General features: G+C 38.2%; 3 protein-coding genes and 1 pseudogene across 3 annotated transcripts in view; 3 read left to right on the top strand and 1 right to left on the bottom strand.

Annotated features, from left to right (window-relative positions):
• Positions 1-1,838, top strand: part of LOC114052594 (taste receptor type 2 member 7-like) — a 4,195-nt gene extending 2,357 nt beyond the window's left edge. The window contains 2 exon segments of the mRNA XM_027875268.1: positions 1,267-1,352; positions 1,383-1,838. Of these exon segments, the coding sequence (XP_027731069.1) occupies positions 1,267-1,352; positions 1,383-1,838 (542 nt within the window).
• Positions 1,839-24,911: 23,073 nt separating this feature from the next.
• Positions 24,912-25,901, top strand: LOC114052595 (taste receptor type 2 member 7-like). The gene is given in 1 exon segment (XM_027875269.1): positions 24,912-25,901. A coding segment is annotated over 1 exon segment (990 nt).
• Positions 25,902-38,435: 12,534 nt separating this feature from the next.
• On the bottom strand, positions 38,436-39,107 carry LOC114052684 (annotated as a pseudogene).
• A 20,319-nt stretch (positions 39,108-59,426) lies between these two features.
• LOC114052596 (taste receptor type 2 member 7-like) lies at positions 59,427-60,416 on the top strand. Its single transcript, XM_027875270.1, has one exon. The coding sequence runs from the start codon at positions 59,427-59,429 to the stop codon at positions 60,414-60,416; it is 990 nt and encodes a 329-aa protein (XP_027731071.1).
• Positions 60,417-70,274: the final 9,858 nt, after the last annotated feature.

Raw genomic sequence — 70,274 nt, forward strand, 5'->3', positions numbered from 1 at the left:
TTATATTTATGTATACATAGATATAAATAGATAGATAGAGGGCACAAGGTGAGTTGAAAATGAAGGTGCCATATCTGGAGAATAAAATTAAGGAGTGAGAGAGTAATATACTAGGAGAAGGAGAAAGGGAGAGGTAGAACAGGGTAAATTATCCCACAAAAAATATACAACAGAAAAGAAAAAGCTTTTACAGTGGAGGGGAAATGGGGGAAGGTGAGAGGGAATGAGTGAATCTTATTCTCATAGGATTTGACTTAAGGAGGGAATAGCATACACACTCAATTGGGTGTGGAAATCTGTCTTCTCCTACAGGAAAATGGGGGGGGGAGAGGACAAGAGAGTAGGGGAATGATAAAGAGGAGGGCAGATTGGGAAAGGGAGTAATCAGAAGCAAATACTTCTGAGGAGGGTCAGGGTCAAAAGAAAGAATAGAATAAATGGGTGGGCAGGATAGGATTAAGGGAAATAGAGTTAGTTTTTCACAGCATGTCTGCTATGGAAGTGTTTTGCATTACTGCACATATATAACCTATATTTAGTTGCTTGCTTTATCAATGAGGGTGGGTGGGGAGGGAGGAAGGGATAAAATTTGGAACCCAAAGTTTTAAAAATACATGTTTAAAAAAAATCTTTTCACATGCAACTGGGAAATAAGAAATACAGGAAATGGGGTAGAGAAATCCATCCTGCCCTACAGGAAAATTGAAGAGGAAAGGGATAAGAGAAGGTGGGGAGAGATAGAAGGGAAGGCAGACTAGGGGAAGGGGTATTTAGAATGCATGCCATCTTGGGGTGGGGAGAGGAGCAAGATGGGGTGAAAATTTGGAACTCAAAATCTTGTGGAAGTAAATGTTGAAAACAAAAAAATAAATTAAATCTTCATCTCTAAAAAAAGAATAAGTATATTAGTGCTTGCTATGTTACTGTATAATTACAAAGATGAGGCAGGAGAAAATATTTTAGAAAAGTCAGTGTATTAGGAAACAAAATAATTGGTTTTTGGACAAAAATCAAAATTCTAGATGTGTGATTTTGTCACGTCAGGCTTATCTCAATTTCTTCATCTGTAAAGTCGGGATAATGATATTCATTTTACTCATATCACAAGTTTATAGCAAGGATTAAAAGTGATTCTTCTTGTGAAAATATGCAAAATCTCTTGGCAGAACAATAAAACTGTTAAAATGGGGAAAAAAAAGAAATGGAAAATTGACAGGATGGTCATCATGCTTCTTATTGGGCCCTTGATTATCTATTTTCCCATAGACTTTCCCATGATTGAGAGGACATATTATTACTATGACAGCCTCTTTTATGGAGGAAAGGAGAGAAATGTGTCTGAAGAGGTCCAAGTGAGTAAAAGTATGCTCCTCATGTTACAGGTTGTCTTTGGACTTCTGAGTCTTATTCCTTTTATACTGTCTACAACATCCTTCTCCCTATTCATTGTCCCCCTGTGGAGGCATACCAGACAGACGCAATGCAATACCACAGGTTCTAGAGACCCTAGCACAGAAGCCCACATTCAAGCCATGAAAGCTGGGTGCTCCTTCCTGCTCCTCTCTTTATTGTACTATATGAGTTTCTTTTTCAGCTATTGGAGCAGCATAAATGAAAATAAAAAACTGCCTTTCATGTTGAGTATGTCAATTATGTTGTTCTATACCTTTGGCCACTCAGTGGTCCTGATTCTGTGGAACAGCAAGCTGAGAAAGGCTGCCCTGAGGGTGTCATGGCTGATGAGGTGCTGCCAGAATAAGTCATCTACAAGCCCTCTGGGTACTTCTGAGGATCACCTGGTATTTTCTAGGGGAAAAGAAGCCACATTGAGTCCTTAAAGAACTTTACCAACTCTTTCATTCTTTGTAGTATCAAGACAACTGAATTCTAATTCAGAACATAGACTTGGAGTCAAGAAGATATTATTGCAATACCCAACTTTGTCACTTACTACCTGTGCGACCACTGGCAGCTCTCTTAAACTCTGTGAACCTTAGCATCCTTAGCTGAGGAATAATAACAATAATGCAATGATGATGATGGTGATGATGATGATGATAAATCTATCCTAAGCCTCAGACAATGTATTCCAACTCTAACTCAAGCTTTGGGCCCAAAGCTGCTGATGGGAGAAGGAAGACTAGCTCAAATCAGGTCCAGCACACCCGGACAAGCACAGAACAGCCCTGCCATCATCATGACATAGGTCTTTTTGTGTTCCCCTTTCCCCTTGACCCTCTTTCTGCCTCTTGTTGGAGAACAGTGATCCAATCAATATTATCACTGTAGCATTCCTGGAAAGGACATATCAATCAATTACCCTATGATGCCAGTCACCATCTCTGTAGCTTCCTTGACAAAATCACACTTCCTTGATGACATTCCCTTATATGTACTCTCTCCTATGATGATGTAAGCTCCTTGAGGGTAAAGACTGTTTTCATTGAAATGTTTGTATAGCTAGTGCTTTGCAGAGCTCCTGAAAGTTATTATTCTTTCCTTTTTTAAATGAAATTTTGTTTTATTTCAAATCTACATTGTCTCCCTCCCACCTCACCATATCCCTTCCAATTAAGAAAGCAAAATAAAAAAAACTCCTTCAACAAATATATATAGCTAAGTAAAATAAGATTCTGTGTTAGCCAGGTACAAAAAAAAAACAAAAAAACATATGTCTAATTCTTTACCCTGAGTCCTTCACCTCTTTGTCAGATGATGGGCAGCATATTCATTGAGTCCTCAGGAATTTTGGCTGATAATTGTGTTGCTCAGAGTTTCTAAGTCTTTCAGAGCTTTTTGTCCTTTTAATATTGCCATTATTAAATAATGGTATGAATAAATGCCCTTGCATTCTTTTTTTCATTCATTAATACATTCAAGGCAACTTTGGGGTTGATGCTATTCAGGAAGTCTCCCTTCCCTAGAAGGAAAGTTGGATTCCAGTGACTTCATACTTAGTGAATTCCAAATCCCTCCTGCTCATAACAAGAGTTTGGTTTCTTGAACATGGCCTATGAACTCCTCTCTCAGACCATGTGAAGGCATGTCTGCATTTGACAAGTGCTTCTGTGCAAATCACCATCAACTGCCCCTTATATGGGAGTAAGGTGAAAGCTTTCTGGCTCACATTCATGCTACACTCTGGAGAAAAGAAGTGAGGCAGAAGAAGCTCTGAAGGAGAGAAAGCAAAAAAAATGGATGGGTCATTCTCAAAGCTCATTTTCATATAATACGGAAGTAGAAATGATGTTCCTGAATGGGAGTCTGACACCTTGAGTCTCAGCCTATCATTTTGAGTTCTCTGGGTGTGGTCAGTAAGGCGCCAGTGGTCATATACACATTTCATGGGGGAGGGGCTTCTCGGATGTCTCTTAAGGCCCCAACTATGCAACCTCATCCACTGCATTGGAGTCCTCCCCAAGCTGGTCAAAGGTGTCCAGATGTCAAGTATTTTTCAACTCTTCAGGAAGTGCAGTTGGCATACAAGTTACTATTATTTTTCTTCTTGTGGCTTCCACTGTCTAGAAGGAAGACATTTTTTCTATTACTCTTTTGTATATTTAGGCACCACAGAGGATGGAAGGTAGAAGGAAAGGGCTAAGAGAGAGCAAGAAATCACTCAGGTGTCATGGATTGAGCAATTTTTGAAAAGTGAGGCAACACAGTCTCTTGAGGACTCTCATTGTCTCTTCCTCTTCCAGTGTTTGAGACAGCATCATGCACTTGACCTTGACCAGAGGGAGCTGGTAGCACTCAGAGCAGGATACTGGGGGTGCTCCAATGTTCCTAGAATTCTGCCCTGAGATTCCTAAAGGGCCATGAAAATCCAGTGCTCAGAAACTCAAAGTACATGGTGATCCTAATCCTGGAAGGCAGATGACAATTCAAAAGCCCAGAAGCTAGAGGAAGTCAGAGAACAATCAGTTAAAGGTGAAAGGGAAAAGATAGAAGGATGAAATAGTTGAAGAGTTTGGAAGACAACAGCTTGGAGGACACCTAAGTGGTACAGTAGATAGAGCACTGGGCCTATAGTCAGGAAGACCTGAGGTCAAATCTGGACTTCAGACACTGGCTGTATGACCCTGGTCAAGAAACTTAGCCCTGTTTTCATAATTTTCTTATCTGCAAAATGATCTGGAGAAAGAAACGGTAAAATACCTTAGTGTCTTTGCCAAGAAAACTCTAAACAGTGTCAGTAAGAGTCAGACAGTTTAGAAAGAACTGAACAAAAACTACTAGAATTGGGATATAAATCAGAAGCTTGAGAGAGGAACAACAGAGTAGCAATGGAGAAACTTAATTTAACAAATGTTTCCTGAAGCTCTCCTTCTGCTAATTTCATCTTTTAAAAAGCAGAGGAACCAGTATAGTGACATGTCATTCTGGATCTAATTCTCACCAATAGAGAGGAATTGGCTTCTGGAGTAGAAATGATGGGAATTTTGTGATTAAGTGACTACACCGACATAGAATTTGTCATAGAGAAGAATAAGAAATCTGGGTGTATTTTGATGGGCACCGTAGGTTTTTGGAGGGCAGATTTCAAAGGGTACAGAGGAAATATTGATAGGTCCCATGGACTAAAATACTTCAAGGGAATGAGCTTAGGAGGGATGGGTGATTCTCAAAAATGAAATTTTGAAGAAAAAAAAGGGAAATAGTTCCAGGAAGGACAAAAGATGGGATTTATTTGAAAATAACTTTGTGGATGTACAAGGAATTCTCCTATTTCAAAGCCCTTTCACAATCTAGCCCCCGCCTATCTTTCAGTCTTACAACTTATTCTTCAAAAATGACTTTTCAATCCAATGACTCTGGCCTCCTGGATTTTCCATGAATTAAACCTTCTACCTCTCACCTCTGGGCATTTTCTCTAGCTGTACCCTATGTCTGGAATACTCTCCCTCCTCCACTCTGCTCACCTTCCTTGCCTTCTTTATTTTCACTTTCTAAAATCCCACCTTGGGAGTAAGAAGTAAGTCACTCTCACCCTCCCTTATTAACTTCTGGAAGCCTAGAAAATATCACCCCAGGAAAAACCTTGAACCAGCAGAAAGACAGGGTACAGCAGTACTCTAGCCCAGGAAGCTTAGGGGTGATTAAGGGGAAAAACCCCTCTTGCTCTGAGAGAGGAGGAGAAGTACAGAATGGGAGGCATCCCAGACAGCTAGCAGAAAGCCCCACCTCAGCATACCAAGAGGAGATGCTGAACCCCAGGTGGTAGAGCAGGCAAGTACCAACACCAGGACCCCAAGTGCCTCAGAACAGGAAAGGGTAACCAGTGGAAACTGACTCAAAAAACCCCCATGTGCCACAGTGATCTATCACAGCCAAGTCTCCCAGTGCCTCACCAAAACTCTGGAAAGCACAACTCCAAGAGAGAAAGCTCCAGCAGAGAAACATCCTGCAGCAACAAAACATCTAACTGCAAGGAGCCAAAGAAAGGAATGAAAGGCCTGGGTGAACAGGTATCTTCCACGGGCCAGACTCCCCACCCCTACCCCTAGAGCTCCAGTGTTGCTGATCCAGCCCAACATCAGGTAAGCTCCAAGAACCCTACACCCTTCAACTGCCAGCATCTGAGGCTCCAGCACACAAAGCCAGTGATCAGGCCCTAGGCTCCCAACACAAGAAGCTTGAGTCAGTGCCCCCTGTTCACCAGTGGGAGACCTCAATTTTTTTAAAAGTCAGGAAATAAGCAAACACCATAAGAAAAAAGAAACATACAATGGCCAGAGATTCTTTTTATGGGGACAGTGAAGATCAAGGCAGAAATTCTGAACAGGACAACATTGTCAACAAACCCACATCCAAAACCTCAAAAGGGAAAATGAACTGGTCTGAAGCCCAAAAAGCCTTCTTGGAAGAGCTCAAGAAGGAATTTAAAAGTCAAATAAGAGAGGTAGAAGGAAAACTGGGAAAAGAAATGAGAGGCATGCAAGAGAGAGTCAATAGTTTGGAAAAAAAGGACAAAAATTAACTGTAGAAAACAAGTCCTTAAAAAATACAATTGTGGGGTCTTCTGCTACAATTGGTCAAATGGAAAAAAAAGTACGCCGAAGAAAACAAGTACCTAAAATATACAATTGGCCAACTGGAAAAAAGTACTAAAGAAAACAATTCTTTAAAAAGCAGAATTGGCCAAATGGAAAAGGAGACACAAAAACTCACTGAGAATAAGAATTCCTTAAAAAATAAAATGGGTCAAATGGAAAAGGAGGTACAAAATCTAATAGAAGAAAACAATTTGTTAAAAATTAGAATTAGGCAAGTGGAAGCTAATGACTCTATGAGAGAGTGAGAATTAGTCAAACAGAAACAAAAGAATGAAAACAGATGAAAATGTAAAATGCCTCATTGGTAAAACAAGTGACCTGGAAAATAGATCCAGGAGAGACAATTTAAAAATTATTGGTCTACCTGAAAACCATGATGAAAAAAAGAGCCTGAACAGCATCTTTCAGGAAATCATCAAAGAAAACTGCCCTGAGGTTCTGGAACCAGAGGATAAAATAGCCATAGAAAGAATCCACCATTCACCTCCTGAAAGAGATTCCAAATTGAAAATGCCAAGGAATATAGTAGCCAAATTCCAAAATTACCAGATCAAAGAGAAAATACTGCAAGCAGCCAGAAAGAAACCATTTAAATATCATGGAACCACAGTCAGGATTACACAGGACCTTGCAGCTTCTACATTAAAAGGTTGTAGGGCATGGAATAGGATACTCTGTAAGGCAAAGGAGCTTGGATTACAACCAAGGATCAACTACCCAGTGAAAATGAGCATAAACTTTCAGGGGAGGAGATGAACATTCAATGAAACAGAGTACTTCTAAACTTTCCTGATGAAAAGATCAGAGCTCAGCAGAAAATTTGATCTTCAAATACAAGACTCAAGAAGGGCATAAAAAGGCAAACAGGACAGAAAAAACAACAACCTGTTACTAATAAGGACAAACTGTTAAGATCCCTACAAGGGAAGATGACACTTGTAACTCTTGTGAACTGTAGTGTTATTACACCATTTAAAAGGGGTATACATAGACAGAGGAGGTGGGTATAAGTAGAATTTGATGTAATGATAAAATTTTTAATTAAGTGGGTTAAGTGGATCTAAGTAAGTGGATTAAGTGAACCTAATTAAGGGATTGTACTGAAAGAAAAGGAAAGGAAGAGGCAGATAGGGTAAATTACATTGCAGAAAAAGGCACAAAAACCTATTACAATAGAAGGAAAGAAGAGAGGGAGATGAGCATTATTTGAACCTTATTCTGATCAGATTTGGTTCAAAGAGGGAATAACAATCAGTTAAGTATGAAAATCTATTTTATCCTATGGAAAGTAGGAAGGGAAAGGAAAAAAAAGGGATGGAGTGAATAGAAGGGAGAGAAGAAGTAGTAAGGGTAAAGAGGAAGAAAAAGGAGGGGGTTAATAGATGGGTGGGTCAACTGAGGGAGGCAGTGGTCAAAAGTAAAACACTAGTAAGGAGGGAAAGGGAGAAAGGAGAAAGAAAAGCATAAAAGGGTGGGGGATAGGATGGAGAGAAAGACACAGATAGTAATCATAACTGTGAATGTGAATGGAATGAACTCTCTCATAAAATGGAAATGGATAGTAGAATAGATTAAAAAACAGTCCTACAATATGTTGTTTACAAGAAACACTTTTGAAACAGAGGGATACACACAACTTAAAGGTAAAAGGCTGCAACAGGATATATTATGCTTCAGTTGAAGTAAAAAAAAAAAAGCAGAGGTAGCAATCCTGATCTCAGACAAAGCAAAAGCAAAAATAGATCTTAATAAAAGAGATAAAGGAGGAAACTACATCCTACTAAAAAGCACCATAGACAATGAAGTAATATCACTACTAAACATATACACACCAAGTGGTATAGAATCCAGATTCTTAGAGGAGAAGTTCAGGGAGTTGCAGGAAGACATAGACAGTAATTTAAAGTTGCTGTAGACATTATAAAATATCGAGAAGTCTATGTACTGAAACAAGCCCAGGAACTATATGAACACAATGAAAGTCATATCTAAATAATTGGAAAAACATCAATTGCTCATGGGTAGGCCAAGCTAATACAATTAAAAAAAAAACAATTTTACCTCAGCTAATTTACTTACTCAGTGCCATATCAATCAAACTACCAAAGGCTATTTTATAGAGCTATAAAAAAAATAAGAAGGTTTGTTTGGAAGAACAAAACGTCCAGAATATCAAGGGAACTAAAGAAAAGAAATGCAGGGGAAGGTGGCCTAGCTATTCCAGATCTTAAATTGTATCATAAAGCAGCAATCATCAAAACTACTTGGAACCGACTAAGAAATAGAGTGGTGGATCAGTGGAATAGGTTAGGTATACAGGACACAGTAGTCAATGATTATAGCAATCTAGTATTTGATAAACACAAAGACCCCAGCTTCTGAGTTAATAAATCACTATTTGACAAAAACTACTTGGAAAACTGGAAAAAAGTATGGCAGAAACTAGACATAGACCAAAATCTTACACCATATACCAAAATAAACTCAAAACGGGTTTATGATTTAGATATAAAGGTTCATACTATAAGCAAACTGGGAGGGGAAGGAATAGTTTACCTGTCAGATTTATGGAGAACAGAAGGATTTATGACCAAACAGGAGATAGAGAACATTATGAAATGCAAAATGGATAATTTTGATTATATCAAATTGAAAAGTTTTTGCACAAAGGCAATTCAACCAAGATTAAGAGGGAAGCAGAAAACTGGGAAAAATTTTTTCAACCAGTCTCTCTGATAAGGGTCTCATTTCTAAAATACACAGAGAACTACATCAAATTTATAAGAATACAAGTCATTCTCAAATTGGTAAATGGTCAAAGGATATGAAAAAGAAGTTTTCAGATGAAGAAATTACAGCCATCTATAGTCATATGAAAAAGTGCTCTAAATCCTTATTGATTAGAGAAATACAAATCCAAACAACTACAAGGTACCACATCACTCCTTTCATATTGGCCAATACAACAAAACAAGAAAATGATAAATGCTGGAGATGTGGGAAAATTGGAAACTAATGCATTATTGGTGGAGCTGTGAAATGATCTGACCATTTTGGAGAATAATTTGGAACTATGCCCAAAGGGCTATAAAAATGTGCGTACCCTTTGATCCAGCAATAGCACTTCTAAGGCTATATCCCAAAGAGATCATACAAATGGGGAAAGAACCCACATGTGCAAAAATATTTATAGCAGCTCTTTTCATGGTGGCAAAGAATTGGAAATTGAGAGGATGCCCATCACTTGAGGAATGGCTGAATAAGTTGCGGTATATGAATGTAATAGAATACTGTTGTGCTATAAGAAATGATGAGCAGGTAGACTTCAGAAAAACCTGGAAAAACTTGTATGTACTGATGCTGAGTGAAGTGAGCAAAACTAGGAGAACATTATACACAGTAATAGCTAGATTGTGTGATGACTAGCTTTGATAGACTTATCCCTTCTCAGCAATGTAAGGATCTAAGATATCTCCAAAAGTTTCATCATGGAGAATTTTATCCACATCCAGAGAAAGAACTATGAAGTTTGAATGCAGATTGAAGCATACTATTTGCTCTTTTTTTCTTCTGTTTTGTTTTGTTTCCTCTTTCTTGTGATTCTTCCTAGTGCTTTTAATTCTTCCTTACAACATGACTAATGTGAAAATATGTTTAATAGAAATGTATATGTAGAGCTCATATCAGATTGCACACCATCTTGGGGAGGGAGGGAGAGAGGGAGGGTGAGAAAAATTTAAAACTCAAAAGAATATGGAAGTGATTGTTGAAAACTAAAAATAAATTCATAAAATAAAATAAAATCCCACCTTCTACAGGAAGCCTTCCCAAGCTTTCTTAATTCCACTGTTTTCCCCCTCTTAATAATTTTCTTTTTCTTTTGTCGATAGCTTACTGTGTATATACTCGGTTGCACATTGTCTCCCACTTTAGATTATAAGCTATTTGAGGGCAGTGACCATTTTTTGTCATCCCCAGGGCTTAGCACAGTCTCTGGGACATTATAGGTGTTTATTAAGGGTTTATTCATTTATTGGAATTTTCAAAAGAAATGTACAGGATATGGAAGCAAGTCCAGACAGCAGAGACAATATGAATATGACAAGCCCTATCAAAAAATATTTGGGGAATATTGAAGCCCAGAAAACACAGAGGCTGGTGAGGGAAGTTAAGTAACAACAAAAGGGTTTTTTTTTGTAGACTACATTGGGAGAAAAAGGAAGATCAAAGAAAGCATAAGACTTTTGTTTGGAGTTGGGGTGAATGTCAAGGAAAACTAACACAAGAGAAAAGGCAGATCCACTCAGAGCCATAGAGGGAGGATGCAAAGAAGCCAATGTTGAAATCATGTTGGGGAAAGGGCCCTAACAATGAGAGTGGGGCTACTTGGAGAGGAGCTGGGTGCTGACTGCTTGGTTCTTTCTGAATCAAAACTAGATAGATGACCTAACTGTCAGGTAGCTTGAACTGGTATTCTTTTGGGGATATAGATTAAATGAAAAGGCTTTGAAGGTCCCTTCCCACAATGAAATTATGTGGTTCTGTGTTACTGTGGGAACTAAGCTAGCCTTGGAATGCTTCTACATGTCCTTCATGGGATTTGCTAACTTTCAAAATTCCAGGGTCACCAATCAAACAAAGGTAGAGACTGAAGGCTCTCAGCTCAAGGCATTTGAATGAGAAGATGCAAAAGAGTGACAGATTATCTTTCCATGGTTTGCCTGTTCTTCCTCAGACTAATTTGTATCCATGTAACATAGCCACAATCTACAATGCAAGGAATGAAGGAAAAAAAATGACTGAATGGATGAACACCTGCTAGGGAATGTGGTAGCTAGAATTATTTTTCAAATAAGAACTAAACTAGAAGTCACCAATATGCCTTTACATTCTGAGAAGCTATGATTACATGCAATTCCTTGAATTTTTGTTTTAGATATTGGTTATTAATAGTCTAGATAACATAATCAGATCTGTCATTTATCAAGAAATTTGAGCATTTAAAAAAAACTTTACATTTATTATCTCCTTTTAACCTCATAACAACCATGAAAGATAGATACTACAGCTTTTATTGTACCCATTTTATAGATTTGGAAAAAAGCTCAAACATTTTCAGTGACTGGCCGATGGTCACACAGTGGCCAAATATGGGAGGAGGCAGAATTCAAAATCGGTCCTCCTAACTCAAGTTCCAAACACTGAAAACTGTAGTACCTGAAAATGGGTTCAACAGAGAGGTTTACATTTCACACTAGCTACCTAAGCTAAACTACTAGGCAGAAGTGGTCAGGAGGCACCTTGTAAGTGCTTTGGAGAGACAATTGTTACGTTTTCCATGTGAGCATTTCTACCACAGAAATCTGCAAGTGTCACATATTGGGGAATGACTTTTGTTTTATTTAGTTCGTTGTCCAGACAGGAAAAGGATGGAGAAAATATTCATAGGGCAGATTCAACTTACAATGATGCCATGGACATCTCCTACCACTTATCCCTAGATCCACTTCTTGAAAATTTCCTAGCACGTTGCTTCCAGCTAGATTTGGAGTCAATAAAAACTTGACTTTGAATTTCAACTTTACTCTAGCTGTATGACCATAGACTTTTTACCTCTTTGAGACTCAATGTCTACATATAAAAAATGGAGATAATCAGAACCCCTATCTCCCAGGGTTGGTATGAGAGTCAAGTGACAAAATATAAGCAAAGTCCTTTCTAAACATTCAACAATTGTTATCATTACCTTCTCATGATTTTTCTATGGTATTCAAAGAGAAGTGATTTTAGACCAATGATCCTGCTATTATTCACTTGTCTTAAATGTTCTATGAATTTTTTAATAATAAATTTATTTGTTAATTTTTAGTTTTCAACATTCACTTTCATAAGATTTTGAGTTCCAAATTATCTGTCCATCTCTCCCTTTTCCTCAACCCAAGACAGGATGTAAATTGATATAGGCTCAACATATGTGTTCATGTTAAACCTATTTTCACATTAGTCATGTAGAAAAGAATAATTAGAACCAATGTGAGAAACTATAAGAAAAAAACAAAAAAGAGAGAGAGAAGGAAGAAATAATATGCTTCAATCTGAATTCATTCTCCATTGGTCTTTTTCCTGGATGTGGACAGCATTTTCCATCATCAGTCTTTTGCAGTTGTCTTAGATCCTTGCATTGCTGAGAAGAGCTAAGTCTATCAAAGTCAGTCATCACACAATGTAGCTGTTACTGTGTACATCATTCTCCTGGTTCTGCTCATTCTGCTCACTTCACTCAGCATCAGTTCATACAAATCTTTCCAGGTTTTTCTAAAGTCTGCTTACTCATGATTTCTTATAGCACAATAGGGTTCTACTCCATTCCTATACCAAAACTTGTTTAGCCATTCCCTGATTGATGGGCATCCCCTCAATTTCCAATTTTTTGCAACCACAAAAAGAGATACTATAAATATTTTTGTACATGTGGGTTCTTTTCCCATTTGTATGATCTCTTTGGAATATAGACCTAGAAGTGGCATTGCTGGGCCAAAGGGTATGCACAGTTTTATACGCTTTGGGGTATAGTTCCAAATTCCTCTCCAAAATGGTTGGATCAGTTCACAGCTCCATCAAAAATACATTAGTGTTCCAATTTTTCCACATCTTCTCCAGCATTTATCATTTTCCTGTTTTGTCATGTTAGCCAATCTGATAGATGTGATGACACCTCAGAGTTGTTTTGATATTCATTTCTCTAATCAATAGTGATTTAGAGGATTTGTTCTATGAAGTTTTGCAGAGGTGAATAAAAATTGTGTAAATGTATGGTGATATCAGCTGATCTTCTGGAGGTTCATCTAAAATCTCTTTAAGACAGAGACAATAGAAGAGAGCTTGATGTAGATTAAATGAACTGTGTCTCTCCCACCTCCATGACTTTGAGTTCTTCCACTAAATTTTTATGTTCTATAAGGATTTTCATTTCATATTATCTGGTCATTATGAATATTTTGAATGGTGAGATCTACTTTATAAATAGTTCCTAAATTTTTATGAAATGATTTAAACCAAAAGTTGGTAGATCACTTTCTTCAAATAATTTCAACCCTCCAATTTTACCACCAAAAGAATTATGCACCAGATACAGAATACTTACAGATACATCTACAAAAGTCAGAATCCTTGAGAAAGCAAAGCTTCTATAAATTAATAGTGAAGAAATATCTTAAATAGAGTACTTTATCAGGGCCTCTTTTCTACTGGCCTCCACGTGTCAGTGGCAGAAGAAAACTCACACTCAAACCTAATACTTCAGGAGCTTTAAATCCTATGGAGGCAACAGAATAAGGGAGGAATAAACTAAGTTATAGCTCTCAAGTTGAAAAATGAAATTCAAAATAGACTGGGAAAGAAGTAAAAGAGAACAAAGTAAAGAAGAACTTCTCAGATAAAAGATGCAGAAAAATAAAATTAATAACAACTAGAAGATAGATAAGAGAAAGGAAAGGAAGATTTCATATTATCCACTTAGCTGAGGGCTAAAGAGGAAAAGAGAGTCTGAAATACCTCATTAATTAAGAAATCAAAGAAAAAATAATGATTAATTACAATCTAAGAATTAGGGAAAGGACATGAAAAAGGAGTGGGGAATAAGCCAATGGAAATAAATTAGCATCAAAATACTTTAAGGAAAACTAATTTCAGGAATGAAGTACTGACTTTAAAAAAGGAGTTCTTTTTTAAAGCAATACTTAAGAAACAAAATGAAATCCAATACTCAGGACTTTAAATATTGATGTACTAAACATTACCACAAAGTGAAAGAGAACTACACAATGGATAGGAAAATAAGACCATAAAATCTGTTGTTTACAAGAAAAACATCTGAAAAGTTAAAGAAATACAGAATGAAAATGAGAAGCTATTTTTTTTCTTCTTTAATGTATCTGTTCCTATCTTTCCCTGAGGTTTAATACCCTTTTTATTGTAAATAGGGATTTTTCCCTTGGGAAGACTAGCTCTTATTCCTTCCCCCCCTTTTATTTTGCTATTATTTCTAATTTAATTTAAGTGCTTTTATGGAAATAAATCTGAACATTCTAAAACTTTTCACTTTTATATTAATCTAACTAAAACTGTAATTTGATTGTTTCTATTACAGTAATAAAAGATTATATATTTTCTTTTAAAATACAGAATTATGAAATCTTGGTCAAGGAACTAAAAAGCTTAGGGGAACAAGTGGCTTTTTTCAGCAGCATTGCTGAGAGAAGGCAAAGAATTTGGTGGTGGTGGGTGTCTTCCTTCTCAAAGAGGACCCAAATGATATCACTGTGTTGGGTCAATTTGTGGTGTGTCCAAATGTGAGTTCACAAGTCTTTACAACAGGTTTGGCCTAAATAGTCCATGTGAAGATTTGGGATGGAGAGGTCTCTAAATTTGTTCAACTTTTGAAGCACTACAGTTCGGCTTTGCTCATACAGCACAGTGCCTTCTTTGATGCAGGCACTCCATGCTGGACAGTCCTGCGCCATTGTCTCCCACGTCTCACAATTGATTCCAAAGTTCTTCAGAGAGACCTTGAGAGTGTCCTTGTAATGCTTCTTTTGACCTTTGTCTGAGTGTTTCCTTGTGTGAATTCTCCATGAAATAATCTTTTGAGCAAATATATGTTTGGTATTTGAACAACACCACCAACCATTTGGAGTTGTGCTCTCTGCAGTAGAATTTGAAAGCTTGGCAGTTCAGCTCAAGAAAGGACCTCGCTGGGGCAGCTAGGTGGCACAGTGGATAGAGCACTGGCCCTGAAGTGAGGAGAACTTGAGTTCAAATTCAACCTCAGACCAAACCCTTGACACTTACTAGCTGTGTGACTCTGGGCAAGTCATTTAACCCCAATTGCAAAAAAAAGAAGAAAGAAAGAAAAAGAAAAAGAAAAAGAAAGGAACTCATTGTCTACTACCTTATCTTGCCAGGTGATCTTCTGAATCTTCCTCAGACAATTCAAATAGAAATGTTTCAATTTCCTAGCAAGGCACTGGTAGACTGTTCAAGTTTCACAGACATGTAACCATGAGGTCAGCACAATGGCTGGGGTACACCTTCAGTTTGATAGTCAGCCTCTTCTCTCTCACACTTTCATTGGAACCTCCTCAACACCGAGCTAGTTCGGGCACCAACATTATCATCTATGCATATATCCTAGAAAAGGATGCTGCCAAGGTAAGTGAACTTATCCACAACACTCAAAGTCTCTCCATTTGCTAGAATTAATGGTTCCACATATGGATGGTGCGGTGCTGACTGGCAGAGAACCTCTGTTTTCTGGTGTTAATTGTCAGGGCATAATTATCACAAGTGTCAGAGAATCAATCCATACTCTATGTTATTTCATCCTCAGAGGCTGCATTGAATATACAATTTTCTGCAAACAGAAAGTCATCCACCAATTCTCTCTCCACTTTAGCTTTGGCTTGTAGCTTCTGCAAGTTAAATAATTAACCATCGGTTCAGTAGCTGACCTTGATGCCATTTTCATCCTTGCAGAAGAAGTCTCACAACATTGCTGAAAACAGCATGCTGAAAAACTTGGAATCAAGCACAAAGTCATTGTGCTGACCTCATTGCTACATGTATGTAAAAGATGGACAGTTTACCAGTGTCATGCCAGAAAATTGAACTGTTTCAATTTAAATTGTCATAGGAGAATTCTGAAGATCACCTGGAAAGATAAGGCATGGGACAATGAGATGAGTTCTTGAGCTGAACTGCCAAGCATTCAAACCCAACTGTGGGTTTAGAAAGTGAAAAGCTGATTAAGGGGATGGTGCCTAATATTACATTTATAATAAATCAGTTGGTTTGTAAGTAGGTGATTACTTCTACTAGCTGACTGTCCATCAACATACACCTGGGTCAAAATCCTAGTTCAGACTCTAGATTCTGTGATACCTGGACATGTCATCTCATGTTGCTAAACCTGTTCTTTTATCATGAAGAGAAGGAAAAATAGCCCTTGAATTCATAGTTCCAAAGGTTACTGCAAAGTAAGTATTTTGGAAAATTTAAGAAGCTAGGTAATTTTGAATTATTATCAACTTCTTTCTATAAGTTTATTTTCCACAGAAAGCAACAAAAAGATAGTAGTTGACAAATAACTTCTGCTTTCCTGCCTAATTGTAAGGCTGTGTCTTTATAGTAGAATTAGTATGGTATACTGCTTTGTCTGAGTTACCACTGAAAACTGAAATAAAGGTATTTCTTTTGGGAATGAACTACCCATGTTAGTGGCCCATTAAATTGCAATTCATTTATATTTTTCAAAAATAAATGTGACTTTCCAGAAATACCATGCATGAGTTTGATTTTATAAACAATTGGTGATAATATCAATACTCAGAATGGAGGGAAATAATGGAAGTGAAACATAATCTCTAAATTTAGAGCTTTGTTACCTTGCCTATGTTATACACTGTTGGGTGAGGTTTGTCACACACAGCTCACATGTTTGGATACAAAATAGGCTGAGACACAAAGGAAAATATTGAAAAATGACCTCTTCCTATTTGCATCTTAACATAGCACTCTAATCCTTTCCATGATCACCTCTCAAGAGGAAATAAAAATGCCACAGAGAGAATGTCTTGGCTGGGAAGATTTAACTGAGCTATTGGGAAGGCACAGAGGATATCTTAATGAAGATATTATAGCATATGATTAGACATATTCTTTCCTATGACAGAAACCTTACTAAAGACATGGAAGAAAATTACTGCATCATCAAATATCAGAAGCACATATCATTCCATACACATTTTGCCTGGAAATCAATCCAACAGCAGTAGCATCTAAAATATTATAAATATTGGTAACTTCTGAAGTGATCTCCTTTCTGCTGCCATGCTAAATAGTGGGGGGAAAATATTTATTGCTGTAGCAACTGGTGAGTTTCTATTGGGCATTCTGGTAAACGGATTCATTGTTTTGGTGCATTGCATTGACAGGGTCAACAGAAACAAACTGCCACCAAGTGATCTCATCCTGGTCAGCTTGGCCATCTCCAGAATTGGATTGTCATATACAGTAACATGGAATAGTTATTTAATTGTTACCTCTATTGATGTAAGCACCCATGTAAGAATAATTGACATGTTCTTGGTACTGACTCATAATTCAAATATTTGGTTTACCACTGTCCTCAACATCTTCTACTTCCTGAAGATCACCAACTTCTCTAATCCCCTTTTCCTCTGGATGAAAAGTAGAATTGACAGGATGGTCTTCATGCTTCTTATGGGGGCCCTTGATTATCTATTTTTCCATTGCCTTTCCAAAGATGGAGAGAACATACTATTACTATGGCAGCCACTTTGGTAGAGGAAAAGAGACATATGTCTCCCAGGAGATCCAAGTGAGCAAAAGTATCTTCCTCATGTTGCGGGTTCTTTTTGGCTTTATGAGTCTTATTCCTTTTACTCTGTCTACAATCTCCTTCTCCCTATTCATTCTCTGCCTTGGGAGCCATATCCAACAAATACAGCTCAATGCCACAGATCACAGAGACCCTAGCACAGAAGCCCACATTTGAGCCATAAAAAGTGTGTCTTCCTTCAACATCCTCTTTTTATTGTACTATGAGTTTATATGTCTACTACTGGCCAGAAGAAAAGAGTAAGCTGGAATCCATGTTGAGTATGTCAATTATATTGTTCTCTCCCTTTGGCCACTCAGTGATCCTGATTCTGTAGAATAGCAAGCTGAGAAAGGCTGCCCTGAAGGTGTCATGGCTGATGAGGTGCTGCCAGAGAAAATGTCATCTACAAACCCTTTGGGTACCTCTGAGAATAATCTGGAATTTTCTAGGGAGAAATAAGTCACATTAAAGTTCTTGAAAAATATGACCAAGTTCTTTCATTCTTGGTAGTAGCAAGACCACTGAACTCTGATTCAAAACATAGACTTGTAGTCAGGAAGACTTTGGTGCAATACCCAACTTTGTCACTTACTACCTGTGTGACCATGGGTGGCACCTTTAAGCTCTGTGACCCTTAGAATCCTCATGTAAGGGATAGTGACAATATTATGATGAGGAGGAGGAGGATAAATCCAGCCTAAACTTCAGACATTGTATTCCAACTCTAACTCCACCTTTGGGCCAAGAGCTACTGATGGGTGAAGGAATGAGTCTCAGGACTAGCTCAAATCAGATCCAGCATACCCAACCCAGCCCAGTCCAGCCATCATCATGACATACTTCTCTGTGTGTTCCCCTCTCCACTTGACCCTCCCTCTGCCTTTAGTTGGGCAACAGCATTCTAACCAACATTAGCACTCTAACATTCCTGGAAACAATGTATCAATCAATTACACTATGAAGCCAGTCACCATCTCTGTAGCTTCCTTGAGAAAATCTCACTTCCTTTATGAGATTCACCTATATGTATTCTGTCCCCTATGATAATGTAAATTCCTTGATGGTAAGGATTGTTTTGATTGTAATGTTTCAATATCTGACACTTTGCAGAGTTCCTGACACATATTACTCTTTCCATTTTTAAATGAAATTTTATTTTATTTTCAGATCTACATTGTTTCCCTCCCACCCCACCATATCCCTCCCAATTAAGAAACCAAGAAAAACAAAACTCCTATTACAAACATGTAGAGTTAAGCAAAATAAATTCCTGCATCAGCTCTGTAAATATATAATATATATATATATATAATTCTTTACCCTTAGTCCTTCATCTCTTTCTTATTTTTTAATTTTATTTTATTCATTTATTTTTAGTTTTCAACATTCACTTCCACAAGATTTTGAGTTCCAAATTTTCTCCCTATCTTGTCCCTCCCCCTACCCCAAGATGGCATGCCTTCTGAATGCCTGTTCCCCTAATCTGTCTTCCTTTCTATCACCCTCCCCCTTCTCTTATCCCCCTCCCCTTCTATTTTCCTGTAAGGCAGGATAGATTTCTATACCCCATTGCCTGTATATCTTATTTCCCAGTTGCATGTGAAAACAATTTTTAACATTTGTTTTTAAACTTTGGGTTCCAAATTTTCTCCCTTCCTCCCTCCCCACCTACCTCATTGAGAAGGCAGGCAACTCGATACAGGTTATACATGTGTAGTTATGCAAAACATTTCCGTAGTAGTCATATTGTGGAAAACTAAGTATATTTCCCTTCATCCTATCCCACTCCCTATTTATTCTATTTTCTCTTTTGACCCTGTCCCTCCTCAAAAGTGCTTGCTTCTGATTACCCCCTCTCCCAATCTGCTCTCTCCTTTATCATCCCCCTGCTCTCTTATTCCCTTCACCCTATTTTCCTGTAGGGCAAGATAGATTTCCATACTCAATTGAGTGTGTATGGCATTCCCTCCATAGGCCAAATCCAATGACAATAAGATTCACTCATTCTCTCTCACTTTCCCCCAATTCTGCTCCACTGTAAAAGCCTTTTCTTGTTTATTTTATGTGAGATAATTTACCCCATTCTACCTCTCCTTTTCTCCTTTTCCCAGTATAATCCTCTCTCACTCCTTAATTTTATTCTCTAGATATCACGCCTTCATCTTCAACTCACCCTGTGCCCTCTATCTATCTATCTCTATATATGCATACGTATAATTTTTCCTTCCAGCTACCCTAATACTGACAAAGGTCTCATGAGTTGCAAATATCATCTTTCCATGTAGGAATGTAAACAGTTCAACCTTAATAAGTCCCTTATGATTTCTCTTTCCTGTTTACCTTTTCATGCTTCTCTTGAGGATTGTATTTGAAAGTCAGATTTTCTATTTAGCTCTGGTCTTTTCATCAAGGACACTTGAAAGTCCTCTATTTTGCTGAATATCCATTTTTTCCCTGAAGTATTATACTCAGTTTTGCTAGACAGGTGATTCTTGGCTGTAATCGTATCTCCTCCCCCCACCCCCCGAATATTATATTCCAAGCCCTGTGGTTCCTTAATGTAGCAGCTGCTAAATCTTGTGTTACCCTGATTGTGTTTCCACAATACTTGAATTGTTTCTTTCTGGCTACTTGCAATATTTTCTCCTTGACCTGGGAACTCTAGAATTTGGCTACAATATTCCTAGGGGTTTTCCTTTGGGGATCTTTCAGGAGGTGATTGGTGGATTTTTTTAATTTCTATTTTACCTTCTGGTTCTAGAATATCAGGGCAGTTTTGCTTGATAATTTCTTGAAAGATGATATCAAGGCTGTTTTTTTGATCATGGCTTTCAGATAGTCCAATTTTTTTTAAAATTATCTCTCCTGGATCTATTTTCCAAGTCAGTTGTTTTTCCAATGAGATATTTCACATTGTCTTTTATTTTTTTCATTCTTTTGGATTTGTTTTACAATATCTTGATTTCTCATAAAGTCACTAGCTTTCAATTGCTCAGTTCTAATTTTTAAGGAAGTATTTTCTTCAGTGAACTTTAGGACTTTCTTTTCTATCTGGCCAATTCTGCTTTTTAAGGCATTCTTTTCCTCTTTGGCTTTTCAGACTTCTTTTGCCATTTGGGTTAGGCTATTTTTTAAGGTGTTATTTTCTTCAGCATTTTTTGGGTCTCCTTTAGCAAGCTGTTGACTTGTTTTTCATGATTTTCTTGCATCACTCTCAGTTTTTCCTATACTTCTCTTACTTGTTTCTCAAACTCCTTTTTGAGCTCTTCCATGGCCTTGCAATGATTCATATTTTTCTTGGAGGCTTTGGATGTAGGAGCTTTGACTTTGTTGTCTTCTTCTGGTTTTATGTTTTGATCTTCTTTGTTATCAAAGAAAGATTCTGTGGTCTAACTTTTTTATGCCTTTGATTGCTCATGATCCCAGCCAATTACTTGAGTTTTAAACTCTTTGTTAAGGGAGGGGTCTGCTTCCAGTGTGGAGAATGTAGTGTTCCAAGCTTCGGGGGTTTTGTGCAGCTGTTTTCAGATACTTCTAGGAACTTATAAATTTTCCATTCTTCCAAGGTGGTACAATCAAGGGCTAGGTATTTGCTCCTTTCCTGGGCTGCACTTTGCTCTATGAGTGATCACAAGCGCTCTTTTCTGCCTTGGAACTGTGAGGAGGATTTCTTTTCCACCTCCAGTACAAGTTTCACCATGTCAGCACTCCTCCTTGCCCCAGGACCACCATTCAGGACTGTGACCCAGATCTAAGCACAGGTAAAGCAAGGGATTCCTGCCTCAGTATCAGCAAAGAGATCCCTGAAATCCCCCTCTGATCAGCCACTCAATTCTCTCTTAGTCTGTAGACTGGAAACTCTGGAAGGAGCCATCATCTGGGACTGTTTCTAGACTGGGGCTGAAACTGAGTTTCTCTCTCACTGTGGTCACAGACCTTTCCTACTGACCTTCTAAGTTGTCTTTGGTGTTTGTGGGTTGAGAAGCCTGGAAACCTCCACAGCTGCTCATGATTCAGTCCCCTAAGGCCTGCTCCAAGTTCACTGAGGCCTGTTCTTCACCTGCACACCCACACTGAACTGAATTCCTCTCCCAGTCTGGTATAATAGACCTTTCCAATCAACCATCCAGGTTGTCTTGGGCTGGAAATTTGTATCACTCTGTCTTTTTGTGGGTTTTGCTGCTCTAGAATTTGTTTACAGACATTTTTACAGGTATTTGGAGGGGTTTGGGGGAGAGCTCAAGCAAGTCATTGCTTTTACTACACCATCTTGGCTCTGCCCTAAAGTTGTATTTTTAACTGTTAATGATGAGATGTTGATTCTCTGTGTAAAGTAATTTGGAAATGAGTTTAACAAAGCTTCAGTTATCTGATTGGTAATGGGTTTGTTTCATGTTTCAAATTGGTAAACTTTTTGTATCAGTTATGTCATGCAGCTTTTCATAATTGATTACTGCTACAACAATTTGGATATTTTCTTATTGTTTTAATGTGTAAAGTTGTCAAAAAGCATGTTTGGGTTATGGCTTGCTGAGAATTTGCAAGTACATGGAAATAATATCTAACAATTGGCTTTTTACACTAGAACAAATTTAAATGTGAGATGTAAATCCAGAAAAAGTTTTTCCTAAGTTGTGATTAATGAAACTTGGTGTTTGAGGCAAAAGCTCATGGGATTGTAAATGATTTTGTTTTGAGTTGTCTGATGGATAATAATAATCCATCAATAATCAATAATCTACTATCTGAGAGTAATGCCATTAACTTCTCAGAAAGAATGTTATACTGGTGGGAAGTTGGCATTGGGAAAAACTGAGAGGATGGTTTTAGCCTCAGTTTAAGATGGGATCCTTCTGGCTCAGTTTCCCCATTAAGTTCCTTTGAAAAGGAATGCCACTCACCTGGTTATTCCTGAGTCTGGCTATGAGGTGGATTTGACACTACATTGTTGGCAAATTTCTATAATCAGAGCAAATAGACAGCAAAAGATATAAGCACAATGTAAGTGTGTGAGATCTTGTTCTTTTGACCTGAATGTGTAGTCATTCAATATCCCCAAACAACTGAAATTAAGTCAGAAACATCTTCAGTTTCATTTGGGGAGGAAAATTTCAGTGATAATTGAAGTGAAAGTCGGTCTCTTAGCAAATTAAGTTGTGTACCTATTGAACTCAGGGTGGAAAACTTCTACCTGCAAAAGTGTTACTTAAACTTTTGAAAAGGTAACAAGATTAGATAATCCTGTAGGTCAAATATAAATGATTTGAATGGGGCTCTTATACTTATTTCTCCCTATATCTGGGTCCTGCAGTCTTTTCTGTCAGATTTTTGTCTTCAAGACTACAAGGCATTCACCTACAGTTGGTAGCAAACAGCAGGTACCAGTCAATGTACCACTATCACCCCTGGATGCAGCCTATGGTTCCAGTCAACCTCCTCTTTGGGAACCCTTTGAGGCAAGGACAGTTCTACACCCCTTCTCAGCAGGAAGCAGTTTCAGAAGCCAAGACCTTCACCCCTTACCCCAAAAGAATTTTGGTCTCATTTGTTTGAGGGAGGAATGATGGGGATGGGATCTGAACCCCTAAAAGGAAAAGACCATATGTTTGTGATCTGGACCCCAAAAAGAAAAGGCCCTGGACTTTCCCACATGGCCAAATCTCTGGTGTTCACCTGAGGCTATAATCTTAACAACTGGCCTTTCTTTATCACCTATAATCAATCTCCAAATTCTCTGTTACCCTTAACCTAGCCTAGTCCTCCATTGTCTTACCTCCTTATGGCCCCCTGCCACATCCCACCCTTAATCCCATCTAAGCTCCATTCTCCCTTGACCAAGTGGTCCAGGTCCCTGGCATTCTGTTTCCTTACAGTCACCCCATCTTACTGGCCACTCCTGAGTGATTTTCCTGAGACCCTTCCTCTAGTCACCACAGATTACTTGAGCACTCCTAGATCAGTCCCACAGTCTTTCTATATATAAGGACCATCTGGCCTCCATTAAGGTGCTCAGATTCTTAAGATCTGGCCCACTTGCATTAGCCATACAAATGCTTAGAGTCCTTAAGAGTCTGGTCAACGTGGTGGATTCTTTACATCTCACCCATCGCTGATGCTCTAATAAACCTTGTTTTTGGCTGGAAGAAAAAAAAAGCTTAGGACCAAGGACAAAGCCATTGTACTGACCTCACTGTTGTAGGCCTGTGAAACCTGGACAGTTTACCAGCACCATGCCAGAAAATTAAACCACTTCCATTTAAATTGTCTTTGGAGGAGTTTGAAGATTGCCTGGGAAGATATGGGACAATGAGGTTTTTTTCTTGAACTCAACTGCCAAGTATCCCACCCCAGCTGTGGGTTTAAGAAGTGAAAAGTTGAGTAAGGTAATGGTGTCCAATATTATATTTATAATAAATCAGTATTTTTAAGTAGATGATTTTTAAGTTTTTAAGTAGGTGATTACTTTTACTAGTTGGCTGTCCATCAACATACACCTGGGTCAAAATTCTGGTTCAGACTCTTGATTCTGTGATAGCTGGATATATCATTTCACCTCTCTAAACCTGTTTCTTTATCCCTAAAAAGAGGGGTAAGTAACCTTGAATTCATACCTCCAAAGGTTACTACAAAAAAAAAGAACACTAGAAGACAAGACACTAGATAAATATGAAGTACTATCATCTTTTCTCTAACTGTTTACAGAACTCAATGAAAAGATAGTGGTTAACAAATACTTTCTACTTTCCTGCCTGATGTTAAGTCTATATCTTCATAGCAGAAGTGACATGGGGTACAGCTTTGCCTCAGTTATCATGAAAACTGAAAGAAAGGTTTTTTCTTTTGAGTATGAAGTACCCAGATTAGTGGCTCATTAAACTGCAATTCATGTATAATTTTCAAACCTGAGTATGATTTACCAGAAATACCAAGTGTGAATTTGATTTTATAAACAACTAGTGGTAACATCAATATTCAGTATGGTGGGAAATGATGGAGGTGAAGCATGATCTCTATATTTAGGGCTTTATTACATTTCCCATGATGTACATCATTGGGTGAAGCTCATCTTACACAGCTCACATGTTTGGATACAAAATAGGCTGAGACACAAAGAGGAAAATATTGAAAGATGACCTCTCCCTATTTGCATCTTAACATAGTACTCTAATCCTTTCTATGATCACCTATGAAGAGGAAATAGAAATGACACAGAGATAGAGTGTCTTGGCTGGGCAGATTTAACTGAGCACAAAGATATCTTAATGAATATAGTCTAACAGGGGACTATACATTTTCTTGCCAAAGATACAAACTTTATTAAAGACAGAGAAGAAAATCACTGAATCACCTAGCATCAGAAAGACTTTTCATTTCATTCTCATTAATCCAATAGCAGCAGCATCAAAATTATTATGAATATTGCTAACTATCTAAGTGGTCTCTTTTCTGTTGCCATGCTAGGTGGTGGGGAGAAAATCTTTATGGCTCTGGCAAGTGGTGAATTTCTGTTGGGCATTGTGGTAAATGGATTCCTTACTTTGGTGAATTGCATTGATAGGGTCAAGAGGAAAAAACTTCTACCAAGTGATCTCATCCTGGTCAGTTTGGCCATCTCCAGAATTGGACAGTCCTGTACTATAGTATGGGATAGCTATTTAATTGTTACCTTTATTAATGTACCCACCCAAGTAAGAATGATTGATATCTTCTTGGTACTGACTCATGGTTCAAATATTTGGTTTGTCACTATCCTCAGCATCTTCTTCTTCCTGAAGATCACCAACTTATCTAATCCCTTCTTCCACTGGATGAAAAGGAGAATTGACAGGATGGTCTTCATGCTTCTTACGGGGCCCTTGATTATCTATTTATCCATTGCCTTCCCAATGATGCAGACAATGTATTTTTACTATAGTGGCCTCTTTAGTAGAGGAAAGGAGAGAAATGTGTCTGAGGAGGTTCATGTGAGTAATAGTATCTTCTTCATGTTGCAGGTTCTCTTTGGCCTTCTGAGTCTTATTCCTTTTACCCTGTCTACTTTCTCCTTCTCCCTATTCATTCTCTCCCTGTGGAAGCATACCCAACGGATGCAACTCAATGCCACAGGTCACAGAGACCCTAGCACAGAAGCACATGTTTGAGCCATGAAAGCTGCATCTTCCTTCCTGATTCTCTTTTTGTTGTACTATATGGGTTTCTTTGTCAGCTATGGGAGCAACTCAAAGGAAAATAATAAGCTGACTTCCATGTTGGGTATGTCAATCATGTTGCTCTATCCTTTTGGCCACTCAGTGATCCTAATTCTGTGGAAGAGAAAGCTGAGAAAGGCTGCCTTGAGGGTGTCATGGCTGATGAGTTGCTGCCAGAGAGGATGTCATCTAGAAGCCCTTTGGGCACCTCTGAGGATCATCTGGCATTTTCTAGGAAGAAAGAAGTCACATTGAAGTCCTTAATGAAGTTTACAAGCTCTTGCATTCTTTGTAGTAGCAAAACCACTGAAATCTGATTCAAAACATAGACTTGGAATCAGGAAGACTTTAGTTCAATACTCAACTTTGTCACTTACTACTTGTGTGACCATGGGAAGCTCCATTAAACACTGTGAACCTTAGAATTCTCATCTGAGGAATAATAATAACAATATTATGATGATGGTGATGAAGATGATGATGATACATCCAGCCTAAACCTCAGACATTGTGTTCCAATGCTTCCTCAAACTTTGGGCCCTGGGCTGCTAATGGGTGAAGGAATGAGCATCAGGACGAGCTCAAATCAGGTCCAGCACACCCAGCCCAGCCCATCCCAGCCATCATCATAACATACTTCTTTGTGTGTTCCCTTCTCCCCTTGACTCTCTCTCAACCTTTAGTTGAGGAACAGCAATCTTATCAACATTAGCACTCTAGCATTCCTGGAAATGACATAACAATCAATTACCCTATGATGCCAGTCACCATATCTGTAACTTCCTTGAGAAAATCACACTTCCTCTATGGGATTGACCTATAGGTACTCACTCTCCTATGATGATGTATGCTCCTTGAGGGGAAGGATTGTCTTGATTGTAATGTTTCAATATCTAATGCTTCACAGAGTTTCTGATACATATTGCTCTTCCCATTTTTTAAATGAAACTTTATTTTACTTTCAGATCTACATTGTCTCGCTCCAAACTCACCATATCCCTCCCAATTAAGAAAGCAAGAAAAATGAAACTCTTGTTGCAAACATGTATAGTTAAGCAAAATAAATTCCTGCATTAGCCAGGTACAAAAATGTATAATTCTTTACCCTGAGTCCTTCATCTCTTTATCAGATGGTGGGCAGTGTATCCATTGAGTCCTCAGGAATTGTGGTTGGTCATAATGTTGCTCAAGAGTTTCTAAGACTTTCAGAGTTGTTTGCCTTTTTAATATTGCTATTACTACATAATGGTCTTAATAAATGCTTCTGTATTCTTTATTTCATTCATTAATACATTCAAGGCAACTTTGAAGTTGATGCTACTCAGGAAGTCTCCCTTCCTAGAAAGAAGGTTGGACTCCAGTGGCATCATACATAGTGAATTCTAAATCCCTCCTGCTCATCACAAGACTTTGACTTCAGGAATATGACCCATGAACCTCTCTCCCAGACCATATGAAAGCATGTCCGCCTTTGGCATGTGCTTCTGCTGCAAGTCACCATTAACTGACCTTTATATGGGGGTAAGGTAGGAGCTCTTTTCCTCACATCCATGCTATACTCTGAAGAAAAAAGTGAGGCAGAGGAAACTCTGAAGAGGGGGAGAGAGCAAAAAATGGATGGATAGTTCTCAAAGCTCACTTTCATATTATATGGAGGCAGAAATGTTGCTCCCAAATGGAAGTCTGATCCCTTGAGTCTCTGCCTATCATCTCAAGTTCCCTGGGTGTGGTCAGTAAGGCACCAGCATTGTGTAGAAACTCAAAGAATATGGTAATCCTAACCCTGGAAAGCAGAAGTTAAGAAACACAGAAGAGCTAGAAGGATTCAGAGAATAATCAGTTAAAGATGAAAGGAAAAAATACAGAAAGATGAAATAGATGAAGAGTTTGGGATACAAAATTTGGGGAACAACTAGTAAATGTAGCACAGAGCCTGGAGTTGACAAGACCTGAGTTCAAATGTGGCCTCAGATATTTTTTCTCTGTATGACCCTGGGCAAGTAATTTAGTCCTGTTTGACTCAGTTTCTTATCTGTAAAATGAGCTGGAGAAGGAAATTCCTAAATACTCTAGTATCTTTGCCAAGAAAACCCTAAATGGGCTCACAAAGGGAAAGATAGCATTGAAAGGATTGAACAAAAACAAAAATTGAGATAAAAATCCCAGGCTTGAAGTCCAACAGCATAGTGACGGAGAAACAATTACCAAAGGTTGCCTGGAGTTCTCCCTCTGCTAATTTCATCCATTAAAAGACAGACAAATCAATAAATCCACATTGTATTCTGGATCTACTTCTCACTAACTGAGAGGAATTGGTTTCTGTTGTAGAAATGGAGGGAACCTTGTGGGGAAGTGACTCCTCCATTACAGAATTTATGAAAGAGAAGAATAAGACATCTGGGCGTATTATGATAGGAACCATGAATTTTTGGAGGGCAGACTTCAAAGAATTCAGAGGAAAGATAGATAGGCCCCATGGACTATGACACCTCAAGGGAAGTGAGTCTAGGAAGGATGGGTGATGCTCAAGAATGAAATTTTGAAGAAATAAAGGGAAATAGTTCCAGGAAGGACAAAAGATGGGATTTATTTGAAAAGAATGATGTGGATGCACATGGAATTCTCTTATTTCAAAGCCCTTTCATAACATAGCCCCCTCCTACCTTTCCAGTCTTATGACTTATTCTTCAAAAAGAATTTTTCAATCCAATGACACTGGCCTCCTGGCTTTTCCACGAACAAGATCTTCCATCTCATGCTCTGGGCATTTTCTCTGGCTGTTCCCCTATGCCTGCAACACTCTCCCTTCTCCACTCTTACTATTCACCTCCATTGCCTTCTTTAATCTCACCTTCAATAATCCCAGCTTCTAAAGGAAGCCTTCCTTACCTTTTTTAATTTTAGTACCTTCCCTCTCTTAATAATTTTCTTTCTCCTATAAATAGCTTACTTTGTATATACTTGTTTACATATTGTCTCCCCCTTTAGATTTTAAGCTACTTGAGGGCAGTTACCATTTTTTTTTGCCATCCCCAGTGCTTAGCAGAGTCCCTGGTACATAATAGGTGTTTAATAAGTGTTTGTTTATTTATTGAAATTTTCAAAAGAAATGTTCAGGGTATGGAAGCAAGTCTGGATAGCAGAGACAATATGAATAGGACACAGTGCTATCAAAAATATGTAGGGAATATTGAAGCCCAGAACAAGAGAGGTTGGTGAGGGGAGCTAAGTGCCACCAAAGGTTTGTTTGTTTGTTTTTGTAAACTACATTGGGAGAAAAAGGAGGATCAGACCTTTGCTTGGGATTGGGGTAAATGTCAAGGATAACTAACACCAGAGAAAAGGCAGAGCTGCTCAGAGCCATGGGGGGAGGAAGCAAAGAAGCTAGTATTGGATTTATGTTGGGGAAAGGGCACTAACAGTGAGAGGGGGGTTAGTTGGAGAGGAGATGGGTGCTGACTACTTGGCTGTCTCTGAATAGATGCTGGACAGACAACTTAGCTCTCAGGTAGATTAAGCTAGGATTCTTTTGGGGGTATGGATTAAATGAAAAGGCTTTGAGATCCTCTCCATCTTTGAAATTCAATGGTTCTGTGTTAGCATGGGAATGAACCTGGCCTAGGAATGTTTTCCTTTGTGGAATTTACTAACTTTACAAATTTTAGGGTCATCAATCAAACAAAGGTAGAGACTGAAGGCTCACAACTCAAGGCATTTAGAACAGAAGATGCAAAAGAGTGACAGATTATCTTTCCATGGTTTAACCATTTTTCCTGAGGCTAATTTGTATCCATGCAGCACAGATTCTAGCCACAATCTACAATGCAGGAAATGAAGGGAAAAATGAAATATGGGAATGAAGCTTTAATCCCTTCATTGCCAGCAGCAGCATCTTCATCATGATGGGTCCTGACACAAGAGAAGTAGAGCAGTAGTGATGGGAGAGCACAGAATGGGAAATTCCATCCTCCAAACAGGGATCAGATACACATGAGTGCCTGGCTCATAGTGGAAAGTCAACAAATATTTGAATAAACATGACAAACAAAAAAGGAAAACCACAAACAATGCAATTATTGTTCAGTCATTTCAGACTCTTCATGACTCCATTTGGGGTTTTCTTAGCACAGAGTGGTTTGCCATTTCCTTCTCCAGCTCGGTTGAAAGATCAGGAAACCGAGGCAAACAAGGTTAAGTGACTTTCCTAGGGTCACACAGCTAGTAAGTGTCTGAGGCCAGATTTGGATTCATGACAATGAGTCTTCCTGATTCCAGGCCTTGTATTCTATACATTGTTCCACCTAGCTGCTCTAAAGTTACCCTAGTTGTGGGAAAATAGGTACATTAATACATTATTGATAGAAATTAGTCTAGCTATTCTGGAAAGCAATTTGTATGTATGACCAAATACTTGCTAAGCCATGTATACCTTTTGTTCCAAGCATACCATTAGTAGGTCTATACTCCAAATAGATAGAAGAAATTTTAAAAAGGGGGGCATATATATTTGCACACAGACATACACACACACACACACACACACACATATATAAGCTACTTTGGACTGCAAAAGATCTGGAAGCTAAAGCGGTCTGAGGACTGAAGATGAAACAAGCTACTCACCTGTTAAAGAGATGATGGATTTCAAATGCGTACGTTTTTGGACTCAATCAATAGAGTGATGTGTTTAGCTGGACAATGGATAATTATCACACAGGTTTTACTTTTATTCTTCAATGGGGGCAGTGGACAGAAGAGACAAAAATTATTCTAAAAAATTATTTTTAAAACCAAATACTTTCTTCTAATTAGGGCAATGGCATTTGGCAGGTGCCTTGAATGATAGGTCAGATTTTTACAGATGGAAATAAAGGGAAGGGTAGGTAAGGCTGAGGGAACCTTGTGAACAAAGACTCAGAGGAAGGGAAGCACAAGATTTATTTGGGGAGTGCAAAATACATTCTCATACCTGGTGTGGAGTTTGTCTTAGTAAGTGGAGGAAGGTGAGAGGAAGGCTGGAAAGAAGAAGGTTGAGCCCAGGCAATAGAAAATATTGAATGCTAGGATAAAGGGTTTGAGCTGTAATGTCTAAGCTGGGAAGAGTTAGGAGCAGCTAGGTGGCACAGTGGATAGAGCACCAGGCCTGGAGTCAGGAAGATCTGAATTCTAATTTGGCCTCAGACACTTACTAGCTGTGTGTCCCTGGACACCTGTTTGCCTCAACTTGCTTATCTGTAAAATGAGCTGGGGAAGGAAATAGCAAACCACTCCAGTAAAATATCTGCCATTTATATAGAAATTTAAGCTTTTTGAAGAACTTTACTTTCATTACTTAATTTTAGCCTCACAACACCCATGAGAGATAGATATTACAGCTATCATTTTACCCATTTTATAGATTTGGAAAAAGCCCAAACATTTTAAGTGGCTAGCCCATGATCACACAATGACCAAGTATGAGAGGAGGCAGAATTCAAAATCTAGTCTTCCTAATTCCAATGCCAAACACTAAAATCTTTAGTATATGTGAAAGCTGAAAATAGGTTCAACAGGGAGGTTTACTTTTCATACTAACTGCCTAGGCAAAACTACTAGGCAAAAAATGGTCAGGAGTCAGCTTGTAGCACTTTGGAGAGATAATTGCTACATTTTCCATGTGAACATTTCTACTGCAGAAATCTGCAAATGCCACATACAGAGGAATGGTTTTTTTTTTTTTGATTTGTTGATTGTTTAGACAAGAAAGTGATGGAGAAAATATTGATAAGGCAGATCAAACTTTCAAGGGCATGGCAAGCATCTTCCGCCACTCACCCCTAGATCCACTACTTGCAGGTTTCCCAGCACATTTCTCCCAGCTGGACTTGGAGTCAATAGAAACTTGAGTTCCAATTTCATCTTGACACTAGCTGTATGACCATAGACCAGTGACTTTTTACCTCTTGGAGATTCAATGTATTCCTATATAAATTGGAGATAATCCTAACCTAAATCTCACAGGGTTGGTATGAGACTCAAGTGAGAAAATATATGAAAAATTCTTTCTAAACCTTCAACAATTATTGTCATTATCTTCTCATGGTTATTTTTTTCCCCATGGTATTCCAAGAGAAGTGATCCTGCTATTATTCACTTGTCCTAAATGTTCTATGGAGTTTGCAGAGGTGGATAAAATGTCTGCTCTTGTAATTGAGTAAAAATATGGTGATATAAGCTCATCTTCTGAAGGATCATTAAAAAACCCTTTAAGACTGATCCAATAGGGGACAGCTTGATGTGGCTGCCATGGACTGCATCTTGCTTCCCCCTTACCCCCCCCCATGATTTTGAGTTCTTCCAATAAACTGTTATATTTTATACGATTTTTATTTCATATTTCCTGGTCATTATGAATATTTCAAATGGTGATGTCTACTTTAAAAATAGTTCTTAAATTTTTATGAGTTGACTTCAGCCAAAAATTGGTAGATCAACCATTTTCATTGGTGACTGGGAAAGCATGAAAGTATTGTCCATTATTCGGAACTCTGGCTAACATACTATCATGAAATTGACATACTATACTGATCAACTCCATACAACCAAATTTTGACATAATTTTCCATAACCCTTCATACCTGAGTTTTTCAAAGGCCTTGGTCAGATCAACAACATTGTGTACAAACCTCTGTTTTGCTCTCCGCATTTCTCCTAGAGTTATTGAGCATAAAACACCATATCGACCATAACTCAGCCCTTTCTGAAACCACACTGGCTCTCAGGTAGATGACCATCTTCCAGGTGAAGTATAAGCCTGTTAAAAAGGAACACTGGCAAGAATCTTGCCAGCAATGACTAAGACAGAGACCTCCTTGTGATTGTCATAGGACAATCTATTTCCTTTACCTCTGTAGAGATAGAAAATAGAGGTATCCCTGAATATAACCCAGAAAATTTCAGTCAGCTTTTGTATTAACAATGGACCACCTGCCTTGTAAATATCAGCTGGAATAGAATCAGCACCAAGAGCTTTGCCAAGTGAAAGGAGCTTAATGTCGTTCAAAACCTCTTCTTCAACTAAGAAGGGATTGACTTCAAATTGAAGTAAATCATCAATCGCTTCAGCATTGATTGATGGTGGTCTGTTGAAAACAGCATGAAAGTGGTGAGCCCATCTCTCTAGGATCATGTCCTTATCACTGATCAAGGTGGCACCATCAACACTGAGTAACTGATATATATCAAAGGTCTTTGGCCTATACATACCCTTCAGGGCATCACAAAAGCAGTTTAGAATGTTACTATCAGCATAAAATTGAATTTCTTCTGCCTTCTTACTGAGCCAAGAATCCTGTATCTCTCTAAGCTTTGCTTTTACTTTACTTTTGATGCAATTAAGTGCTACCTTCTTAGAGATGGGTGAATTATCTTGCTGGTAAACTCTGCAGAGTTGTCATTTTTCATTTAGCACCTTCTGAATTCCCCCATCATTTTTGTCAATCCAATCTTCATGTTTCCAAGAGTTCTGACCTAGATGAGCAAATGCAGTGCTACACATGAAATATCGGAAAGATGCCTACTCCATTTCTGCTCCACTGTTGCCAACTGTATGTTGGCTCAACTTTTCATCCAAGTTAGCAAGAAAATGGTCCTGCTCAGAGAATGCTCTAATGTATTGATATTCATTCTTCTGGTAGTCATTTTGCCTTGGTGACATTGCTTTTGGATATAGTAAATGAGAATATTCACCTTGGAGATAAGTCTATGATCAGTCCAGCATTGTGCACCACATGTTGCCTTCATCACTCTCACATCCTGTCTGTCTCTTCTCCTTACAATCACATAGTCTATTGAATGCCAATGTTTGCTTTGAGGGTGCATTCATGAGGTTTTATTGCACTTTGGCAAATGGATGACAGTGTTGGTGATGAAAAGGTCATGAGAGGCACAAATCCTTGGTAGTAAGTCACCATTCCTGTTGTTGTTTCCAACTCCATTCCCCTCAAGGACTCCCTGCCAAGTCTGGTAGTCTGAGCCTACTCTAGTATTAAAGTCTCCCAGAATTATAAGCTTGTCCTCTTTTGGTTCATTAATCATGGGAGTCTCCAGGTCTTCATAAAATTTTTCTTCTATCTCATCAGAGTTTGTCATGGTGGGATCATATGCACTAATGGTGGTGGTATGGCATTTTCCTGTAAGTGGCAATCACATTGCCAGGAGGCTGTTGTCTTCAGCATTTCTAATTTGGTATTTAATTGGGGATTATCAATTTGTTCTTTTTCTAGTTTTTTTAATTGCATGCCCAAATCATTGATCTCCTCTTTCTCTATTTTATTCATGTAAACATTGAGAGATATAAAACTTCCCCTAAGAACTGTTTTTGCTCCATACCATAAGTTTCAGTATGCTGTCTCATTATTGTCAATCTCTTGGATGAAGTTATTGATTGTTTCGATGATTTGTTGTTTGACCTATTCATTCTTTAGGATTAAATTATTTAGTTTCCAATTAATTTTTAGTCTATCTTTCCATGGTCCTTTATTACATATAATTTTTATTGCATCATGATCTGAAAAGGATGAATTTAATATTTCTACCTTTCTGCACTGGATTGTGAGGTTTTATGCCCTAGTACATGATCAATTTTTGTGTTAAGTAGCACTGAGAAAAAAAGTATATTCCTTTCTATCCCCATTCAATTTTCTCCAGAGGTCTACCATATCTAATTTTCTAAAATTCTATTTACCTTCTTAACTTCTTTCTTGTGTATTTTGTGATTAGATTTATTTAGTTTGGGCAGGGGGATGTTGAGGTCCCCCAATAGTACAGTTTTTCTGTCTATTTCTTCCTATAACTCCTTGAATTCCTCCTCTAAGAATTTGGATGTTACACCATTTGGTGCATATATGTTTAGTAATGTTATTCCTTCATTGTCTATGGTGCCTTTTAGTAGGATATAATTTCCTTCCTTATCTCTTTTAGTTACACCTATTTTTGCTTTTGCTTAGTCTGAGATAAGGATTGTTACCCCTGCTTTTTTTTTTACTTCATGTGAAGCATAATATATTCTGCTCCAGCCTTTTACCTTTACCGTGTGTGTGTGTCCCTCTGTTTCAAATGTGTTTCTTGTAAACAACATATTGTAGGATTATAGTTTTTAATCCATTCTGCTGTTTCCATTTAATAGGAAAGCTCATTCCATTCACATTCAGAGTTATGATTACTATTTGTGTCTTTCTCTCCATACTATTCCTCATGCATTTATGCTTTTCTTGCTTCTTTCTCCCTTTCCCTCCTTACTGGTGTTTTGCTTTTGACCATTGCCTCCCTCACTCCACCCATCCTTCTATTTGCCCCCTCCCTTTTCTTCCCCTTTACCCTTACTACTTTTTCCCTCCCTTCTATTAACCCCCTCCCTTTACTTTTTCCTTCTATTAGATTTTGTACCTCCTTTTCCATTTGGCCTACTTTACTTTTTAAAGAGTTCTCCTCAGTGAGTTTTTGTACCTCTTTTTCCATTTGGCCAATTCTGCTTTTTAAAGGAGTTGTTTTCTTAAGTGTACTTTTTTTTCATTTGACCAATTGTATTTTTTAAGGATTTGTTTTCTACAGTTAATTTTTGTTCTTTCTTTTCCAAGCTATTGATTCTTGCATATCTCGTATTTCTTTTCCCAATTTTTCTTTTACCTCTCTTATTCAATTTTTAAAATCCTTCTTGAGTTCTTCCAAGAAGGTTTTTTGGGATTGAGACCAGTTTATATTCCCTTTTGAGGTTTTGGATGTGGGTATATTGACAATGTTGTCCTCGTCTGAATTTCTTCCTTGATCTTCCCTGTCTCCATAATAAGAATCTATAGTCATTGTATGTTTCTTTTTGCTCATGGTGTTTGCTTATTTCCTGACTCTAAAAAAAAAAAATTGAGCTCTCCTGCTGGGGATCAGGGGGCACTGACCCAAGCTTCTTGTGCTGTGAGCCAATAGCCTGGTTACTGACTTTGTGTGCTGGGGCCTCGGATGCTGGCAGTTGAAGGCTGTAGGTTTCTGGAAGCTTACCTGGTGTTGGGCTGGAATCAGCAACACTGGAACTCTAGGGATAGGGGTGGGGAGTCTGGCCCCTGGAGGATGTCTGCTTACCCAGGCCTTACACAGGGATCATCTGGTATTGTCTAAGGGGAAAGAAGTAATATTGGAGTTCTTAAAGAATCTTACCAAGCTTTTTCATTCTTTGTAGTAGCAAGACCACTGAACTCTGATTCTAAATATAAACAGTCAGGAAGACTTTGGTGCAATACCCAACTTTGTCACTTACTACCTGTGTGATCACTGACAGCTCCCTTAAACTCTATGAACCTTATCATCCTCTTCTGAGGAATAATAACAATAATGCAATGATGATGATGGTGGTGGTGATGATGATAAATCTATCCTAGCCCTCAGACACTGTGTTCCAACTCTATCTTGAATTTTGGGCCCAAGACTACTGATGGGAGAAGGAATGAGCATCAAGATTGGCTCAGATCAGGTCCAGCACACTTAGCCCAGCACAGTCAAGCCCTGCCATCATCATGACATAGGTCTTTCTGTGTTACCCTTTCCCCTTGACCCTCTTTCTGCCTCCTGTTGAAGAACAGTGATCCAATCAACATCACTACTCTAGCATTCCTGGAAAGGCCATATCAATCAATTACTCTATGATGCCAGTTGCCATCTCTGTAGCTTCCTTGACAAAATCACACTTCCTTGATGACGTTCCCTTATATGTATTCTCTCCTATGATGATGTAAGCTCCTTGAGGGTAAGGACTGTCTTGATTGTGATGTTTGTATATCTTGTGCCTTGCACAGGTCCTAAAAGATATTACTCTTTCCATTTTTAAATGAAATTTTCTTTTCTTTTCAGATCTACATTGTCTCACTCCAACCTCACTATATCCATCCCAATTAAGAAAGCAAGGAAAATGAAACTCCTATGACAAACGTATATAGTTAAGGAAAATAAATTCCTGCATTAGCCAGGTAAACAAAAATATGTTTAATTCTTTCTTTTTCATTTGTTTTAATTAATTAATTAATTTTTAGTTTTCAACCTTCATTTCCACAAGATTTCGAGTTCCAAATTTTCTTCCCATCTTGCCCTTGCCCTACTCCAAGACAGCATGCATTCTAAATACCCCTTCCTCTAATCTGCCTTCCCTTCTATCACCCCACCTTCTCTTATTGCCCTACCCTTCTATTTTCTGGCAGGGCAGGATCGATTTATATACCCATTATTTCTATACTCCAATATATTATTTCCCAGTTGCATGGAAAAATAATTTTTAACATTTATTTTTAAAGCTTTGGGCTTCAAATTCTCTCCCTTCTTCCTTCCTCACCCACTCTCATTAAGAAGGCAAGCAACTTGAGGCAGTTTATACATGTGTAGTCATGCAAAACACGTCATAGTAGTCATATTGTGCAAAACTAACTCTATTTCCCTTCATCCTATTCCATCCTCTGTTTATTCTATTCTCTCTTTTGACCCTGTCCCTCCTCAGATGTGTTGCCTTCTGATTACCCCCTCCTCCAATCTTTTTTAATTAATTAATTTGTTTTTAGTTTTCAACCTTCATTTCCACAAGATTTTGGGTTCCAAATTTTCTCCCCAGTTTATCCCTCCCTTCACCCCAAGACAGTGTGTATTCTAAATACTCCTTTCCCTAATCTGCCCTCCCTTCTGTCTCTCCCTCCCCTTTTCTCTTATTCCCTTCCCCTTCTATTTTCTTGTAGGGCAGAATAGATTTCTATACCCTATTGCCCGTATATCTTATTTTCTAGTTGCATGTGAAAACAATTTTTAACATTTATTTTTAAAACTTTGGGGTCTAAATTTTCTCCGTTACTCCCTCCCCATCTACCCTCATTGAGAAGGCAAGCAACTTGATACAGGTTATGCACGTGTAGTCATGCAAAACACTTCCATAGTAGTCATGTTGTGGAAAACTAATGATATTGCCCTTCATCCTATCCTGCCCCCCTCCCCTGTTTATTCTATTCTCTCTTTTGACTCTGACCCTCCTCAGAAGTGTTTGCTTCTGATTATCCCCTCTCCTAATCTGCTCTCCCCTTTATCATCCCCCCACTTTCTTATCCCCTTACCTCCTATTTTCCTATAGGGTAAGATAGATTTCCATACCCAATTGAGTGTGTATGCTATTCCTTCCTTAAGCCAAATCCAATGAGAATAAGATTCACTATTTCCCTCTCATCTTCCCCCACTTCTCTTGTACTGTAAAAGCCTTTTCTTGTCTACTTTATGTGAGATAATTTACCCTGTTCTACCTCTCTCTTTCTCCTTCTCCCAGTATAATCCTCTCTCACCTCTTAATTTTATTCTCCAGATATCACCCCTTCATCTTCAACTCATCCTGTGCCCTCTATCTATCTATCTATCTATCTATCTACATACATATATATATATATATATTTTCCTTCAACTACCTTAATACTGTCATACTCACCTACTGAAAGTGATTACCAAAGGAAAATTCCTAGGAATATTATACTCAAATTCCAGAGTTCCCAGGTCAAGGAGAAATTATTGCAAGCAGTCAGAAAGAAACAATTCAAATATTGTGGAAACAAGCAGGATGACATAAGATTTAGCAGTTTCTACATTAAGGGACCATAGGGTTTGGAATATAATATTTTGGAGGAGTTTTCCTTTGGGAATCTCTTTCAAGAGGTGATTGGTGGATTCTTTCAATTTCTATTTGACTCTCTGGTTCTAGAATATCAGGGCAGTTTTCCCTGATTTTTTTTTTTTTGGCAGACAATCTGGGGATTTATTCCATTAGAGAATGTCCAAGTTAGGGTTTATCTGCCCTTTTGGGCTTTGATCTTTCTTAGGTAGAACTCAAGCTCTTTGCCTTTGAGCACGTAGCCGTCTGCTCGGTCACACTGGCCTGGCTTCGATGCAATGCAGGCAAGTAGCTTGCCCTGCTGGAATTGCTCCTCCAGAAGTGATCTGATCTTGGCATTCTTCTTCCGTTCCTCATATTTCTTCTGGATCTTCTTTGACAGCTTTATATTTAAAATTTTTTTCCTCCTCAGAAGTCAGCTTGGCTCCCTTCTTCCGGCCCAAGGGCAGGGCATAGTGGGACTCGTACCACTGGCAGTATGGGGTATTATCGATAAGCACGATGCAATTCTTCACCAGCGTCTTGGTCCGGACCAGCTCATTGTTGGATGCATTATAGACCACATCAGTAATCCTTGTTTTTCGGGTACAGCACTTGAAGCCCCAGGAGAAGTTGCCCACGTCCAGCCTCAGCGCCCCGTATTTTTTGTTGCCTCCTCGCACTCGCACCGTGTGGATGCAGCGGGGGCCTATCTTGGTGTTGGCCGGTGGGCCGCCCAGCTCATACTTGCCCTTCTTGCGGTAGGGCTTACGCTTGCCCGAGGTCGTGCGGCACTTGTGCCAGTAGTCCCGGGAGAACCCCATGGTCGGCGCGAGCTGCAAAGAGGGAGCGCAGAGGCTCACGGGCTGGCTTGTAAAACTCCCTGATAATTTCTTGAAAAACTATGTCTAGGCTTTTTTTTTGATCATGGCTTTCAGGTAGCCTGTTAATTTTAAAATTATCTCTCCTGGATCTGTTTTCCAGGCCAGTTGTTTTTCCAATGAGATATTTCACACAGTTTGCTATTTTTTGATTCTTTCAGTTTTATTTTATAATTTCTTGATTTGTCATCAGATCATTAGCTTCCATTCGCTCCTCTCTCACCATGGTCAGACACACCTTTCCCAAGTTGTCTTTGGTGTTTGTGGGTTAAGAAGTCTGGAAACCACCACAGTTCCCCTTGATTCAATCCCCTGAGGACTGTTCCAGGCTCCCTGAGGCCTGGTCTTTGCCTGTGCAGCCTACATGGCCCAAACTGAACTGCTCTCTTCTCCCAGCCCTGCTGACCTTCCAGGTTGTCTTGGGCTGGAAATTTGTTACACTCTGTCTTTCTGTGGGTTTTGCAGCTCTAGAATTTGTTTAGAGCCATTTTTTACAGGTATTTGGAAAGCTTTGGGGGAGAGTACAAGCAAGTCACTGCTTTTACTCTGCCATCTTGGCTCAGTCCCCCTGTTCAATTCTTTGTCTTGATTCTTTCACTTCTTTAACAGATGGTAGGGAGCAGAGAGGTGGTACAGTGGATAATGGAGCACTGGCCCTGAAGTCAGGAAGAACTGAGTTCAAATTTGGCCTCAGACCAAACATTTGACACTTACTAGCTGTGTGACCCTGGGCAAGTCACTTAATTCCAATTGCCTAAAAATAAAAAAAAAATTATTAAAAAAAACAGATGGCAGGCAGCATATTCACTGAGTCCTCAGGAATTGTGTCTGGTCATTGAGTTGCTCAAAGTTTCTAAGTCTTTCAGAGTTATTTGTCTTTTTAATAGTGCCATTATTAAATAATGATCTGAATAAATGTCTCTGCATTCTTTCTTTCATTTGTTAATATGTTCAAGGAAACTTTGGGGTTGACGCTACTCAGGAAGTCTCCCTTCCCTAGAAGGGAGGTTGGATTCCAGTGGCATCAAACTGAGTGAATTCCAAATCCCTCCCGCTCATCACAAGAGTTTGGGTTCTGGAACATGGCCCATGTACTTCTCTCCCAGACTATCTGAAGGCATATCTGCCTCTGACATGTACTTCTGCGCAAATCAACATCAACTGCCCCTTATATGGGGATAAGGTCGAAATTTTCTGGCTCACATTCATGTTACACTCTGGAGAAAAGAAATGAGGCAGAGGAAGTTCAGAAGAGGGAGAGGGGGCAAAAAATGGGTGAGGAGTTCTCAAAGCTCACTTTCATGTAATATAGAAGTAGAAATGATGCTCCTGAATGGGAGTCTGACCCCTTGAGTCTCAGCCTATCATCTTGAGCTCCCTGGATGTGGTCAGTAAGGCACCAGTGATCATATGCACATTTCATTGCAGAAGGGCTCATCTGATGGCTCTGAAGGCCCAACTATGTAACCTCATCTAGTTAATTGGAACACTTCCCAAGCTAGTCAGAATCTCCCAGATGTCAAGCATTTTTCAACTCTTTAGGAAGTGCAATTGGCATACAAGTTACTATTATTGTTTTTCTTGTGGCTTCCACTGTCTAGAAGGAAGACCCTTTTTCCACTGCTCTTCTCTATATTTAGGCTAATGTAGAGTGAGAGGTCACTCAAGTATCATGAACTAAGCAGTTTTTGAAAAGTGAGGCAACACAGTCTCTTGAGAACTCTCACTGTCTCTTCCTCTTCCAGTGTTTGAGACAGCAGCAAGCACTTGACCTTGACCAGAGGGACCTGGTAGCACTCAGAGCAGGACACTGGGGGTGCTTAAATGTTCCTAGAATTCTGTCCTGAGATTCCCTAAAGGGTCATGAAAATCCAGTGCTCAGAAACTCAAAGAACATGATGATCCTAACCCTGGAAGGCAGAAGGCAGTTCAAAAACGTGAAAGGCCTACAGGAAGTCAGAGAACACTTAGTGAAAGGTGAAAGGGAAAAGACAGAAAGATGAAATAGATGAAGAGTTTGGAATACAACAGTTTGGGGTACACCTAAGTAGTGCAGTAGACAGAGCACTGAGTGTGCAGTCAGGAAGACCTGAGTCCAAATATGGGCTTCAGATACTGGCTGTATGACCCTGGGCAAGAAACTTAGCCCCATTTACCTAATTTTCTTAACTGCAAAATGAACTGGAGAAGGCAATGGCAAAACACCTTAGTGTCTTTGCCAAGAAAACTCTAAATGGGGTCAGTTAGAATCAGACAGGATAGAAAGAACTAAACAAAAACCACAACAATTGGAATGCAAATCACAGGCTTGAGAGAGGCACAACAGAGTAGTAATGGAGAAACTTCACTTAATAAATGCTTTCTGAAGCTCTCCTTCTGCTAATTTCATCTTTCACAAGACCGAGGACCAATATAGTGACATGCTATTCTGGATATGATTCTCGCCAACAGAGAGGAATTGACTTCTGGAGTAGAAATGATGGGAACTTTGTGATTAAGTGACTCCTCCAGCATAGAGTTTATGATAGAGAAGAACAAAAAATCTGGGTGTATTATGATGGGCACACTAGATTTTTGGAGGGCAGATTTCAAAGGGTACAGAGGAAAAATAGATAGATCCCATGGACTAAAATACTTCAAAGGAAGTGAGCCTAGGAGGGACGGGTGATTCTCAAGAACGAAATTTTGAAGAAACAAAGGGAAATAGTTCCAGAAAGGAGTTTAAAAGGGATTTATTTGGGGAAAAAATGATGTGGACGTACAGGGAATTCTCCTATTTCAAAGCCCTTTCATAATCTACCCCTCCTACCTTCAGCCTTACAACTCATTCTTCAAAAAGGAATTTTCAATCCAATAGCTTTGGCCTTCTGGCTTTTCCATGAAAAAGACTTTCTATCTCTCACCTCTGGGCATTTTCTCTAGCTCTCCCCCATGCCTGGAACACTCTCCCTCCTCTCCTCTGATTACTCACCTTCCTTACTTTCTTTAATCCCACCTTCTAAAATTCCACCTTGGGAGTAAGAAATAAGTTGCTCTCACCCTCCCTTATTAACTTCTGAAAGCTTAGTGAATATCATCCCCAGGGAAAACCTTAAAGCAACTGAACCAGCAGAAAGACATGGTTTAGTAGTCTTGTAGCCCAGGTGGGTTGGGGAGATTAACTAGAAAAACCCTTCTTGCTCTGGGTGAGGGAGAGCAATACAAAATGGGAGGCATTCCAGCAAGCGGGTGGAAAGCCCCATCTCAGCATGCCAGGGGGAGATCCTGAACCCCGGGTGCTGGAGCAGGTAAATACCAACATCAGGACCCCAAGTGCCTCAGAACAGGAAAAGGTAACCAGTGAAAACTGACTCAATAAACCACCATGTGACCACAGCATTCTCCGGCAGCCATGGTTCCCGGTGCCTCAGCGAAAAAGCTCCAGGCAGAGAAACATCCTGCAGCCAGGAAATATCTACCTGCAAGGAGCCAAAGAAAGGAGTGAAAGGCCTGGGTGAGCAGGCATCCTCCAGGGGCCAGACTCCCCATCCCTACCCCTAGTGCTCCAGTGTTGCTGATTCTAGTCTAACACCAGGTAAGCTCCAAGAACCCTCCAGCCTCCAACTGCCAGCATCTGAGGCCCCAGCACACAAAGCCAGTGATCAGGCTCCAGGCTCACAGCACAAGAAGCTTGGCTCAGTGCCCCCTGCTCCCCAGCAGGAGAACTCAATTCTTTTTAAATGTCAGGAAATAAGCAAACACCATGAGCAAAAAGAAACATACCATGACCATAGATTCTTATTATGGGGACAGTGACAATCAAGAAAGAAATCCAGGAGAGGACATTACCAACAAACCCAATGCAAAACTTCAAAAAGGAATATGAGCTGATCTCAAGGCAAAAAAGCTTTCTTGGAAGAGTTCAAGAAGGATTTTCAAAGTCAAATAAGAGAGGTAGAAGAAAAAATGTGAAAAGAAATGTGAGATATGCAAGAAAGAGTCACTAACTTGGAAAAGGAAGGACAAAAATTAACTATAAAAAACAAATCCTTAAAAAAATATAATTGGTCAAATGGGAAAAAAAGTGCACTGAAAAAACAAGTCCTTAAAAAGCAAAATTGACCAAACAGAAAAGGAGGCACAAAAACTCACCGAGGAGAAGAACGCCTTAGAAAATAAAATGGGCCAAATGGAAAAGGAGGTATAAAATCTAATAGAAGAAAACAATTCATTAAAAATTAGAATTGGCAAGCGGAAGCTAATGACTCTATGAGAGAATGAAAATCAGTCAAACAGAAACAAAAGAATGAAAAAAATAGATGAAAATGTAAAATACCTCATTGATAAAACAATTGTCCTGGAAAATGGATCTAGGAGAGACAATTTAAAAATTATTGGTTTACCTGAAAAACAAGATGAAAAAAAAAGAGCCTGGGAAGCATCTTTGAAGAAATGGTCAAAGAAAATTGCCCTGAGGTCCTAGAACCAGAGGGTAAAATAGGCATAGAAAGAATCCACCAATCATCTCCTGAAAGAGATTCTAAATTGAAAACACCAAGGAATATGGTAGTCAAATTCCAAAACTACCAGGTCAAAGAGAGAATACTGCAAGCAGCCAGAAAGAAATACTTTAAATACCATGGAACCACAGTCAGGATTATGCAGGGCCTTGCAGCTTCTACATTAAAAGATCAGAGGGCATGGGATATGATATTCAGTAAGGCAAAGGAGCTTGGATTACAACCACAGAAAAACTACCCAGGAAAAATGAGCATAATCTCTTAGGGGAGGAGATGTACATTCAATGAAATAGGGGACTTCCAAATATTCCTGATATAAAAAAAAAATTCAAGAGAAAATTTGATCTTCAAATACAAGACTCAAGAAAGACGTTAAAAGGTAAACAGGACAGAAAAAATAACATGTTACTAATAATGGCAAACTGTTTATATCCCCAGAAAAGAAAATGATACTTGTACCTCTTGAAAACTGTATTATTATTACACCATTTTAAAGGGGGTATACATAGACAGAGGGGGTGGGTATAAGTTGACTTTGATGTAATGAGAAAAAAAATTCCAATTAAGTGGTTTAAATGGATCTAAGTAAGTAGATGGGAGAAAAGGAAAGGAGGAAGCACACAATGGTAAACTATATTACAAGAAAAGGCACAAAAACCTATTATAGTATAAGGAAAGAAAGGAGGTAGACAAGCTTTGTTTGAACCTTATTCTAATCACATTTGGCTCAAGGACGGAATAACATAATCAGTTAGGTATAGAAATCTAACTTACCCTATAAGCAATAGGAGGGAAAAAAAAGAAAGAAGAGGGAGGGGGGGTAGAAGGGAGGGAAGAGGTAGTAAGGGTAAAAGGGAAGAAAAGGGAGGAACTAATAGAAGGGAGTGGGGACTGAGGGAGTAGAGACTGAGGGAGGTGGTGGTCAAAAGCAAAACACTAGTGAGGAGGGAAAGAGAGAAAGGAGAAAGAAAAGCATACACAATGGGAGATAAGATGGAGAGAAAGACACAGATAGTAATCATAACTGTGAATGTGAATGAGTTCATCCCATAAAATGAAAGTGGATAGCAGAATGGATTGAAAACCATGATTTTACAAAATGTTTACAGGAAACACATTTGAAATGGAGGGAAAACACACAACATAAAAGTAAAAGGCTGGAGTAAAATATATTATGCTTCAGCTGAAGTAAAAAAAAAGCACAAGTAGCAATGATGATCTCAGATAAAGCAAAAGCAAAATACATTTTATTAAAAGAGATAAGGAAGGAAACTATATCCTGCTAAAAGGCACCATAGACAATGAAGTAGTATCATTACTAAACATATGCACCAAGTACTATGTCATCTAAATTCTTAGAGGAGAAGTTAAAGAAGTTACAGGAAGAAATAACCATTTAAAGTTACTGTAGACATTATATTATAAAATATTTAGGAGTCTACCTCATGAAACAAACCCAGGAACTATATGAACACAATTACAAAACACTTTTCACACCAGTAAAGTCAGATCTAAATAACTGGAAAAACATCAGTTGCTCATGGGTAGGCTGAGTTAATATAATAAAAATGACAAGTCTACCTAAGCTAATTTACTTATTCAGTGCCATACCAATCAAACTACCAAAAATTATTTGTGTTAGAAAAAATAATAAGATTCATTTGGAATAACAAAAGGTTCAGAATATCAAGGGAACTAATTAAAAGAAAGGCAGGGGAAGGGGGCCTAGCCATTCCAGATCTTAAATTGTATTATAAGGCAGCAATTATCAAAACTGCTTGGTAGTGGCTAAGAAACAGAGTGGTGGACCAGTGGAATAGGTTAAGTATGCAAGACACAGTAGTCAATGACTGTAGTAATCTATTATTTGATAAACCCAAAGACCATAGCTTCTGGGATAAGAAATCACTCTTTGAAAAAAACTGCTGGGAAAACTGAAAAAGAGTATGGCAGAAAGTGGGCATAGATCAAAATCTCATACCATATACCAAAGTAAAGTCAAAATAGGTTCATAACTTAGATATAAAGGCTGACACTGTAAGCAAACTGGGAGAGCAGGAATAGTTTACCTATCAGATTTGTGGAAAACAGAAGAATTCATGACCAAACAGGAGATAGAGAACATTGCAAAATGCAAAATGGATAACTTTGGTTACATTAAATTGAAAAGTTTTTGTACAAACGAAGCCAATGCAACTAAGATTAGAAGGAAGGTAGAAAATTGGGAAAGAATTTTTACAACCAGTGACTCTGATAATGGACTAATTTCTAAAATATAGAGAGAATTAAGTCAAATTTATAAGAATACAAGTCATTCTCCAATTGATAAATGGTCAAAGGATATGAACAGGCAGTTCTCAGATGAAGAAATTAAAGCCATCTATAGTCATATGAAAAAATGCTCTAAATCACTATTGATTAGACAAATTCAAATCAAAACAACTCTGAGGTACCATATCACACCTATCAGATTGGCCAGCATGACACAAGACAGGAAAATGATAAATGTTGGAGATGTGGGAAAATTGGGACACTAATGCATTGTTGGTGGAGTTGTGAAATGATCCAGCCACTTTGGAAAGCAATTTGAAATTATGCCCAAAGTGCTATAAAAATATGCATAGCCTTTGACCCAGCAATAGCACTTCTAAGGCTATATCCCAAAGAGATCATCCAAATGGGAAAAGGACCCACATGTACAAAAATATTTATAGCAGCTCTTTTTGTGGTGGCAAAGACTTGGAAATTGAGAGGATGCCCATCAATTGGTGAATGGCTGAACAAGTTTTAGTATATGAATGTAATGGAATACTATTGTGCTATAAGAAAGGATGAACAGGCTGACTTCAGAAAAACCTGGAAAACTTGTATGCTCTGATGCTGAGTGAAATGAATAGAAGCCAGGAGAATGTTGTACACAGTAACAGCCACATCGTGTGACTAATATTGATAGACGTAACCCTTCTCAGCAATACAAGGATCTAAGACATCTCCAATAGCCTCATGATGGAAAACGCTATCCACATACAAAGAAAGAGCTATGGAGTTTGAATGCAGATGGAAGCATATTATTTGCTATTTTTTTCCTTCTGTTATGATTTTTTCCTCTTTCTGGTGGTTCCTCCTATTTGTTCTAATTCTAACTTACAACATCACTAATGTGAAAATATGTTTAATAGGAATGTATATGTATAGTCTATATCAGATTGCAAGCCGTTTTGGGGAGGGAGGTGAAGAGGGAAGGGGAGAAAAATTTAAAATTCAAAAGTTATGGAAGTGATTGTTGATAATTCAAAATAAATTAATTAAAAAAAAGAAAACCATAAATGTGGTTAGAAAGAGTATTGAAAGGACAGAACAAAAACAACAATTCGGATACAAATCACAGGTTTGAGAGAGGCACAACAGAGTGGTGATGGAGAAACTTCAATTACCAAACTTTGCCCGGAGCTCTCCTTCTACTAATTTCATCCTTTAAAAGACAGACAAACCAATAAAGTCGCATTCTATTCTGGAACAGAGGGCAATTGATTTATATTATAGAAATAATGGGAACCTTGTTTAGAAGTGACCCCTACATCATATAATTTGGGATCCAGAAGAATAAGAAATCTTGGCATATCATGATAGGCACCATAAATTTGGGCGTTCAGAGGAAAGAGAGATAGAGCCCATTGACTAAAGCACTTCTAGGGAAGTTAACCCAAAAGTGATGGGTGATGCTCAAGAATCATATTTTGAAAAAATAAAGGGAAATAGTTACAGGAAGGAAAGATGAGATTTCTTTGAAAAGAATGATGTAGATGCACATAGAATTCTACTATTTTAAAGTCACTTCAGAACCTAGTTCCAGGCTAACTTTCCAGTCTTACAACTTATTCTTCAAAAAGGGCTTCTCAATCCAATGACACTGGCCTCCTGGCTTTTCCATGAACAGGACCTTCCATCTCTCACTTTGGGTATTTTCTCTGGCTGTACCCCATGCCTGGAACATTCTCCCTCCTCCAGTCTGACTGTTTAACACCACTGGTTTCTTTAATCCCACCTTCTAAAATCCCACCTTCTATGGGAAGTCTTCCTTATGTTTCTTAATTCCACTGTATTCTCTCTCTTAATAGTTTTTAATTTACGTTACATAGTTTACTTTGTATATATATAGTTTTTGCATATTATCTCCCTGGTAGGTTGTAACTACTTGAGGACAAGAATGATCTTTTGCCATTCCCAGTGCTTAACACAGTCTCTGGTACATAACTGTTTAATAAGTGTTTATTTATTATTGAAATTTAAAAAGAAATGTACAAGACATGGAAGCAAGTCCAGATACCAGATGCAATATGAATATGACACAGTCAGATCAAAAATATGTAGGGAATACTGAAGCGCAGAATGAACAAGCAGATGTTGGTGAGGGAACTTAAGCACCACAAAAAGTTTGTTTGTTTTTGTAAACCACATTGGTAGAGAAAGGAGGATCAAAGGAGACATAAGACCTTTGCATGGAATTGGGGTGAATGTCAAGGATAACTGAGGCCAGAGAAAAGGCAGAACCACTCAGAGCGATAGGGGGAGATGTAAAGAAGCCAGTACTGGATTCATGTTGGGCCCTAACAATGAAAGTGGGGCTGCTTGGAGAGGAGATGGGTGCTGACTGCTTGGCTGTCTCCAAACTGATACTGGATAGATGACCTAACTGACAGGTAACTTGAACTGGGATTCTTTGGGGGATATGGATTAAATGAAAAGGCTGTTGAGATCCCTTACATCTATGGAATTCTGTGGTTCTGTGTTAGCGTGGGAGTTAAGCTGGGCTAAGAACGCTTTCCTTTGTGGATTTATTAACTTCTCAAAATTCCAGGGTCACCAATCAAACAAAGGTAGAGACCTGAGGCTCAGAGCTCAAGGCATTTGAATCAGAAGATGCAAAAGAGTGACAGATTATCTTTCCATGGTTTGCCTGTTCTTCCTCAGACTAATTTGTATCCACGCAACACAGATTCTGGCCACAATCTACAATGAAGGGAATGAAGGAAAATGAAATACAGGAATGAAGCTTTTATGCCTTCATTGCCAGCAGCCACATCTTCATCATGATGGGTTCTGACACAAGAGAGGTAGAGGAATAGTGATGGGAGAGCACAGATCAAGAAAATCTACCCTCTGAGCAGGAATCAGACACTCATGAGTGTCTACTTCGTACTAGACACTCAACATATGTTTGAATAAACATGAAAAAAAAAGGAACATCACAATTGTTGCAGTTGTTTCTCAATTATTTCAGACTCTTCATGACCCCATTTGGGGTTTTCTTAGTGCAGAGTGGTTTGTCATTTCCTTCTCCAGATCAGTTGAAAGATAAGGAAACTGAGGCAAACAAGGTTAAGTGATTTGTCCAGGGTCACTTAGCTACTAAGTGTCTGAGGCCTGATTTGGACTCATTAAGATGAATCTTCCTGACTCCAGGCCTGGTATTCTATCCATTGTGCCACCTAGATGCTCTAAAGTTGCAGTAGGTGTAGGGAAATAGGTACATTAATACATTACTGATAGAAATTATTCCAGCCATTCTAGAAAGCAATTTGCATCTATGACCAAAAAGTTTCTAAACCTGAGTACCTCTTGTCCCAGCCATACCATTAGTGGGTCTGTAATCCAAAGAGATCAAAGAGAAAGAAAAACAAAAGATGTATAAGTATTAAAATATTTATAACAGCTATTTTTTGGACTAGAAAGAAACCAGCAACTGAGGGGGTGCCTACACACTAGGGAATGGCTTAACAAAATAGGGCGTATGAATGTAATGGATATTATTGTACCATAAGAAATTATGAAAGTGATGTTTTCAGCCTTAGGAAGACTTGCAAGAATTGTTGGAGAATGAAGTGAACAGAGCAAGGAGAAGAGTTTAAAAATATTAACAAAATAACAAATAAAAACAAAGGAAGGCTTTAGAACTCCAGTGATGACAATGGTCAATCACAGGTCCTGATGGCCAAAGTTGAAACAAACTACTCGCCTCCTGTTAGAGAGATTATGGATTCCAAATGCAGACATTTTTGGTCCTTCAAAGGAAGAATTTATTTTGCTGGACAATAGATAATTACTAGAAAGGTTTTATTTTGATTGTTCAATGGGGGCAGTGCAAAGAAGAGATAAAAATGATTGTAAAAAATAATTTATTTTTAAAACCCAAATACTTTCTTATAATTAGGGCAATGGCATTTGGCAGGGGCCTTGAAAGATAGGTCAGATTTTGACAGATGGAAATAAAGGGAAGGGTAGGTAAAGCTGGTAGAATCTTGTAAACAAAGACTCAGAGGAAGGGAATTACAAGATTTATTTGAGGAGTGCAGAATACATTATCGTACCTAGTGTAGAGTTTTGTAGGGCATGGAGGAAGGTAAGAGGAAAGTTGAAAAGAGGAAGGTCAAGCCCAGGAAACAAAAAATACTGAATGCTAGAATAAAGGGTTTGAACTTTAATGCCTAGATTGGGAGTTGTCCAGGAGCAGCTGGATGGCGCAATGGATAGATCAACAGACCTGGAGTCCGGAAGACCTGAGTTGAAATCTGGCTTCAGACACTTAACTAAATGTGTGACACTGGGCAAGTCACATCACTCAGTTTTCCTCCTTTTCCTTATCTGTAAAATGAGCTGGAGAAGGAAATAGCAAACCTTTCCAGCATCTTTTCCAGGAAAACCCCAAATGGGGTCATAGAAAATCAGACATGACTGGAAATGACTGGACAACAACAAATGAGAAGACCCAGAAAGGTTTTTATTTTGTTTTGTTTTTCTTTTCTTTTAATTAATTTATTTTAGTTTTCAACATTCACTTCCACAAGATTTTGAATTCCAAATTTTCTCCCCATTTCTCCCTTCCCCTCACCCCAAGACAGTGTGCATTCTTAATACCTCTTCCCCTAATCTGTCCTCCCTGCTATCACCTCCCCCCCTTCTCTTATCCCCTTCCTCTTTTGTTTTCCTGTAGGTCAGGATAGATTTCTATACCTCATTGCCTATATATCATATTTCCCAGTGGCATGTAAAAACAATTTTTAACATTTGTTTTTAAAACTTTGGGTTCCAAATTCTATCCCTTCCTCCTTCCCCTCCCATGCTCATTGAGAAGGCAAGCAACTTGATACAGGTTATTCATGTGTAGTCATGCAAAACAATTCCATAATAGTCATGTTGTGAAAAACTAACTATATTTCCTTTCATCCTATTCCACCCCCCATTTACTGTATTCTCTCCTTTGATCCTGTCCCTCCTCAAAAGTGTTTACTTCTGACTTCCCCCTCCCCCAATATGCCCTCCATTCTACCATCCCCCCCTTATCCCATACTCAATTTCCATCCACATATAAGTGTGTATGTTATTTCCTCCTTAAGCCAAATCCAAAGAGAGCAAGATTCACTCATTCTCTCTCACCTTCCCTAACTTCCCTTCCACTGTAAAAGCTTTTTCTTGTCTATTTTATGTGACATAATTTGTCCCATTCTATCTCTCCCTTTTTCCTTCTCCCAGTATAATCCTCTCATCTCTTAATTTTCTTTTTTAGATATCATTCCTTCATCCTCAATTCACCCTGTGTCCTCTGTGTATGTGTGTGTATATATATATATTTCCCTCCAACTACCCTAATACTGACAAAGGTCTCATGAGTTACAAATATTATCTTTCCATGTAAGAATGTAAACAGTTCAACTTTAGTAAGTCCTTTATGATTTCTCTTTCCTGTTTACCTCTTCATGTTTCTCTTCAGTCTTGTATTTGAAAGTCAAATTTTCTATTTAGCTGTGGTCTTTTCATCAAGAATGTTTGAAAGTCTTCTATTTCACTGAATGTCCATTTTTTCCCCTGAAGGATTATATTCAGTTTTGTGAGTAAGTGATTCTTGGCTGTAAACCTGTTTCCTTTGAGCTCTGGAATATGATATTCCAAGCCCTGTGATCCCTTAAAGTAGAAGCTGCTAAATCTTGTGTAATCCTGATTGTGTTTCCACAATACTTGATTTTTTTTTTCTTTCTTGTTGCTTGCAATATTTTCTCCTTGACCTGGGAACTCGGGGATTTGGTTATAATATATCTAGGAGTTTTACTTTGGGCATCTCTTTCAAGAGGTGATTGGTGGATTCTTTCTATTTCTATTTTACCCTCTGGTTCTAGAATATCAGGGCAGTTTTCCTTGATAATTTCTTGAAAGATGATGGCTAGTATCTTTTATTGATCATAACTTTCAGGTAGCCCGATAATTTTAAATTCTCTCTCCTGGATCTATTTTCCAGGTCATTTGTTTTTCCAGTGAGATATTTCACATTGTCTTCTATTTTTTTTCATTATTATGATTTTTTATAATGTCTTGATTTCTCATAAAGTCACTAGCTTCCATTTCCTGTATTCTAATTTTTAAGGAATTATTTTCTTCAGTGAGCTTTTGGACTTCCTTTTCCATTTTGCCAATTCTGCTTTTGAAGACATTCTTCTCCTCATTGACTTTTTGGATCTCATTTGCCATTTGGATTAGTCTACTTTTAAGGTGTTAATTTGTTCAGTATTTTTGTGGGCCTCTTTCAGCAAGGTGTTGACTTGTTTTTCATGATTTTCTTGCATCACTCTCAGTTTTTCCTCTACTTCTCTTACTCGCTTCTCAAAATCCTTTTTGAGCTCTTCCATGGCCTGGGACTAAATCACATTTTTCCTGGAGACTTTAGATGTAGGAGCTTTGACTTTGTTGTCTTCTTCTGGTTGTATTTTTTTTTTATTAATTTATTTTGCTTTAACAACAATCGCTTCCATAAGCTTTTGAGCTTTAATTTTTTCTCCCCTTGTCTCTCCACTTCCCTCCTCAAGATGGCGCACAATCTGATCTAGACAATACGTATACATTCCTATTAAACATATTCTCACATTAGTGATGTTATAAGTAAGAATTAGAACCAATAGGAGGAACCTCCAGAAAGAAGAAACTAAACACAACTGAAGAAAAAAATAGCAAATAGTATACTTCGATCTGCATTCAAATTCCATAGTTCTTTCTTTGGATGTGGATAGTATTTTCCATCATGAGATCTTAGATCCTTGTACTGCTGGGAAAAATTAAAGTCTATAAATATTAGACATCACACAATGTGACTGTTACTGTGTACAACATTATCCTGGGCGTGTTCATTTCACTCAGCATCACAGCAAGTATTTCCAGGTTTTTCTGAAATCAGTCTGTTCATCATTTCTTATAGCATAATAATATTATGTTACATTCATACACCACAACTTGTTCAGCCATTCACCAATTGATGAGCATCCTCTCAATTTCCAAGTCTTTGCCACCACAAAAGGAGCTGCTATAAAGATTTTTGTACATGTGGGTCCTTTTCCCATTTGGATGATTTCTTTGGGATATAGCCCTAGGAGTGCTTTTGCTGGGTCAAAGGTTATGCATATTTTTATAGTTCTTTGGGCATAGTTCCAAATTTCTTTCTGAAATGGTTGGATCATTTCACAACTCCACCAACAATGCATTAGTGTTCCAATTTTCCCACATCTTCTCCAACATTTATCATTTTCCTGTTTTATCATATTGGCCAATCTGATAGGTGTGATGTGGTACCTTAGAGTTGTTTTGATTTACATTTGTCTAATCAATAGTGATTTAGAGCATTTTTTCATATAACTATAGAAAGCTTTAATTTATTCATCTGAGAACTGCCTATTCATATCCTTTGACCATTTATCAATTGGAGAATGGCTTGTATTTTTATAAATTTGACTTAATTTTCTATATATTTTAGAAATGAGTCCATTATTACAACCAGAGTCACTGGTTGTAAAAATTCTTTCCCAATTTTCTATTTCCTTTTAATCTTCTTTGCACTGGCTTTGTTTGTACAAAAACTTTTCAATTTAATATAATCAAAGTTTTCCATTTTGCATTTCATAACGTTGTCTATTTCCTGTTTGGTCATGAATTCTTCTGTTCTCCGTAAATCTGATAGGTGAACTATTCCTGCTCTCCCAGTTTGCTTACAGTATCAGCCTTTATATCTAAGTCATGAACCCATTTTGACTTTATTTTGGTATATGGTGTGAGATTTTGATCTATGCCCACTTTCTGGCATTCTCTTTTCCAGTTTTCTCAGCAGTTTTTTTTTCAAAGACTGAGTTCTTATCCCAGAAGCTGTGGTCTTTGGGTTTATCAAATAATAGATTACTATAGTCATTGACTACTGTGTCTTGCATACTTAACCTATTCCACTGGTCCACCACTCTATCTCTTAGCCAGTACCAAGCAATTTTGATGATTGCTGCTTTATAATACAATTTAAGATCTGGAATGGCTAGGCCCCCTTCCTCTGCCTTTCTTTTCATTAGTTTCCTTGATATTCTGGACCTTTTGTTATTCTAAATGAATCTTGCTATTATTTTTTCTAAGTTTATAAAATAATTTTTAGTAGTTTGATTGGTATGGCACTGAATAAGTAAATTAGCTTAGGGAGAACTGTCATTTTTATTATAGTAACTCAGCCTACCCTTGAGCAACTGATGTTTTTCCAATTATTTATATCTGATTTATTTGTGTGAAGGGTGTTTTGTAATTGTGTTCATATAGTTCCTGGGTTTGTTTCAGGAGGTAGACTCCTAAATATTTTATAATGTCTACAGTAAGTTTAAATAGAATTTCTCTTTCTATCTCTTGCTGTTGGGCTTTGTTGGTAATGTGTAGAAATACTGATGATTTATGTGGGTTTATTTTATAGCCTGCAACTTTGCTGAAATTGTTTATTATTTCAAGTATTTTTTTTCCTTGTTTCTCTAGGATTCTCTAAGTATATCATCAAATCATCTGCAAAGAGTGATAGCTTTGTTTCTTCTTTGGCTATTCTAATACCTTCAATTTCTTTTTCTTCTCTTACTGCTAAAGCTAACGTTTCCAGTACGATATTGAATAACAGGGGTGATAATGGACATCCTTGTTTTACCCCTGATCTTATCAGAAATGCTTCTAGCTTGTCCCCATTATATTTGATGCTTGCTGAAGGTTTTAGGTAGCTGTTATTTACTATTTTAAGGAAGACTCCATTCATCCCTATGCTCTCCAGCATTTTTAATAAGAATACATGTGGCATTTTGTCAAAAGCTTTTTCTGCTTGTATTGAGATGATCATGTGGTTTCTGTTAGTTTTGTTGTTGATATGATCGATTATGCTGATAGTTTTCCTAATATTGAACCAGCCCTGCATTCCTGGTATAAATCCTACATGGTCATAGTGTATTATTCTTGTGATAAGTTGTTATAATCTATTTGCTAATATTTTATTTAAAATTTTTGCATCTATATTCATTAGGGAAATTGTTCTATGATTTTCTTTCTCTCTTTGGACTCTTCCCAGTTTAGGCATCAGCACTATATTTGTATCATAAAAAGAATTTTGTAAGAATCCTTCTTCACCAGTTTTCCAAAATACTCTATATAGTATTGGAATTTATTGTTCTTTAAATGTTTGATAAAATTGGTTGTAAATCCATTTAGCCCTGGAGATTTTTTCCTAGAGAGTTCATCAATGGCTTGTTCAATTTCTTTTTCTGAGATGGGGTTATTTAACTATTTTATTTCCTCTTCTGTTAATCTGGGCAATTTACATTTTTGTAAATATATATTGGTACACAGTTGGGCAAAATAGTTCCTAATTATTGTTTTAATTACCTTTTCCTTGGTGGTCGATTCACCCTTTTCATTCTTGATACTGCTAATTTGGCTTTTTCTTTCTTTTTAAATTAACCAAAGGTTTATCTATTTTATTGTGTTTTTTTTTTCATAAAACCAGCTCCTAGTTTTATTTATTAGCTCAATAGTTTTCTTAATTTCAATTTTATTAATTTCTCTTTTGGTTTTTAGTATTTCTAATTTAATGTTTAATTGAGGATTTTTAATTTGTTCTTTTTCTAGTTTTTTTTTTAGTTGTATACCCAATTCATTAATCTCCTTTTTTTTTATTTTATTCATGTAAACATTTAGAGATATTTGGATGGTACAGTGAGAATTGGTGGGTAATCTGTTTTCTTGATGTTACATGTCAGGGCAAAATTAGCACAAGTGTAAGAGAATCAATCCATATTCTATTGCATTTCAGCTTCAGAAGCTGTATGGAATTCACAATTATCTGCAAACAAAAAATCTTGTACCAATTCTCTCATCACTTTAGTCTTGGCTCGTAGCCTTTTTAAGTTGAATAATTTACTTTATAAATAAACAGTGCATTAGCAGACCTTGATGCCATTTTTACCCTTGTTGAAGGTGTCTGACAACATCACTGAAAACATCATGCTAAAAAGCTTGGGAGTGGCTTAGATTCTTAAGGTCAGGCCCTCTTGCATTAGCAATACAAATGCTTAGATTCCTTAAGAGTCTGGCCAATATGACTGATCTTTAAAAAACCTTGTCTTTGGCTGAAAGAAGACTTGTGTGGAATTCATATGGGCAGGACTAACATGTTGTAATTTTGGGGTCCTAGGACCCCTAGACCTCTAAACCTCAACATTTTGGTGGCCTATACAGGGAAGCTGCCTAACCCCAAGCTCTTCTCCAGCAAAGATTGGAAGGTATGTAAGCTTCCTCTCTCTTTCTTGCCCTGCAGTTGGGGTCACTTTCCAAGCACCTAGGAAGGCTTGGAAGTGCTTTTTGGGTGTAGTTACAAGGTTGTCTCAAACTCATCCTGACCCTGTCAGGCTTTTGGTCCACTGGTTTGGTCAAGGTCATGGACCTGGGTACACCTTCCACCACACAGAGGACAAGGATGGATGCCCTATCCAGAAGCATATGCCAAATTCTGTCAGTTATCTTGGTTCTAGGGAATTGGGACAACTGCAGGTGCTTTTTTGGTTCCATGAGGCTTCCTTACTCCCTTCCCTCTACATCCCTGGATCTTCCTTCAAGGATTGTGAGTTGTCTGATGGCTCATAATAATAAATCAATAATCAATAATCTACCATTTGAGATAAATGCCACAAGCTACTCAGAGAGCATGTGATACTGGTGGGAAGTCAGTATTGGGAAAAACTTATAGGACAGTTTTAGCCTCAGTCCAAGATGAGACACTCTGGGTCCAGTTTCCCCATTATGTTCCTTTGAAAAGGAATACTACTCACTTGGCTATTCCTGAGTCTGGCTATAAGGTGGATTTGGTACTGCATGGTTGGCAAATTTCTATAGCCAAAGCAAATAGGCAGCAAAAGATATAAGCACAATACAAGTGTGTGAGATTTTGCTGTTTTGATCTGAATGTGCAGTCACGCAATACCCCCAAACAACTGAAATGAAGTAAGAAATATCTTCAGTTTGGTTTGGGGAGGAAAATTTCAGTGATAATTGAAGTGAAAGTCAGTTTCTCGGCAAATTCATTTGTGTAACTATTGAACCTGGGGTGGAAAACTTCTACCCGCAAAAGTGTTACTTAAACTTTTGAAAAAGTAACATGATCAGATAATCCCGCAGGTCAAGTGTAAATGATTTTAATGAGGCTCTTACACTTTTACTTCTTCCTGTATCTGGGCCCTGAAGTCTTTTATGTCAGACTTATGTCTTCCAGACTATAGGCCATGCACCAAAAATTGGTAGCAAAGAGTGGGTACCAGTCAATGTCCCTCCATCATCTCCTGGATTCAGCCTGTGCTTGGTTCCAGTCAACCTCCTCTTTGGAGACACGTTTCTCTCCTTTCCTCTATTAAAGAGGCTGCCATAGTAATAATACATTTCCCTCGAGGCAGGGACAATTCTATGCCCCTTGCCAGCAGGAAGCAGTTTCAGAAGCCAAGACGTTCACCCCTTACTCAAAAAGAATTTGGGACCCATTTGTTTGAGGGAGAAATTATGGGGATGGTATCTGAACCTCTAAAAGGAAAAGACCATGTCTTTGGGATCTGGACTCCAAAAAAGGAAAAGCCCTGCATTTTCCCACATGGCCAAATCTCTGGTGTTCACCTGAGTCTACAATCCTATCAACTAGCCTTTCATTATCACCTATGCACAATCTCCCAATTCTCTGTTACCCTTAACCTAAACTAGACTTCCATTGTCTTACCTCCCTATGGCCCCCTGCCACTTCCCACTCTTAATCCTATATAGGCTCTTTTCTCCCTTGGCCACTTGGTCCAGATCCCTGGAATTCTGTTACGTCACAGTCATGGTAATTTACTGACCACTCCCATTCAGATCCTCTTTAGACTCCTTCTCCAGTCACCCCAGACTACTTGGACACTCCTGGATCAATCCCACAGTCTTTCTGTATATAAGGTCCATCTGGCCTCCATTAAGGTGCTCAGATTCCTAAGATCTGGCCTGCTTGCATTAGCCATACAAATGCTTAGATTCCTTAAGAGTCTGGTCAATATGGTGGATTCTTTAAATCTCACCACTCTCAATTGATGTTCTGGTAAACCTTGTCTTTGGCTGAAAAAAAAAAAAAGCTTGGGAGCAAGCACAAAGCCATTGTACTGACTTCATTGTATGCCTGTGAAACTTGGACAGTTTACCAGTGCCAGGCCAGAAAATTAAACCATTTCCATTTAAATTGTCTTTGGAGAATTTTGCAATTATCTGGGAAGATAAGATATGGGAAAATGAGGTCCTTTCCTGAATTCAACTGCCAAGCATCCAAACCCACCTATGGGTTTAGGAAGTGAAAAGTTGAGTAAGGAAATGGTGTCTAATATTATATTTATAATAAATCAGTTGGTTTGTAAGTAGGTGATGAATTCTACTAGTTGGCTGTCCATCAACATATACCTGGGTCAAAATCCAAGTTCAGATTCTTGATTCTGTGATTCCTGGATATATCATTTCACCTCTCTAAACCTGTTCTTTTATCTCTAAAGAGAGGGAAAATAGCCCTTGAATCCACACCTCCAAAGGTTATTACAAAAAAAGTACTTTGGAAAACAAGACACTAGATAAATGTTATTATCATCTTTATACAATAATTGTGCACAGAACTCAACAAAAAGGTAGTGGTTCACAATTATTTTCTGCTTTCCTGCCTGATGCTAAGTCTATGTCTTTATAGGAGAATAGACATGGGGTCCTGCTTTATCTCAGTTACCATGAAAACTGAAAGAAAGGTGTTTCTTTTGAGTATGAACTACTCAGATTGGTGGCCCATTAAAATGCAATTCATTTATAATTTTCAAAGCTGAATATGACTTACCAGAAAAACCAAGTGTGAGTTTGATTTTATAAACAATTGGTGGTAACATCAATAGTCAGTATGGTGGAAAATGATGAAGATGAAGCATGATCTCTATATTTAGGGCTTTATTACATTCCCCATGATATACATCATTGGGTGAGGTTCATCATACACAGCTCATGTGTTTGGAAACAAAATAGGCTGAGACACGAGGAAAAAAATATTGAAAGATGACCTCTTCCTATTTGCATCTTAACATAGGACTGTAATCCTTTCTATGATCACTTTTCCAGAGGAAATAGAAATGCCACAGAGAGAGTGTGTCTTGGCTGGGCAGATTTAATTGAGCTGTTGGGAAGGCACAAATATATTTTAATGAAGACAGTCTAACAGTGAAATAGCCATTTTCTTGCCTAAGGCACAAACTTAATTAAAGACCGAGAAGAAAATTACTGCATCACCTAGTATCAGAAGGACATATTATTCCACACTCATTTTCCTGGAAATTAATCCAACAGCAGTAGCATCAAAAGTATTAAAAATATTGGTAATTACCTAAGTGATCTCCTTTCTGCTGCCATGCTTAGTAGTGAGGAGAAAATCTTTATAGCTCTGGCAAGTGGTGAATTCCTATTGGGCATTCTGTTAAATGGATTCATAGTTCTGGTGAATTGCATTGACTGGGTCAAGAGCAAGAAATTGCCACCATGTGATGTCATCCTGCTCAGTTTGGCAATCTCCAGAATTGGACTGTTATGTACAACAGTATGGGATAGCTATTTAATTGTTACCTCTATTAATGTACCCAACCAAGTAAGAATGATTGATATCCTCTTGGCACTGTCTCATGGTTCAAATATTTGGTTTACCACTCTTCTCAGCATCTTCTACTTCCTGAAGATCACCAACTTCTCTAATCCCTTCTTCCTCTGGATGAAATGGAGAATTGACAGGATGGTTGTCATGCTTCTTATGGGTCCCTTGATTATCTATTTTTCCATAACCTTTCCCATGATGGAGAAAACGTATCATTACTATGGCAGCCTCTTTAATAGAGGAAAGGAGAGAAATGTGTCCCAGGAAGTCCAAGAGAGCAAAAACATATTCCTCATGTTCCAGATTCTCTTTGGCCTTTTGAATCTTATTCCTTTTATTCTGTCTACAATCTCCTTCTCCTTATTTGCTTTCTCCCTGTGGAGGCATACTCGACAGATGCAGCTCAATGCCACAGGTCCCAGAGACCCTAGCACAGAAGCACATGCTCGAGCCATGAAAGCTGTGTTTTCCTTCCTGATTCTCTTTTTGTTGTACTACATGAGTTTCTTAGTCAGCTACTGGGGCAACTCAAAGGATAATAATAAGCTAACTTCCATGTTGGGTAGGTCAATCATGTTGCTCTATCCATTTGGTCACTCAATGGTCCTGATTCTGTGGAACAGCAAGTTGAGAAAGGCTGCTCTGAGGGTGTCATGGCTGATGAGGGGCTGCCAGAGAGAATGTCATCTACAAGCCCTTTGGGTACCTCTAAGGATCATCTGGCATTTTCTAGGGAGGAAGAAGTCACATTGAAGGCATTAAAGAATTTTACCAGTCTCTTTCATTCTTGGTAGCAGCAAGACCACTGAACTCTGATTGAAAACATAGAATTGGAGACAGGAAGACTTTGGTGCAATACCCAACTTTGTCACTTACTACCTGTGTGACCACAGGCAGCTCCCTTAAGCTCTGTGACACTTAGAATCCTCATCTGTGGAATAGTGAGAAGACAAAGAAGAAGAAGAATATGATGATAATGATGATGATGATGACGAATCCAACCTAAACCTCAGACATTGTGTTCCAACTCTAACTCTACCTATGGGCCCTGGGCTACTGATGGGTGCAGGAATGAGCATCAGGATGAGCTCAAATCAGGTCCAGTACATCAAGCCCAGCCCATCCCAGCCATCATCATAACATACTTCTTTGTGTGTTCCCTTCTCCCCTTGACTCTCTCTCAACCTTTAGTTGAGGAACAGCAATCTTATCAACATTAGCACTCTAGCATTCCTGGAAATGACATAACAATCAATTACCCTATGATGCCAGTCACCATATCTGTAGCTTCCTTGAGAAAATCACATTTCTTTATGGGATTCACCTATATGTACTCTCTCCCCTATGATGATGTAAGCACCTTGAGGATGAGGACTGCCTTCAATTTAATGTTTGAATACCTGACACTTTGCAGAGTTCCTGACACATGTTACTCTTTCCATTTTCAAATGAAATTTTATTTTATTTTGAGATCAACATTGTCTCCCTCCCACTTCACCATATTGCTCCCAAATAAGAAGACAAGAAAAAAAAAAAACTACAATTACAAACATGCGTAGTTAAGCAAAATAAATTCCTACATTAGCCAGCTACAAAAATGTCTAATTCTTTACCCTGAGTTTTATACCTCTTTATCCGATGATGGGCAGCATATTCATTGAGTTCTCAGGAATTATGGTTGGTCGTTGTGTTACTCAAGAGTTTCTAAGACTTTCAGAGTTGTTTGTCTTTTTAATATTGCTATTACTACATAATGGTCTTAATAAATGCTTCTGCATTCTTTATTTCATTCATTAATACATTCAAGGCTACATGGAAATTGATGCTACTCAGGAAGTCTCCCTTCCTAGAAAGAAGGTTGGATTCCAGTGGCATCACACAAAGTGAATTCTAAATCCCTCTTGCTCATCACAAGAGTTTGGCTTCAGGAACATGGCCCATGAACTTCTCTCCTAGACCATGTAAAGACATGTCTACCTTTGACAAGTGCTTCCGCTGCAAGTCATCATCAAATGCCCTTTATATGGGGGTAAGGTGGGAGCTCCTTCCTCACATGCATACTACACTTTGGAGAAAGAAGTGAGGCACAGGAAGCTCTGAAGAGGAAGAAAGGGCAAAAACTGGTTGGGCAGTTCTCAAAGCTCACTTTCATATAATAGAGAAACAGCAATGGTGCTCCTGAATGGGAGTCTGACCTTTTGAGTCTCAGTCTATCATTTTGGGTTCCCTGGGCAGGGTAAGTAAGGCACCAGTGGTCACATACACATTTCATGGAGGAGGAGCTCATTGAATGACTCTCTCAAGGTGCCAACTATGCAACCTCACCAAGCTGGTCAGAGGCTCCCAGATGTCAAACGTTTCTCAACTCATTAGAAAATGCAATTGGCATACAAGTTACTATTATTGTTCTACTTATGGCTTCCACTATGTGAAGCCACATTTTTTTCTTCTGCTCTTCTGTGTATTTAGGCACCACAGAGGATAGAAGGTAGAAGGAAAGGGCTAAGAAAGAGTAAGAGATCACCTTGGTGTCACGAACCAAGCAGTTTTTTTTTAAAGTGAGGCAACCTTTCTGAGGTATTCTCTCTTACTTTTCCAGTATTTGAGAAAGTAGCATGCACTTGATCTGGATTAGAGGGATGTGGTGGCACTCAGACCAGGACACTCAGGGGGTCAAAAGTCCCTAAAATTCTGTCCTAAGATTCCAGAGAGGGCCAAGAAAATCCAGTGGGCAGAAACTTGAAGAATGTGGTGATCCCAGCCTTTGAAGGTGGAAGTCAATTCAGAAACCCAGAAGACCTAGAAGGAGTGAGAGAATAACCCGTTAAAGATGACAAGAGGAAATAGATGAAGACTTTGGAATACAAAGTTTGGGGGACCACTAGGTGGTGCAGTAGATATAGCACAGAACCTGGAGACAAGAAGACCTGAGTTCAAAGCTGTACTCAGGTACTTAATGTCTGAATGACCCTGGACAAGTAACTTAGCCCTGTTTGCCTCAGATTACTTTTCCATAAAATGAGCTGGAGAAGGAAATGGTAAAACATTCTACTAACTTTGCCAAGAAAGCCCTAAATGGAGTCAGAAAGAGTCAGACATGATTGAAAGGACTGGACAAAAACAAGAACAGTTAGGACCAAATCAGAGGCTTGAGAGAGACACAACATAGTAGTGATGGAGAAACTTCAGTTACTAAACATTGCCTGGAGCTCTCCTTCTACTAATTTCATCTTTTAAAAGACAGAGGAATCAATACAGTGACATTCTATTCTGGATCTAATTTTCACTATCTGAGAGGAGTTGGCTTCTGTTGTAGAAATGATGGGAACCTTGTGTAAAAGTGACCCCTCCATCATAGAATTTGTGATCCAGAAGAATAAGAAATCCAGATAGGTGCCCTAGATTTTTGGAGGGCAGATTTCAAAGGATTCAGAGGAGAGATAGATAGGTGCCATGGACTAAAATACTTCAAAGGAAGTTAGCCCAAAAATGATGGGTTAAACTCAAGAATGAAATTTTGAAGAAACAAAGGAAAACAGTTCCAGGAAGGACAAAAGGTGGAATTTCTTTGAAGAGAGTAATGTAGATGCACATGGAATTCTGTTATTTCAAAGCCCTTTCATAACCTAGCTCCCTCCTACCTTTCCAGAGTTACAACTTAATCTACAAAAAGGACTTTTCAATCCAATGACACTGGCCTCCTGGCTTTTCCATGAACAAGACCTTCCACCTCTCACTTCTGGGCATTTTCTCTGGCTGTTCCCCCATGCCTGGAACATTCTCCCTCCACTACTCTGACTACTCACCTCCCTTTCTTTCTTTAACCCCACCTTCAAAAATCCCACCTTCTACAGGAAGCCTTCCTTATCTTTCTTATTTCCAGTGGCTTCCTTCTCTTAATAATTTTCTATTTCTCCTGTAAATAGCTTACTTTGTATATAGTTGTCTGTATATTGTCTCCCCCATTAGATTGTAAACTACTTGAGGGCAGTGACCATTTTTTGCCATCCCTAGTGCTTAGTACAGTCCCTGGGACATAATAAGTGTTTAATAAATGTTTATTTATTTATTGAAATTTTCAAAAGAAATGTAAGGTTATGGAAGCAAGTCCAGATATGAAAGACAATATGAATATGACACAATTGTATCAAAAAAAAATATTGGGGGAATACTGAAGCCCAGAACAAGCAGATGCTGGTGAAGAAAGTTAAGCATCACAAAAGGTTTGTTTGTTTGTTTGTTTTTGTAAACTGCATTGGGAGAGAAAGGAGAATCAAAGAAGGCATAAGACCTTTGCATGGAATTGGGGTGAATGTCAAGGATAACTAATGCCAGAGAAAAGGCAGAGCCACTCAGAGTCATGGGGGGAGGAAGCAAAGAAGCCAGTATTGGATTCATGTTGGGGAAAGGGCCCTAACAATGAGAGTGGGGCTATTTGGAGAGGAGCTGGGTGGTGACTGATTGGCTGTCTCTGAATAGATGCTGCACAGACAACCTAGCTCTCAGGTAGCTTGAACTGGGATTCTTTTGAGGATATGGGTAAAATGAAAAGGCTGTTGAGGTCCCTTCCATCTATGAAATTCTGTGGTTCTGTGATAGTGTTGCAGTTAAGCTGGCCTAGGACTACTTTCCTTTGTAAATCCCTTTTGAGATTTACTAACTTTGCAAATTTCCAGGGTCACCAATCAAACAAAGGTACAGACTTGAGGCTCAGAACTCAAGGCATTTGGATCAGAAGATGCAAAAGAGTGACAGATTATCTTTCCATGGTTTGCCTGTTCTTCCTCAGACTAATTTGTATCCACGCAACACAGATTCTGGCCACAATCTACAATGCAGGGAATGAAGGAAAATGAAATATAGGAATGCAGCATTAGTCCCTTCATTGCCAGCAGCCACATCTTCATCATGATGGGTTCTGACACAAGAGAGGTAGAGGAGTAGTGATGGGAGAGCACAGAATGGGAAAGTCCACCCTCCAACCAGGGGTCAGATAGACATGAGTATCTGGTTCATAGCAGAAAGTCAACAAATATTTCAATAAAGATGACAAAAAAATGAAAATCAAAAATGTTGCACTTGTTCAGTTATTTCAGACTCTTCATGATCCCATTTGAGGTTTTCTTATCACAGAGTGGTTTGTCATTTCCTTCTCCAGTTCATTTTAAAGATAAGGAAACTGAGGCAAACAAGGTTAAGTGACTTGTCCAGAGTCACACAGCTACTAAGTATTGGGGGCCATATTTGGACTCATTAAGATGAGTCTTCCTGACTCCAGACCTAGTATTCTATCCGTTGTGCCACCTAGATGCTCTAAAGTTACCGTAGTTGTAGGGAAATAAGTACATTAATACATTATTGATAAAAAATTATTCCAGCCATTCTGGAAAGCAATTTGCATCTATGACCAAAAAGTTGCTAAGCCTGAGTACCTCTTGTCCCAGCCGTGCCATTAGTAGGTCTGTAATCCAAAGAGATCAAAGAAAGAAAAACAAAAGATGTATAAGTATTAAAATATTTATAACGGCTATTGTTTGGACCAGAAAGAAACCAGCAACTAAGGGGATGCCTACATGCTGGGGAATGGCTTAACAAAATAGGGCATATGAATGTAATGGATATTATTGTGCCATAAGAAATTATGAAAGTGATGTTTTCAGCCCTAGGAAGACTTGCAAGAATTGATGGAGGGTGAAGTGAGCAGAGCAAGGAGAAGAGTTTTAAAAAAATAACAAAATTACAAATAAAAACAAATGAAGGCTTTAGAATTCCAGTGATGACAATGGTCAATCACAGGTCCTGATGACCAAAGATGAAACAAACTATTCACCTCCTGTTAGAGAGATGATGGATTCCAAATGCAGACATTTTTGGTCCTTCAATGGACAAATTTATTTTGCTGGACAATAGATAATTCCTAGAGAGGTTTTATTTTGATTGTTCAATGGGGGTAGTGGGCAAAAGAGGTAAAAATAATTATAAATTAAAAAAAAAACTATTGTAATTTGGTCAATGGCATTTAGCAGAGGCCTTGAATGATGGGTCAGATTTTGACAGATGGAAATAAAGTGAAGGGTAGGTAAAGCTGAGGAAACCTTGTGAGCAAAGACTCAAAGGAAAGGAAATACAAGATTTATTTGGGAAGTGCAGAATACATTGTTGTTCCTAGTGTACAGTTTTGTTAGGGCATAGAAGAAGGTAAGAGGAAGGCTGAAAAGAGGAAAATTGAGCCCAGGAAACAGAAAATATTGATTGCTAGGATAAAGGGTTTGAACTTTAATGTCTAGGTGGGAAGGTTTCCAGGAGCAACTGAGTGGCACAGTGGATAGAGCACCAGACCTGGAATCAGGAAGACCTGAGTTCAAATATGGCTTCAGACACTTACCAGCTGTGTGACACTAGGCAAGTCATTTCACTCTGTTTGTCTCAGTTTCCTCATCTGTAAAATGAGCTGGAGAAGGAAACGGCAAACCACTCTAGTATCTTTTCCAGGAAAACCCCAAATGGGGTCACGGAGAGTCAAACGTGACTGGAAATGACTGGACAACAACAAATTAGAGGAGCCTTGAAGATTTTTGAACCAAAGAGTGTTATAAAAGCTGTGGATAAGGAAGATAATTTAAGTAACATGGTTATTTGGCTGAAGTGGAAGGAGAAGACACTAGAGGGAGAAAGATAAATTAAAAAGGCACTATAATGCTAAAGGTGAATGATAAGCAAGATAACTTGAGCTAGGAGTGTAGTAGGGGAAACAGAAAGGCAGAGAGAGATGAAGAAGAGCTAGGAAAACAGTTATACTATAACTTCTCTTATAATTTCCTTCTTTCCATTCTCACCGCTGAAACCCAGTCTCTTTTCATTCTGGTGCCTTTCTTCCATTGATCATATTCTATTTATCCTGCATATTATCTCCCATTTATTCTTTGTATACCTGAAAATACACTACATATAATCGTTTCCCTTTCAATCTATAAAAGGCTTCCCTATGAAGTGGTTAACATGTTGAATTTTTGTTAATATTGCCCAAGGATCTGGAAAGAATGTGTATTCCATGTGTCTTCAATTTATTTCTCTCCATGTATTTTAATTACAACTTACTAAATAAACAGTTCAGTTATGATTTGTTCATTATTAATATTTTATTTGACACATCTTTCTGATAATGAAGTACTAAAATCATCTGCTGTGATAGTTTGGTTATCAATGTTAAATGCCTTATAATTATTTAAGGTAAGTATATTTCAGTCTTCTTGACCCTTTTGTGTTAATCACAATACACATCTTAGCTGAAATTCTCATTTTATAGTTTCTATTAGAATTTTGAAAAATTTTGTGCTTTTTTTCTTGGTAAAATAGCTTCACATGATTAGGAAGTGTTGAGCAAGAAATTCAAAATGGTAGAGGCATAAGGCAAAATTTTTATCTCTATTGTTGATAAAAGCTAAAGACTTCAGAACAGAGATACAAATATGTATTGGGGAAGTGAATGTCTGGTCAAAAGATAGTTTCAGGGTATTTGATAATACATTTATAATAAACCACCTCCATTTATTATTATTTTAATTAGTCAACTACTGCTGGTTGAAGGAAAGGGAATGAATATTTATTAAACAACTGCCATATACCAGATCTTGTACTAAATGTTTAAGAAATAATATCTCATTTGGTCGACTAGCAGTAGACTCTTAGTCAGAAAAGAGCTGGGTTTGATTCATGACTCTGACATTCTTCACTCTGGCCCTGTGTAAGTACCTTCTTACTTCAAGCCTCATATTCCTCATCTGTAAAATGGACTAAATGTACTCATACTATATATCTCACAGGGATGAAAGTGATTTCAAGAAGTTAAGGAATTATATAAATATAAATTATCGTTTTCTTGCCTTGATTAGTTTCTGGTACATAGAGCTCAACAACAAGAAGGCATGTGATGAATAATCTCTGACTGAATGATTCACTGACTACTGCACTGTCTTTTTGTAGTTCATTTGGTAAAGGAACTTTGTTCATGGGTTATGGGAATGAAAAAAGAAAAATGCTTCCTTAGAACATGAAATACCAAGATCATTTGCTGACTCTATCACAACTCAGTGATAATATTCACATCTAAAAGTGACTTGCTAGAAAGATACAGACTATGGCTGTTTTATAGACAATTGGCTTGGGAGGCAATGTCAGTTATGGTGGGATGATGATGGCAAGGATATTGGGGGTGAAAGTTGACTTCCCAAGTAAGGAGAACATTTGAGTCTTATTGCAAACAAGTATAAGCACCACCTGGACAGAGGACCCTCCACTGACAGCATGATTCCTCTCCTACTGAAGGCCTTGAGTGGAATCTGTACTGTGGGCAAGAACATATCACTGAAGGAAAAAAATTTCACTGCTCATATTTTGGAAAAAATCAGAGGTTGGGGGGAAAAGTGCCAGTCTTGGAAGGAGGGTATTATTCACAAATTTTTGCTCATTTTAAATTCAGGAAGAAAGCTATAAATAGTCAAATTTCTACCTGGGGTATGTAGGTGTTGGGACAGAGGAGATCGCTTGGGTCATAGATTAGGAGAAAGGAAACACAACTCTGTTATATTTCAAGGTTTCTACCTAGCTATCATTTCTACTGCTGAGGGGAAAGAAAGAGTGAGTTACTATTGCTTTAGCCCCTGATCAAGGTAGGAAAGACTTTGATGAGTAAGTACAGTGGCAGATGCCACCATCCTTGACCAGACGGAAAGGGGAGGACCTATCCCACTCCACTTCCCAGGTTACTGAGACATCAATACCCTCTGAATTCTTCAACTTGGCATGAAGTCCTAGGTATGCTTCTGCCCATAAATTAATGGTCTCTCTTCATTGTAGTTCTTCAAATTGAGACTGAACAGATGAACACCTGCTAGGGATGTGGTAGCTAGAATTATTTTTGAAGTAAGAGTTAAACTAGAAGTCACTGAAATACCTTTAAACTCTGAGAGGCTATGATTACATGCAATTCTTTGAATTCTTATTTTTAGATATTTTATTATAATTATTAATAGTCTAGATAAGATAATCACATCTGTCATTTATCTAGAAATTTAAGCTTTTCAAAGAACTTTACCTTCATTATCTCTTTTTAGCCTCACAACAACCCCGAGAGATAGAGAGTACAGTTATTATTGTACCCATTTTATATATTTAGAAAAATCCCAAACATTTTAAGTGACTAGTCAATGGTCATACAGTGGCCAAATATGGAAGGAGGCAGAATTCAAAATCAAGTCCTCCTAACTTTAATTCCAAACAGACCACCTACCTTAACAAAGATTTTAAAACTCAAGTAATTGGCTGGGATCATGAGAAAACCATGCAAAAAAAAAAAAAAAAGAAGTCAGACCATAGAATCTTTCTTTGGTGACAAAGAAGATCAAAACATACAACCAGAAGAAGACAACAAAGTCAAAGCTCCTACATGTAAAGCCTCCAAGAAAAATATAAATCAGTCCCAGGCCTTGGAAGAGCTCAAAAGGGATTTTGAGAAGCAAGTAAGAGAAGTAGAGGAAAAACTCTAAGAGAAATGAGAGTGATGCAAGAAAATCATGAAAAAAGTAGTCAACAGCTTGCTAAAGGAAACTCCCCCAAAATACTGAAGAGAATAACAACTTTAAAAATAGCCTAATCCAAATGGCAAAAGAGGCCCAAAAAGCCAATGAGGAGAAGAATGACTTCAAAAACAGAATTGACCAAATGAAAAGAAGTCCCAAAGCTCACTGAAGAAAATATTTCCTTAAAAATTAGAATGGAGCAATTGGAAGCTAGTGACTTTATGAGAAATCAAGACTTTATAAAACAAAACCAAAAAAATGAAAAAATAGAAGACAATGTGAAATACCTCACTGGAAAAACAACTGACCTAGAAAATAGATCCGAGAGATAATTTTATAATTATTGCACTATCTGAATGCCATGATCAAAAAAAGAGCCTAGAAATCATCTTTCAAGAAATTATCAAGGAAAATTGTCTTGATATTCTAGAACCAGAGGGTAAAATAGAAATTGAAAGAATCTACCGATCACCTCCTGAAAGAGATCCCCAAAGGAAAACTCCTGGGAATATTGTAGCCAGATTCCAGAGCTCCCACGCCAAAGACAAAATATTGCAAGCATCCAGACGGAAACAATTCAAGTGTTGTGGAAACACAATCAAGATAACACAAGACTTAGCAGCTTCTGTATTAAGGGACTAGATGGCTTGGAATATGATATTCCAGAGGGCAAAGGAGGTAGGATTATAGCCAAGAATCACCTACCCAGCAAAACTGAGTATAATCCTTCAGGGAAAAAAATAGACATTTAGTGAAATAGAGGACTTTCAAGCATTCTTGATGAAAAGACCAGGGCTGAATGGAAATTTTGACTTTCAAATACAAGACTCAAGAGAAGTATGAAAAGGTAAACAGGAAAGCGAAATCATGAGGGACTTATTAAGGTTGAACTGTTTACATTCCTACAAGGAAAGATGCTATTTGTAACTCATGAGACCTTTGTCAGTATTAGGGTAGTTGGAGGGAAAAAAATTATATGGATAGATAGATAGATAGATAGATAGATAGATAGATAGATAGATAGATAGATAGA

Source organism: Vombatus ursinus, unplaced genomic scaffold (assembly GCF_900497805.2).
Source record: "Vombatus ursinus unplaced genomic scaffold, bare-nosed wombat genome assembly UNPS02014808.1, whole genome shotgun sequence".
Classification (NCBI taxonomy): domain Eukaryota; kingdom Metazoa; phylum Chordata; class Mammalia; order Diprotodontia; family Vombatidae; genus Vombatus; species Vombatus ursinus.

Excerpts from the sequence above, each read along its gene's own strand:
- LOC114052596 (XM_027875270.1), top strand. The coding sequence starts at position 59,427 with ATGCTTAGTAGTGAGGAGAAAATCTTTATAGCTCTGGCAAGTGGTGAA.